The 71,626-nt window shown below is 46.5% G+C and overlaps 2 protein-coding genes across 2 annotated transcripts; one reads left to right on the top strand and one right to left on the bottom strand.

Annotated features, from left to right (window-relative positions):
- Positions 1 to 11,567: 11,567 nt before the first annotated feature.
- On the top strand, positions 11,568 to 14,788 carry LOC124694305 (protein NRT1/ PTR FAMILY 6.3-like). The gene is made up of 2 exons (XM_047227303.1): positions 11,568 to 12,511; positions 13,921 to 14,788. Exons 1-2 carry the CDS (start codon positions 11,568 to 11,570, stop codon positions 14,786 to 14,788), a joined length of 1,812 nt encoding a protein of 603 aa, XP_047083259.1.
- A 465-nt stretch (positions 14,789 to 15,253) lies between these two features.
- LOC124701176 (oxysterol-binding protein-related protein 1B-like) lies at positions 15,254 to 20,906 on the bottom strand. The gene is made up of 10 exons (XM_047233228.1): positions 20,483 to 20,906; positions 19,068 to 19,421; positions 18,501 to 18,573; positions 17,693 to 18,129; positions 17,004 to 17,159; positions 16,744 to 16,911; positions 16,463 to 16,603; positions 16,163 to 16,366; positions 15,976 to 16,089; positions 15,254 to 15,680 (listed from the first exon to the last, which is right to left on the bottom strand). Exons 1-10 carry the CDS (start codon positions 20,819 to 20,821, stop codon positions 15,483 to 15,485), a joined length of 2,184 nt encoding a protein of 727 aa, XP_047089184.1. The 5' UTR covers positions 20,822 to 20,906; the 3' UTR covers positions 15,254 to 15,482.
- Positions 20,907 to 71,626: the final 50,720 nt, after the last annotated feature.

Here is a 71,626-nt window from a genome sequence, read left to right as displayed (position 1 = left end):
CCTCTTTGAAGGACCCTTCTTTTACTTTTTATGTTGAGTCAGTTCACCTATCTCTCTCCACCTCAAGAAGCAAACACTTGTGTGAACTGTGCATTGATTCCTACATACTTGCATATTGCACTTGTTATATTACTCTATGTTGACAAACTATCATTGAGATATACATGTTACAAGTTGAAAGCAATTGCTGAAACTTTATCTTCCATTGTGTTGCTTCAATATCTTTACTTTAAATTATTGCTTTATGCAAGACTTATTGATGCCTGTCTTGAAAGTGCTATTCATGAAAAGTCATTGCTTTATGATTCAGTTGTTTACTCATGTCATTACCATTATTTTGATCGCTGCATTCATTACATATGTTTACAATATGATCAAGTTTATGATGGCATGTCACTTCAGAAATTATCTTTGTTATCGTTTTACACGCTCGGGACGAGCGAGAACTAAGCTTGGGGATGCTTGATACGTCTCCAGACGTATCGATAATTTCTTATGTTCCATGCCATATTATTGATGATACCTACATGTTTTATGCACACTTTATGTCATATTCGTGCATTTTCTGGAACTAACCTATTAACAAGATGCCGAAGTGCCGGTTCCGTTTTCTCGCTGTTTTTGGTTTCAGAAATCCTAGTAACGAAATATTCTCGGAATCGGACGAAATCAAGACCCGGGTTCCTATTTTCACCGGAAGCATCAAGAACACCCGGGAAGGACCGAGAGGGGGCACCGGGCCCCCGGACCATAGGCCGGCGCGGCCCGGGCCCCGGCCGCGCCGCCATATGGTGTGGCCACCCCTTCGACCCTCCTGCGCCGCCTCTTCGCCTATATAAAGCCTCCGTCGCGAAACCCCCGAGGCGAAGAACCACGATACGGAAAACCTTCCAGAGCCGCCGCCATCGCGAAGCCAAGATCCGGGGGACAGGAGTCTCCGTTCCGGCACCCTGCCGGAGCGGGGAAGTGCCCCGGAAGGCTTCTCCATCGACACCGCTGCCATCTCCACCGCCATCTTCATCACCGCTCGCTGCTCCCATGAGGAGGGAGTAGTTCTCCATCGAGGCTCGGGGCTGTACCGGTAGCTATGTGGTTCATCTCTCTCCTATGTGCTTCAATACAATAATCTCATGAGCTGCCTTACATGATTGAGATTCATATGATGATGCTTGTAATCTAGATGTCATTATGCTAGTCAAGTGAGTTTTACTTATGTGATCTCCGGAGACTCCTTGTCCCACGTGTGTAAAGGTGACAAGTGTGTGCACCGTGTGGGTCTCTTAGGCTATATTTCACGAGAATACTTATTCACTGTTGAATGGCATAGTGAGGTGCTTATTTATATCTCTTTATGATTGCAATGTGTTTGTATCACAATTTATCTATGTGCTACTCTAGCAATGTTATTAAAGTAGTTTTATTCCTCCTGCACGTGTGCAAAGGTGACAAGTGTGTGCACCGTGTTAGTACTTGGTTTATGCTATGATCATGATCTCTTGTAGATTGCGAAGTTAACTATTGCTATGATAATATTGATGTGATCTATTCCTCCTACATATGCATGAAGGTGACAGGTGTGCATGCTATGTTAGTACTTGGTTTAGTCTTTTGATCTATCTTACACTAAAGGTTACTAAAATATGAGCATTATTGTGGAGCTTGTTAACTCCGGCATTGAGGGTTCGTGTAATCCTACGCAATGTGTTCATCATCCAACAAGAGTGTAGAGTATGCATTTATCCGTTCCATTATGTGATCAATGTTGAGAGTGTCCACTAGTGAAAGTCTAATCCCTAGGCCTTGTTCCTAAATATCGCTATCGCTGCTTGTTTACTCGTTTCTCTGCGTTACTATTGCTGCGTTACTACTGCTTGTTTCATTGTCCTGGGCAAAGCACCGTTCGGTGCCGTTGCTACTACTTATTCATACCACCCGTATTTCACTATCTCTTCGCCGAACTAGTGCACCTATTAGGTGTGTTGGGGACACAAGAGACTTCTTGCTTTGTGGTTGCGGGGTTGCATGAGAGGGATATCTTTGACCTCTTCCTCCCTGAGATCGATAAACCTTGGGTAATCCACTTAAGGGAAACTTGCTGCTGTTCTACAAACCTCTGCTCTTGGAGGCCCAACACTGTCTACAAGAATAGAAGCACCCGTAGACATCACACATTCAATAACAAGATAATCAATGGATATTGTTCTTCCAAGAATGGTTGTATGCACACCTGCGGCTATTCCCTTAGGAATTATAACAGAGTTATCAATGAGAGTTATTTCTTCTCCTCCTTCATCAACTCCCCAAAGTTTCAAAGATTTATAAATGCTCTCCGGTATAAGGCAAAATTCAGACATAATATCACGGCTTGGCACGAAGAGTTTGATCACCGATAACAATTTTAACGAGTAGGATCCCATAATGAAGGTTTAGAGTTCACTAAAACTTGTTCAAGACGATTACGAACATGGTGATAGTTGTCATCCAGGCGAGATGTACTTATCTCGAGATTGTTTAATCTATTATAAATGCTAACAAGGGCTGAATCAAAGTTATTAGCTCAATCATGTGATGCAACCAACTTCTTTATGGCATTAAAAGCTTGATCCCCATTGCAATGAAGGAAATCTCCTCCCACTAAAGTATCCAAAGCATATCTATAGCGAATCATAAGACCAAAATAAAAATTACTAAGGAGCAAACTTAGAGTCATTTGAGGTTCAATTTTACGATAAGAAGTAAAAAATTCTAGACCAAGCATCCTTAAAACTCTCCTCATCCCCTTGTTTAAAAGTGAAGACTAATTCTTCGAGCGAAGAAGTAACAGGTTCAGAGCTAGACATGGTAACAAAAGTAACTAATTTTTTTTGTATTTTTAATATAGAGTGCAAGACAGTAAATAAAGCAAACTAGATAAAGTAAATGCAAGTAACTAATTTTTTTTTGTGTTTTTGATATAGCAAACAAGACAGTAAATAAAGTAAAACTAGCAACTAATTTTTTTTTTGTGTTTTGATATAATGTAGCAAACAAAGTAGTAAATAAAATAAAGCAAGACTAAAACAAAGTAAAGAGATTGAGAAGTGGAGACTCCCCTTGCAGCGTGTCTTGATCTCCCCGGCAACGGCGCCAGAAAATATGCTTGATGGCGTGTATTTCACACGTTCGTTGGGCAACCCCAAGAGGAAGGTATGATGCGCACAGCAGCAAGTTTTCCCTCAGAAAGAAACCAAGGTTTATCGAACCAGGAGGAGCCAAGATGCACGTTGAAGGTTGATGGCGGCGGGATGTAGTGCGGCGCAACACCAGAGATTCCGGCGCCAACGTGGAACCTACACAACACAACCAAAGTACTTTGCCCCAACGAAACGAGTGAGGTTGTCAATCTCACCGGCTTGCTGTAACAAAGGATTAACCGAATTGTGTGGAAGATGATTGTTTGCAGAGAAAATAGTAAAACAAGTATTGCAGCAGATTTGTATTTCGAGTATTAAAAGAATGGACCGGGGTCCACAGTTCACTAGAGGTGTCTCTCCCATAAGATAAAAGCATGTTGGGTGAACAAATTACAGTCGGGCAATTGACAAATAGAGAGGGCATAACAATGCACATACATGTCATGATAAGTACGAGTGAGATTTAATTGGGCATTACGACAAAGTACATAGACCGCCATCCAACTGCATCTATGCCTAAAAAGTCCACCTTCGAGGTTATCGTCCGAACCCCTCCGAGTATTAAGTTGCAAAGCAACGGACAATTGCATTAAGTATGGTGCGTAATGTAATCAATAACTACATCCTCGGACATAGCATCAATGTTTTATCCCTAGTGGCAACAAGCACAACACAACCTTAGAACTTTCATCGCATCGTCCCGGTGTCAATGCAGGCATGAACCCACTATCGAGCATAAATACTCCCTCTTGGAGTTACTAGCATCAACTTGGCCGAGCCTCTACTAATAACGGAGATCATGCAAGATCATAAACAACACATATGCAATAACTTGATAATTAACATAACATGGTATTCTCTATCCATCGGATCCCGACAAACACAACATAGAGTATTACGGATAGATGATCTTGATCATGTTAGGCAGCTCACAAGATCCAACAATGAAGCACAATGAGGAGAAGACAACCATCTAGCTACTGCTATGGACCCATAGTCCAGGGGTGAACTACTCACTCATCACTCCGGAGGCGACCATGGCGGCGTAGAGTCCTCCGGGAGATGAATCCCCTCTCCGGCAGGGTGCCGGAGGAGATCTCCAGAATCCCCCGAGATGGGATTGGCGGCGGCGGCGTCTCAGTAAGGTTTTCCGTATCGTGGTTTTTCGCATCAGGGGTTTCGCGACGGAGGCTTTAAGTAGGCGGAAGGGCGAGTCGGAGGGCCGACGAGGGGCCCACACCACAGGGCGGCGCGGGCCCCCTTGGCCGCGCCGCCTTGTGGTCCGGCCACCTCGTGGCCCCACTTCGTATGCTCTTCGGTCTTCCGGAAGGTTCGTGGCGAAATAGGCCCCCGGGTCTTGATTTCGTCCAATTCCGAGAATATTTCGTTACAAGGATTTCCGAAACCAAAAACAGCAGAAAACAACGAACGGCACTTCGGTATCTTGTTAATAGGTTAGTTCCAGAAAATGCACGAATATGACATAAAGTGTGCATAAAACATGTAGGTATCATCAATAATATGGCATAGAACATAAGAAATTATCGATACGTCGGAGACGTATCATACACCAACAAGTAAATTTACCTTGGTTGGTGTTTGGTGACATGAATGATATCTTGTTAGAGTCAGAAAAGGAGGGGGGTGCCCCGAGACCTATGGCTTATATGCAAGCGTTTCCTGATTGTTTGTCTGATTGTGGACTTGAGGATCTTGGGTATATTGGTAATAAATTTACATGGAAGCGTGGCCAGATTCGTGAGCGTCTGGATAGGGCGGTTGGCAATGCTGGTTGGTCCAACTTATTCCCTCATTCGGGGGTGCATCATTTGACCTCGACAGGTTCAGATCATAGACCAATCCTTGTTGATACACAGACTTATGCTGAGGTTGTGTCGTCTAAACAGCATCGACGTTTTGAAGGCCGATGGCTGAAGGAAGAGAGGGTAGGGGAAGTGGTATCGGCTCGCTCGGGTGCATGCCCCTCCTAATGCACCGATTATGTCGAAGCTAGCAACGAGTCCACTCTGAGTTACATGAGTGGGATCGTAAGGTGCTTAAAGCGCCTCGGAAGAAAATTAAAGATCTGACCAAGGAGTTGGATTTATTGCTCAGTGGTCCTATGGATGAAGAATCGGGCCAGAAGGAAAAGGAGATTACTAGGCAAATTGAGATCGCCTTGGAGCAAGAAGAGGTGCATTACATGCAGCGAAGCCGTGCCAACTGGCTCATGCATGGGGATAGAAATACGACTTTCTTTCATAATTATGCGAAAGCTCGTCGGAAACGGAACGCTATTCTTAAGCTAAAGGATGATAACGGAGATTGGGTGGAAGGTAATGAGGAGATGGGTGGCTTGATTCATGGTTATTTCTCGTCCCTGTTTACTTCGGGTGTTGAGCATACTGAGGAGGAGCTGCTCAATAGGGTCTTTCCTTGTGTGACAACTGAGATGAATGAAGCTCTACTAAAGCCGTATACTGTTGAGGAGGTGAAGGAAGCTATGTTCAGTATTGGTGACTGATACGTCCCAAACGTATCTATAATTTCTTATGTTTCATGCTACTTTTATGATGATACTCACATGTTTTATACACATTATATGTTATTATTATGCATTTTCCGGCACTAACCTATTGACGAGATGCCGAAGAGCTAGTTGCTGTTTTCTGCTGTTTTTGGTTTCAGAAATCTTAGTAAGGAAATATTCTCGGAATTGGACGAAATCAACGCCCAGGGGCCTATTTTTCCACGAAGCTTCCAGAAGACTGGAGGAGATACGAAGTGGGGCCACGGGGCGCCGGCACACTAGGGCGACGCGGCCTAGAGGGGGCCCGCGTGGCCCTAGCGTGTGGGGCCCCCGTGACGCCTCCTGACCTGCCCTTCCGCCTACTTAAAGCGTTCGTCGCGAAACCCCCAGTACCGAGAGCCACGATACGGAAAATCTTCCAGAGACGCCGCCGCCGCCAATCCCATCTCGGGGGATTCAGGAGATCGCCTCCGGCACCCCGCCGGAGAGGGGAATCATCTCCCGGAGATCTCTTCATCGCCATGATCGCCTCCGGATCGATGTGTGAGTAGTCCACCCCTGGACTATGGGTCCATAGCGATAGCTAGATGGTTGTCTTCTCCTCATTGTGCTATCATGTTAGATCTTGTGAGCTGCCTATCATGATCAAGATCATCTATTTGTAATCCTACATGTTGTGTTTGTTGGGATCCGATGAATATTGAATACTATGTCAAGTTGATTATCAATCTATCATATATGTTGTTTATGTTCTTGCATGCTCTCTGTTGCTAGTAGAGGCTCGGCCAAGTTGATACTTGTGACTCCAAGAGGGAGTATTTATGCTCGATAGTGGGTTCATGCCTCCATTAAATGCGGGACAGTGACGGAAAGTTCTAAGGTTGTGGATGTGTTGTTGCCACTAGGGATAAAACATCAATGCTTTGTCTAAGGATATTTGTGTTGATTACATTACGCACCATACTTAATGCAATTGTCCGTTGTTTGCAACTTAATACTGGAGGGGGTTCGGATGATAACCTGAAGGTGGACTTTTTAGGCATAGATGCATGCTTCGGATAGCGGTCTATGTACTTTGTCGTAATGCCCTGATTAAATCTCATAGTACTCATCATGATATATGTATGTGCATTGTTATGCCTTCTTTATTTGTCAATTGCCCAACTGTAATTTGTTCACCCAACATCTGTTTATCTTATGGGAGAGACACCACTAGTGAACTGTGGACCCCGGTCCAATTCTTTACATCTGAAATACAATCTACTGCAATTGTTCTTTACTGTTCTTCGTAAACAATCATCATCTTCCACACAATACGTTTAATCCTTTGTTTTCAGCAAGCCGGTGAGATTGACAACCTCACTGTTACGGTGGGGAAAAGTACTTTGATTGTGTTGTGCAGGTTCCACGTTGGCGCCGGAATCCCTGGTGTTGCGCCGCACTACACTCCGCCACCAACAACCTTCACGTGCTTCCTTGACTCCTACTGGTTCGATAACCTTGGTTTCTTATTGAGGGAAAACTTGCTGCTGTACGCATCACACCTTCCTCTTGGGGTTCCCAACGGATGTGTGTCTCACGCGCCATCAAGCATATTTTCTGGCGCCGTTGCCGGGGAAGTGAAGAAAAGTTACACCATAAAGATTTCTAACTCCCACGTCAACTACACGCCAGCAGTGACTACAAAGCACCTGGAACTGATGGCCTACACGCAGTTTTTTACAAAAAATTCTGGGCGGTTGTAGGAGAGGATGCTACCCGTGAGGTTTTGCAAGTGTTGAACTCCGGGTGTGTGCCGAGTGAGTGGAACGAGACTGCTATTGTGCTTATTCCAAAGGTACAGAGCCCAGAACTGATTACCCAGTTCCGTCCTATAAGTCTCTGTAACGTAATTTATAAAGTGGTGTCTAAGGTGTTGGCAAAGAGATTGAAAGCCATCTTGCCTGATATAATATCAAAGACACAAAGTGCTTTTGTGCCTGGTCGACTGATTACCGACAACGTGTTGGTGGCGTATGAGAGTTTTCATACAATCAAAAATAAGAGACAAGGATCTAATGGTATTTGTGCGGTGAAACTGGACATGCACAAAGCTTATGATCGTGTGGAATGGAATTTTCTACGGGATATGATGGTGAAGCTAGGTTTTGACCATGCTTGGGTTAATCTTATTATGTCGTGTGTCACATCTGTGAATTATAGAGTTTGGTTCAACTCTGATGAGACTGAGACTTTTACCCCTACTAGGGGTATTAGGCAGGAAGATCCTCTTTCTCCGTATCTGTTCTTGCTATGTGCAGAAGGGCTTACAAGCCTTCTAGCGTATGAGGAGATGACTGGTGGTATTCAAGGGGTTAGAGTGTGCAGAAATGCACCGTCAGTGTCACAACTTCTTTTTGCTGATGATTCTCTGATTCTGATGTCGGCTAATATGTCAAACGCCACGGCTCTCCGTAATGCTCTGGATATGTATTGTGCAAGCTCGGGACAACTAGTAAGTGATGCTAAATCTAGTGTATTTTTCAGCCGGAATACTAATGTTTTAATTCGGGAAGAGATTTGTCTTCACCTGAATATTCTGGTGGAAGCTTTGTCTGATAAGTATCTGGGACTACCAACTTTAGTTGGGATTGATCGGAGTGACTGTTTTGAGCACCTAGTTGAGAGAGTATGCCAGAGGATCAGTGGCTGGAATGAGAAGCTATTGTCTATGGGAGGGAAGGAAATTCTCCTAAAAGCAATTGCTCAGGCCATCCCTGCATATGCTATGTCAGTGTTTAATATACCGAAACAGATTTGCAAGGAGATTTGCAACGCTTTCGCAAGGTTCTGGTGGGGTGGGAGCCAAACTCAGCGCAAGATGCACTGGATGGCGTGGTGGAAGATGAGCATACCGAAAAATGAAGGAGGTATGGGCTTCCGTGACTTACACTGTTTTAATCAGGCTATGTTGGCAAAACAGTGTTGGCGTCTTTTAAGTGATCCGGACTCATTGTGTGCTCAAGTTCTCCGAGCAAAGTATTATCCAGATGGAGACCTGATTAATGCAACATTGAAGAAAGGATCATCATATACCTGGCAGAGCATTATGTCAGGGTTGAAAACCTTCAAAAGAGGATGCATATGGCGGCCAGGAACTGGTAACACAATTGATATTTGGTCTGATCACTTGATTCCGTCTAGTCCTACAAGAAAGATTGTTACAGCGAGAGGCAACTGTTTGTTATCTCGGGTTGAGGAGCTGATAGACCCAATATCGGGGTTTTGGGATGAAACTCTCATTAGAGATAATTTTCGGGCGGTCGACGTGGAGCGCATCTTGCGCATTCCACTACCGAATTTTGGGCAGCCAGACTTTATCGCATGGCATGCGTAAAAAATGGATGTTTTTCAGTTAAATCGGCATATCATATGGAGTGGCGTGTTGAATATCGGAGGAGGGTGGAACGGTCTGATTCATCGGATAGATCATCTCCTCATGAGGTATGGATGAAAATCTGGAAGGCCAATACATCACGCAAAGTTCAGATTTTTATATGGAGAGCTCTACATGGGATCGTTCCATGTTTTTGTGTTTTGGCGAATCGGCATATTGGCTCATTGGTAAATTGCCCAGTATGTACTGTTGATGCAGAAGACTTGCGCCATATGTTGTTTCTTTGTCCTAGATCGTTAGAAATCTGGGAAGGATTGGGTCTCTTGGAGGTCATCAGGTCGGCTTCAAGAATGGACACATCGGGCTCGATGGTTTTGGAGGAGCTCTTGTGCTCACCAACACCAGGTGGAGTAACATGCGATATGGATCACCTACCTGAATTGGTGATGATTACCTGCTGGTATTTGTGGTGGTCGAGAAGACAAATTAAGAATAAGGAACCAGAGATGAATGTGGACTAAACCTGCTACTGGGGTTTATAAGCTGAATGTGGATGCTGCATATTATGTTGACTCAGGACGTGGTGCCTCGGGTGCAATTATCAGAGATGCAGGAGGGAATTTTTTGGCAGCTGCGTGTGACTATACTGATCATGCGATCGATGCGGTATCAATGGAGGCATCAGCACTATTGGCAGGGCTAAAACTTGCGGAGAAGTTTGGTGCCCAATCGCTGACGGTTGAATTTGATTGTTTGGAGGTAGTAAAGGCTGTGACTGATCCAGCAGATTTCAGAGGAGCAAGTGCGGTGGTGATCGACGATTGCAGGCATCTCCTTATGACGCTTGTCATGGCAACTCTACAACACTGTCCGCGAGAAGCAAATGGTGCCACCCATGAGCTTGCTCGCCACGGTTCTACATATGGAGTTAGGGTCTTTTGGTTTGATGATCCTCCCTCCTTTCTCGTTCATGTAATTGTAGAAGACCGTGTTCTTATTGTTTAATAGAGTTGTCTTAAGTTCAAAAAAAAACACGTAATCTTTGGTAAAACAGTATAATGGAAATAAAATTAAATTTTTGAATCTTTGTCGGACCAGTAAAAGTACCATACTAATATGACTAATTACACATGTAGAATATCCTACTCCATGCGGCCCCAAATACATTTCACATATTTAGATAAAATAGAGGCTAAAATATGTCTAGATCATTAAACTTGCGACAAGTATATTTGGCAGGAGGGAATACATCTTTGTGCTAAATCATTACTTTAGTAAGTGATCATTGCGGAAGCAAATTTGATGCACATGAGCACCAGTGCTCCCGGTTTTTAAAATATTTAAAAATTGTACTTCTGTGTTTGAAAAAATCATAAAATTTATTTCATTAATACATACACATGTCCTGAATACTCGTGCAAAGTTTCGGTAGAAATTGTGTTGTATTTTGAGCTACAGGAAAGAAACAAATTTATGGCTGTGTATACGAGCATAGATTTGTCAGAAATTTTTTTGTACATCTCAAAATACAGCATAGTTTTCTCCAAAAAATTTACTCGTACCCTCTAAATGTTTACATGTATGTTCATATTTAATTTCAAAATTTTTGGAGTAAAAGATATATAATTTTCAAAACTTAGGAGCACTAGTGCTCATGTGTCAAAAGCACTTTCCGGTGATCATTTATGTAAATTGTCGAAAAATTTCAAATCTTACTCACATAGAATGTACTCCCCGTCCCACCAAAAGTGTCTCGATTTTTTTAAAATTCTGATGTATTCTATATGGTTTATCTTTTTATACTTTGAGTTATAAATTCAATATAACTTGTCAAATGAAATCAACTCCCAAAAATCAACAAGATACAAAAGAGTTCATGTCAAAATTCATAACTCAAATTGCCTAACCCTAATTGCAATTGAGAAAGAACCTCGATACATTCAAATTTCAACAAAGTTGAGTAATTTTTTACGGGATGGAGGGAGTACTTCCTTGGGTTTCCTACTTATGCGCTAGCGTGTGCAAACCTACTTATGCACGTATATATCTGATTAATTTTTTTTTCATTGTGAGTCCATTCTGTTTCCGCTCCGGATCCACGGTCTCATATTTCTGGATTCGAATTCTTAACACGTTATTATCCGATCCTCTTCCAGTCCATCATAAAAGTATGATAAAGGATATGATAACAATAAAATTCTATCCAAACCCTTCACATCCCCATAGACGAGACAGAGGAAGAGGCCGTGACGCGTCTCTGGTTCTGTATTTGCATTCATCATTTCCGCTGATCCAGCCGTTGCTCCAGGCACGAATCTGGACGGAGGCCAGGACCGCCACCTCACCGCTTTCACATGGTATCATCCGGGAAAAGAAAGATTGGTCTGATATATCCATATTTTAAAATTTTAATCCTTGTCGAGGAGTCGAGGCTATAAAAATGAAGTGAGCAAGGCAGCTCCGAAGCTCCAGCACCATATCACCGACCATGGCCACGCTCCCAGAGACCGAGAAAGATGTCACGGCGGCGGAGGACGGCAGCAGCAAGGCCCTGACGGACGCCTGGGACTACCGCGGCCGCCCCGCCGTCCGAGCCACCTCCGGCGGGTGGTCCAGCGCCGCCATGATCCTGGGCGTGGAGCTGAACGAGCGGCTCACCACGCTTGGCATCGCCGTGAACCTGGTCACCTACCTGACCGCCACCATGCACCTCGGCAACGCCGCGTCCGCCAACGCCGTCACCAACTTCCTCGGCACCTCCTTCATGCTCTGCCTCCTGGGCGGCTTCGTCGCCGACACCTACCTCGGCCGCTACCTCACCATCGCCATCTCCACGGCCGTCCAGGCAGCCGGCATGGCCGTGCTCACCGTGTCCACCGCCGCCCCAGGCCTGCGCCCGCCCCGGTGCGCGGACCCGACCGGCGCCAGCGCCGCCTGCGTGGAGCCCAGCGGCACGCAGCTGGGCGTCCTCTACCTCGGCCTCTACCTCACGGCGCTCGGCACAGGCGGGCTCAAGTCGAGCGTGTCCGGGTTCGGGTCCGACCAGTTCGACGAGTCACACGGCGGCGAGCGGCGCCGCATGGCGCGCTTCTTCAGCTGGTTCTTCTTCTTCATCAGCCTGGGATCCCTGCTCGCCGTCACCGTGCTCGTGTACGTCCAGGACAACCTGGGCCGCCGCTGGGGCTACGGCGTGTGCGTGGTGGCCATCCTCGCCGGCCTCGGCGTGTTCCTCGCGGGAACCCCAAGGTACCGGTTCAAGAAGCTGGCGGGGAGCCCGCTGACGCAGATCGCGGCCGTCACAGCGGCGGCCTGGAGGAAGCGCGCGCTGCCGCTGCCGGCCGACCCGGCCATGCTCTACGACGTGGACGACGCGGCGGCCGCCGGCGAGGACGTGGAGGGGAAGACGAAGCTGCCGCACTCCAAGCAATGCAGGTACGGAAATTGATTCGTTCCTGGTAATTACATTATCCGCTTATCCGACCATTAATTAATGGATATTGAAGGCGCGCGGCGTTGCAGGACGAAAATAGTTAAAAACGATACTACTATAGTATACACAGTAGATTGATTGGCGCCGGAACTATAGTTGTTATCGATAGCATCGTTAGTTTCTAACCTACGACCAGTTGGGCTGAAACAATGCGTGTCTCTTGTGATAATCTTCGTTTTTTTACGTGTGTCTTGTGATTACCGTGATTAATTGTCAACACCACGTTGCACAATGCAGTGTACCACGTATGTCAGTAATTTTGTTGCGATATGATCTGTCAATCTAGCTGTGACATGCAAGCATGGGTGAGTGCACATAGTAAGGACTATAGCATAGCAGGGGTATCAAGTTGTGACACCATCCATATATTGCTAGGATCATGAATGTACACATGCTGACATGCACATGCATCATGCATGCAGTGTATTCCCTCACATGCATAAAATGTCTTGCATTTGGAACAGAGTGATAGGATGTACTCACTCCATCCTTAATTCTTGTCTTAGATTTAGATATATCTACAATAATAAAGATACATCCAAATCCACGATAATAATTATAGAACGGAGGCGGTAATAGAACAAGCTAGCTAGCTGTTAGAACTTAGAAGGGACCATTGATGCACAACATGATCCAATATATGGTGGACAACGCCAGCACACATGATCTAATAAGTAGATGTTTGGTGCTACAAATCTGGTACCTAACCTCAGCTAGCATCCCAATCAGGCCGATTGATTTCATTCAGTTGAGCAGACTAGCTGAGCCACATGGCCAGTGTCTGGCTCTCGCTGGTACGTGGGTTGTGCATGTTTCCACTATCCAAGAAAGCTTGATCAAGCAGTACACAAGCACATGTAGTGCTACAAATTAAGCTCTCTGTTTTAGCAGGTAGTAGTACCATAAAGCTGTATAATTGAACTAGTGTACTCTGGCAGTCTGGCGCGTGAACAAAGAAGATAAACCCAAGATCTCAATCACATGCATTTGCTTAGACCTATCATTGTATACTTTTGTAAGGCAGACAGCCTCGTCCCTGCTGCATGCTTTGTGCAGATAATTGTACAGAAAGTATGGTTGTTTCATAGTACTTGTGGCAGTAGTGGTGTTGCTTTTCGCGGCGTACGTACATCTCTGCCTCTCTACAACTCGAAATTTTGCATCGAAAGTCAAGCCATATGCATGTGATTCTGCAGACACCACATGCAAGCACGACCGTAGTATGTGTACGTGACTAGTGCGCAGTGCATGTGCTTTCTGTACCATGTTAATTCTTTCAGCTTATCCAACCAAACTTGTGTATGTACGTTGATTAACATGCATGAATGATCCATCATCCCCATGCATGCAGGTTCCTTGACCAGGCGGCGATCGTGGAGGAGGAAATAGAGTCCTCGTCGCCGTCGTCGGGGAAGAAGAGGAAGAAGAAGAGGTGGGCGGTGTGCACGGTGACGGAGGTGGAGGAGGTGAAGCAGGTGGTGCGGATGCTGCCCACCTGGGCCACCACCATCCTCTTCTGGACCGTTTACGCGCAGATGACCACCTTCTCCGTCTCCCAGGCGCAGGCCATGGACCGCCGCATCGGCTCCTTCCTCGTCCCCGCCGGCTCCCTCACCGTCTTCTTCGTCGGCTCCATCCTCCTCACCGTGCCCCTCTACGACCGCTTCCTCGTGCCCGTCGCCCGCCGCTTCACCGGCAACCCTCACGGCCTCTCCTCGCTCCAGCGCATCTTCGTCGGCCTCCTCCTAGCCATCCTCGCCATGATCGTCGCCGCGTTAACCGAGCGCCGCCGCATCACCGCTGCCCACGCCGGCGTCCAGCTCTCCGTCTTCGTCATCGTGCCGCAGTTTCTGCTGGTTGGTGCCGGCGAGGCGTTCACGTACATCGGACAGCTAGACTTCTTCCTCCGCGAGTGCCCCAGGGACATGAAGACCATGAGCACTGGCCTCTTCCTCTCCACGCTCTCCCTCGGCTTCTTCCTCAGCTCCGGCCTCGTCAGCGTCGTGCACGCCGCGACCGGCTCCGGAGGCCGCAGACCCTGGCTCGCCGACGACATCAACTGGGGCAGGCTCGACTACTTCTACTGGCTGCTCGCGGTCATCAGCGCCGTTAATCTCGGGGCGTTCGTCGCCGCAGCCAGGGGCTACGAGTACAAGGAGAAGCGCCTGGCGGACGCCGGCATTAAGATCGATGATGACGAGGTCACCGTTCATGTATGAATGGTTCGCAATTGGATCTTACTAGAATACTAGTAGAATAGTTCTATGCAGTTCGTTATTTATTTCCGACGTGACATTTTAGCACGTCAGCACGAGATGGCGATGAAAATTGTAAGAAATGATGAATAACATAAACACGCTTAGGTGTATGCTGCAGGTTAGCTCGCTTGATTTCATTGAGGTTAAGGCACCTCACATGATCACTCCAATAAAAGCACAATTAATTCCCAGATACTGTCTTGACAACGAATTTTGTACTGTATTAAAGTATATATCCTGTGCAGATTTCACCATTCATTTGGGAATTATATCATTATTACAGACATTGCAGTCTGAGCTCTACAGTATATCACTACAGAAAACATGGAATAACTGCCTCCAAGAACAAATTGGAGGACAGCAGTTTCCAATATATGATTCCTGGGCACAAGGTTTGAGCCTTGCGCTCAGTTGTGTGGCAAGATAGCGAAGCAAGAATATTATTATTAACAGGTTGAACAACACACTTACCAACTCCGGCAAAGAGCATAAATATGCACATAAACATATCCATGTATAGTCATATATGACACTGTTTCTATAAAAGGGATAGACTGAGTGAGCTCTTCTTTGCACACCGTAGGAAAGCTACTATATATATTTTCCGTATTCCGTTTCATGCTAACACCTAATGGTACTGGTGGGAGTGGAGCGGCTACATACTTGAGCTATCCACAATGGGGAGAACCCCAGAAGTTCGATTGTCGGACAATTCACCGAATATGTCACGACAGCCATCCCACCTCCTCTGCTCTCTTGCCTCCCAGTAGCCTCCAGTGAAGCGGAATGTGCCATCCTCGGTGTCCCTGTCAAACCATCTCGGTTTCCATCCATTGTCCTGCATCTTCCGTGCCTGAAAAGAGAGACAGAACAATTCCAGTTAGATACCAACTGGCATGCTCATGTCGCTGGTATAGTTCAGGCTAATATAGTCGTCCACGACGAGATACTTTGTTATGCGAGTCACATGATACTTGTAGTAACATAACCAAGTTTAAGACATGCTACTCCAGCACAATGTTGAGAATAGAATTCAGTAAGGAAATTTAGGTGAAAGGTATCTCTCTGTTTCTCTGGAAACAATAACAGAACTTGGAACGCAGAGATAATATTCATGAACAGATAGAAGAACATACAGAAAAGCGTACCATTCTTTGCCTTGTCTCCAACCGCAGCTTCTCACTGTTGGCCTTATCATACTCCCCATTCTCCAGATGCCGCTGATCCGGTCTGAGCCTTGAATCAGTAGGCGGAAGTTTCTCCTAACAGTAGACAAAACCATGCTTTAGTATCAGAGCTAAGAGAAGTAGTGAAAATGAGCTCGATCTGTCGTACCTTGAGTTTTGGAGTCAGCTCATTTAGAGTTATTGCAAATGATGACAGATTGTATCTTGTGGGGTTAGCTGGAGGTTTGTTTTTCTCCCACAACAGAGTGGCTTCAGATTTATCATTAGTAACAGCGCAGTACATGCTCTCGTCCCACTTTCCAGTCAGGGTGGCAACCTTATTACCGTCAGTATCCTCAACAAATCCTTGAACCTTGCATAGAACTATATCTTAGTAAGATCTATGGAGATGATACAGGACGTGAAAAACATACAAATCACGGGAACCATCGATTATGTTGTCTTTTACCTGGCGAGGATTGCGTTCAAGGAAAGACTGCTGTTTGAAAGTGAGCTTGCATGAATGTTGTCTGTTCCCACTTATGCTCATCGTGCCATGGTGATGGCAATAAAGTTTACCAATGATAATGTTATTAATCGCTGTTGTAACCTGGTAAATAGAGTAAGAGTGTATGCATTTCAAAAAAGGTTCGCTCCAATGAGAATGTCACACCTCACAAGCAACAATTCTAATGGAATTTGGAAATAGGTGAACGTGAGGCAGTCTGCTAGTGGCCTATAAAATTTTACCTTGCTCCATTTGAAAATTTCTCCATCATCAAATTGTAATGTCAAAACACCAACAGGATCAAGCTGAATTGTCTGTCCCCAGAATTTGCTCTTTACATTGCTCTCTCCCCAGAATCTCCAACCTCTTCCTTCACAATGACAGGCCATGACCATTGGATGATGGCTAACCTGGTGCCAAGAAGGGAGTTCATAATGATTCTAGGCATAGTTTGTAACAATACAGAAAGTGAAATTGCAACAGTTTGTTGCCTACAACTAACCTTTTCAGAGAAAAAACGGATTCCATTTTCAGGATAATCAGCTTCATAAGTTTCCCCTAGCAATGGATTAAATGGTTTGCAGGGCCGGCCATCAGAGGACGCATACCCAGAGACTGCGAATGCAGCAACACATAGAATTCTCATCACACTATTCCCCTGGATTCAGAAGGATAGTTAAATGACAGGAAATTCATGGAAACTAATTTCAAGACTAACAACCAGAATTGAGTAAACAATTGGACTTCAAATTATGAATACACTTCTTGTACTTTCAACAGAATTTAGAGATAACAGTTACCGTGTTTTTATCTAGTTAACAAATAAAATGATTCAGCTAAAAAAAAGACTCGGTGGATACAGTCCACTTTAAACTTCAAAAGCTACCATGGGTTTTAAACATCATTTATAAGACATGACATGAGGTCTATCTTCTCAACGTACATAAACCAGTAGAAATAACAGAGTTTGTAGACATGACAACTATCATGCTTTTTATCTAATGAACAAATAAAGTGCAGATAGCCGGACATCATCCACTTCAAATGATTAATTGGTGGAAATAAGTACCTTGTTCTTCGTTAAAATTTTAAAAGCTACCATTAGTTTCAACATCAATGGAGAGATAAAAACATTTGGTAAATCTTCTAAGAATACAAAAATCATAAGAAAGATGTACAAAGGATGCGTACCTTTAGGCCGTAGTCATATGCACGGTCCAACAAATCAGAATATTCCAAGTCTTCAAAGCATTTTTGAAGAGATGAAATTGGTTCATTAAAGTAAACGGGGAGACAGACCCGTGTCAAATCTTTTCCAACATTGTCCTTGATCATTGACCAAAGACTAACACCCTTCTCCTTTTCAACTGGTTCAGGCAACTTTGTGCGCCGTTTTGATGGCAGCAATAAACATTCATTGTCGCCCTTGGAGGATATTGATTCTACAAATTCATGATCAACTTGATGGACATCGTTGCTCGAATTTGAACATGTCATCCTTAAGTCAGGACTTGCAGCAGAATCACTGAAACTTTGTCTTGTATCACAGAAAATGTAGTCATCTTCATCTGACAATTCATCTAACTCCTGACACCCAACATCATCAGATGTTTCTGTATTGCTGCTCTCTGATGAAAAAGTCAAAAAGATAACTGTCAGAATGACAGAAGGCTAGAATTTTTTTTTCTGTGGATAAACATGGCATTTTGTATTTCCAGAATTATGATAAGATTTTTTTCTATAAATAAAAAATATTTTAACACATTAATTGTCATCAGTAACATGTTCAAACATCAACCTTGACATAGCTGTACATCAGTAGAGCAATTAGAAAATTCTAAATTAGAATCTTAAACATACAGGTCATAACGTGAAAACAAACTGAAATACCAAAACGATAGTCCTTGAAGCTCATAACGTGAATCATGACTGCAAACTATGATGATAAAGCCAGTATAAGAAACATAGAGGAAATAAAGAGTTAAAAAGAATCAAGTACCACTACATTTTCCATGTCCAGAGCAGGAACATTCAGGTCTGATCGAGCGCGTAGTATCTTGTTCATTAAGTACCTGCGAAGCACATCACAAAAGCATGAAGAACAAGTTATTTTATAATCAACACGGTGAATATGTTGAGTACAACAGGCATTACATCGTGCAGTTCAGTTTCCAAATGGGAGTAAGGCATAATTGTATGTTCTATCACGGAGACCCCCGTCAAAAGAAATCGACATGGCTGTGTTACTGAATAAACTCAATTGAAAGAAGGATCTTTCGACTGTATTAAGAAAATGAATGCTTAGCACGAAGGGACAAATAAAACTTGAGAGAACAGTGTATAATAGGAAACTGAATATCCTAGATAAGTCTACCAATTTATTATGTCTTCTGCTGAACTAGAAAAGGCCACCTGAAATTGTACTGACGGTCAGGGAACCACACAGTCCATTCCAAATGGTTTCTTGCAATCCACATTAAATTTATGACCTTGGTGAATCATCAAAGTGGGAATAGCATGAGTTCACTAATACACCTAGCAGTAGAAAGTGTTGAGAAAATGTTACCTCAAGCTGTTGTGGAAGACTGCCAAGAAAGCTCAAATACTCTTCACAGCGTTGCTTCATCTGTGTATAGTACTGTGAGAATTCTGAATGGACAATCTGTTCACAGTCTTTGATAACCTCTTCACCAAGGCCTTCAGCATGCATGCGATTTCTAAGCCTATCTGTCGAAAACGATGCATCGTTCTGGTCACACAGCAAACCCTCACTGGGGGAAGATTCCCTTCTTGCAGAAACAAGGGCTTCAATCCAAGCCACACGATCCTTGGGCGAGTCGGTTCTCAGCTGAAGTGTCTTGGTTGGAGTAATAATATAGAACCTCTTGTCATCTGATTTGCTTTCACGGAATGACGAGATCTAGATATAATTTAGACGAATATGTCAGCAACCAATAAATATTATATAGTTACTACTATTATACAAGACCATACAACCCCTTCCAATTTAAACTGTTGAAGGTATGAATCATGGATGTGGCTAGCTGGCAGTAGTAACAACAAACACACAAGACTGTTCATACTTTGAGCCAAAAGGAAAGGCCCTACTATTAAAAGTGCCCCTCCCAGCCTTTACACCTTGGATTCCAGCCCCTTGAGAGCCCGGTTTAAAACCTCAAGAGAACAAATCCAGCTGGAAGCCAGGCATGCCCAGCAATGAGCCAGCCCAGTTCGTAGTACTTCCTAGACCATAGCATCTACTATCATTCTGCCTATCTGGAGCGATGACTTTCACGGCAGTGGGCCGTAAATGTACAAGGGAAAAAGAATTTCATCTCGCAACCCTGCTGAGAGGCCAGGCAAGATTGCTAAATAATCTTGTGTGAGTGTCAATGTGATCTTGAGACAAATGCTTGTCAATTATCAGTGTCACTGGCAAGCCCACCTGGGTGGGAGGTTGGCAGGATTTCTTTTGTAATTGGAAGGGACAGGGGGACACGCATAGCTAAGCAGTCCATGGCCGTTTCCCCCACATCTGTATGGATCCAGACAATTAGTTAAACAAATGAGACGCGCGCGCTCCACCACACTATAATACAGTAGTATATTTAGCTCCATAGCTTGGTAAATGTCGATGATCTAGCCTCTCTGGGAAGTGCGGGCTGTCGATGATTCTAATGCGGGGTGGAAGCTAAGCTAGAGTCGCCAGTGGACGCGGATACGGCCGGACTCATTGCACGGTGCGTGGGGCGGGTGATGTGACGGGTTGTTTGGTTTAGCTTTACAGCTCCAAAGATTTGTTTTTCTGTGCGCGTAGCTCCGAATCCATTCGTGCTACTCCTAGCAATAATCATTATGAGGAGATCGTCGCAATGCGGCCCCCATTGACTGGTAAAAAAGAGTCAATTTTACGCCCAAATTTGTAGGGCGGCCTAAAATCGGACGGTTTCAGAGAATGCAGAGCGAATCGGAATGACGGACCTTGAGGTGCAGGAAGCCGATGGGGCGGTCCTCGGCGGCGGCGCCGTACCCGGCGGGCCCGATCAGCCGGGGCCCGCCGTCGGCCGAGAGGCCCGGAGACGCGGCGGCCCCGGCAGAGCGGCGGCGGATCTTGGAGTAGGCGAGGAGGCCGCCGCGGAGGATGGCGAACCAGCGCGGGCGCCATCCCTTGCCGATGTTGGTCCACTTGTGCAGCACCCCCGCCACCGTCGCCGGGTGGCTGGGCGCGGGGGGCGGCGGAGGGGAGGCCGCCGCCGCGCACCAGCTGCCGGGGCAGTCGACGGGGAGGCAGCAGAGCGGGTGCAGGTCCCGAGCCCGCATCGAGGGATCCCGGTCGCACAATCACACTAGCATGAAAGCATGTGCTTGATTTTTCTTGCTGGGCTGAGGTAGCTGACGATCCAAGGAGACGAGAGGAGTCGTCTGAATTTATATTGTGCAAGTCGTCGTCGGCGAGCTTAATAGCAGCTACTCAGTGGGATCCACTTACAGTAGCTTGGTGACACGACGGCTCACTTTACGAGTAAACACGGGGGCCTATATACAAATACTGGAGTATTACAAACTGGTTTTGAATCTATACTTGGTTAACGGCATGTTAGTTATTTTATCCCCATTTGTGGATCTCAAAAAATCTACTAGTAGTTTCTTGGATTCTTTGATCCTCTTCTAGCGGAGTTCGAATTCAACTTCTCAATCCCAAAATGCGGTACAATTTTATCTGCACACGGAAAATGTAGGTTTGTGAATTTGGTGTTGATTTTTCTGAGCCACATTTTTTCTAGATGGAAGGCTCGGAATGAGCTCGGCTTTAAATTAACAAAGCCATCAACGACTAGAAGTTACAACACACACGCGCAAAGCACACACCGCAACATAACAAGAGACAACACATGGAACGTCAAGCCGAAGCGCCAGCTTGATCCATGATGAGGAAGCCTTGTCTTATGTTGCACCGGGCGATTTCGACCATGTCCGCACCAATAAAACCTCCACCGCGCCAAGACTACTGCCCAAGGGGACACACGGCGATGGGCACGCAACCTAGCAGAACTTGAGGAGCCAAAGGAGGGCGGGAGTCTTGCGACGACGCCTCTGATGCATGTAAAATGTATACATGAACTTTGTCCTTTATCATATTGAATTCTCACATATTTGCAACATATATGATGATAGTACCATGTTTTGCATTGATTTATGGAGATTTACCGATGATCCCCTTTATTTGGTTATAACTCTGCAGAACATGAATTCCCTATTTTATGTATTTTTCACTTTTAATTACCTATACGTAGTTAAACTGAGCTAGCATTTTTGGAGCGGCATTATTTCATCGGGAGAAGCACCCTGGGACCTGGAAGCACAACTGGAAAGGGCCTGAGGCCCAAAAGAGCCCAGGTGGCGTGCCCAAACATGTAGGGCGCGCCACCTGCACTCTTTCGGCCGTCGATCGTCCAAATCGCGCGATCTTTTCGCCCACCGACGTATTTTGACCTAAAAAGCACCTGGGACCTATAAGAGCCCAGGTGGCGCGCCCAAACATGTAGGACACGCCACCTGCACTCTTTCGGCCGTCGATCGTCCAAATCGGTGATCTTTTCGCCAACCGACGTATTTTGACCTCAAAATCACTATATATATGACCCCGAAAATTTCTCGGACGGAGAGCGCCGTAGAAGACAGAAACACGAAAACAGAGGTTGCAGCAGCGAAGATTGGAGGGGGAAACTCCACCGGGATCACCGTCGGAGGGATCTCCACCTTCTCGAAAGTCTTCATCATCATCACCATGATCAAGGGGAAGTAGTTCACCTCTGGACTAGGACTTTGTAGCAGTAGCTTGATCTATTTCTCTCATGTTCTTCATAGTTCTTAGTGCCATATGAGCTACCCTACATGATAATGGCCATATTTGTAATACCTATGTGGCAGATCCTTATTCTATGATATTGTACTAAGAGATCTAATCATATTATGTGCAAGATATGTATTGATAGATGCATATTATGTATTCCCTTCTTAAATATTGGTTCTCATCCAACTTTTATGCAAGAGCGTGTTGGGGTGATGCGTGTATTAGATGGAGTATCATGGTTTTAGTGATTGGATAGTGACAACAAATTCATGATTTATTATGGTTTTGCCTTTTCTTTTGCTACCTCACTAGGGATAAAGTGAATGCATTTGCTATGTTCGTCACGTGACAAAAGTGATGATCTTGTTTTTTTCAAGGTAGCATATTTGATATTCAAACATCATGTCGAAGTACTTATGGCTATCACTACAAGAAAAAATTTCATGGCCAACGAATTTCAAGTCGGGCCATGGTTGCTGATGCACCATCCCCGATGATTTTTGTTCTCTTCGTGGTGCATGTCAAAAAAAAATTCTCGTTTTTAGGCCATCTAGCACCACGGAAACGTGGAAAACGTCGCGTATGATGGCCCGAGACGTGGTGCATGATGAATTCTTGGGTGCGCCGGCCAATTCAAGGCAAATCTACACCGCCCAGGGCTGTAGGGTCCAGATGACAGCGTCTCTAGCAATGTATTTTTTCGATCGCGCCCTCTCGTTCACGTTCTCCGATCGAGCCGTTTAAGCTGCTAGCTCATGGGTCACGCATGTCATCCTCTCTGAACGATAAATTTTTTTCTTGGATTTTTTCGACTCCCTAATTTTTGGCTACTTACTTTTTCTTTCGATTCCGTGCCGCCAAAACGTTGAGACCGCTCCTGCAAAATGTGATCCATATGTCATCCTCTCTGAACGATTTTTTTCTTTTCGTGGATTATTTTTGGCACCTGATATTTGGTCACTTGCTTTTTTCTTTCGATCTCATGCCGCATTTGAAACGTTGAGGACGCTGCTGGCTCATGGGTCCCATTTGTCAGCCTCTGTGAACAATAAACATTTTCTTTCTTGGATTTATTTTTGACTCCTAATTCCTGGCTATTTGCCATTTTGTTTCGATCCCCTGCCGTCTTTGAAACGTTGAGTTCACTGGTGGCTCATGGGTCCCACATGTCATCCTCTATGAACAATAAACTTTTCCTTTCTTAGATTTATTTTGACCCACAATTTCTGGTTATTTGCCTTTTTCTTTCGATCCCCTGCCGCTTTTGAAACGTCGAGGTATAATAAACTCCAAAGTTCATGTCAGTTTAATCACCTTTATGCTCCGGGCGAGCATAGGTTAAGCCTAGGGTTTTGATGCATGTAAAATGCGTACATGAACTTTGTCATTTATCATATTGAAGCCCACATATTTGCAACATATATGATGTTAATAACATGTTTTACATTTATTTATGGGGATTTACCAATAATCTCCTTTATTTGGTTTATAACTCTGCAGAACAGGAATTCTCTATTTTCTGTATTTTTAAATTTTAGATACCTATACTGAGTTAAATTGACCTGTGAATTTTGGAGCTCACTTTTTCATCGGGTGAAGCACCATACACTAGTAGGAAAAGCCTTATAGGTGAGATATTAGTTCTATGGCGCACCAGCCAAAAATGCGCCACAAAAATAGTTTTTGTGGCGCACCTGGCATGGTGGCGCACCTCAGATCCATGCGCCACAGAAATAAGGTGGAGCCCACACCCTGCCATCTCCAATCATTGGTTTCGTTATTTCTGTGGCGCACCAGCCTCGGTGCGCCACATAAATAAGGTATTATGTGGCGCACTGATCCTGGTGCGCCACAGAATTATAGCTTTATGTGGCGCACGAGGGATGGTGCGCCACACAAACTACGCATTTCTGTGGCGCACATGATCTCCATGCGCCACAGAAGATTTTTTTGCTCCCCACGCAACTCCACCCCCCTTGGATCGTCTTTTTGACCTCTGTAAAAAATAAAAGAAATAGATAGAAAATTCAAAAAATAAAATCCTTCGGGTTGCCCATGTATTATGTCATCTAGCACCACTGAAAATTAACAAAAATGAATTTTAACTTTTTTCCAAAATTGCGTGAAAAAATCATCAAACTGGATTTCTGGTTGCATACGGACTCGAAAAAAACGTATAATATATCAAAATGTTCCCACGGAAATTCTACATTAGAATTCAGTAAAAAGAGTAAAAAGTTATGGCAAAATAAAGATTTTTTGCTGCAAAATAGAAAATTTTAAAAAAAATCTGTGGCGCACCAAGGGCCCATGCGCCACAAAATTAAGCTCCAAAATTTAAATTTCCTGCCGCCCTCCTCCACTTCTCATCACTTCTCCACACGTCTCTTCTCCTCCACTTCTTCTTGGATGCAAACTTCTCCTCCTCCACTTCCTCTCCTCCTCAACTTCCCCTCCTCCTTTCCTCCTCCACCACCACCACCACCACCACCTCCTCCGGCCGGCCTCCTTCTCCTCCTACTCCGGCGACCACCTTCTCCGGCCGGCCTCCTCCTACTCCGGCGACCACCTCCTCCGACCTCCTCCGGCGACCACCACCTCCTCCTCCACCACCACCACCACCTCCACCACCACCACCACCACCACCTCCTCCTCCACCACCACCACCACCACCACCTCCACCACCACCACCACCACCTCCTCCTCCACGACCTCTTCCTCCACCACCTCTTCCTCCTCCTCCACCACCACCTCCTCCTCCACCACCACCACCACCTCCACCACCACCACCACCACCTCCACCACCACCACCACCTCCTCCTCCTCCACCACCACCACCACCACCACCACCTCCACCACCACCACCACCTCCTCCTCCTACTCCACCACCACCTCCTCTAGCAGGCCTCCTCCTCCTCCACCCACCCCACCCACCTCCGGCGACCTTCCCAGCGAAATTTCAAACAAAAAATAAAAAAATTGCGGCCCCAGATATAGATCTAGATCTAGATCTGGCCTCCATTTTTTTGAATTTCAAAAAAAAAATTCTATGGCGCACCACAGCTCGGTGCGCCACAGAAATAAGACTTTCTATTTCTGTGGCGCACCACCGCCCGGTGCGCCGCAGAAATAAGACTTTCTGTGGTGCATGGGCAGGTGCGCCACAGAATTCTTATTTTTGTGGCGAGAATTCTGTGGCGCACCGCCCATGCGCCACAGAATGCTTTTTTGGTGCGCCACTGATGAGCCTTTTCCTACTAGTGATAGAGCTTTAGAGGAGGCCTGAATGGGCATGAGTCCCAAATGACATGAGGTGGCGCGCCCAAACATGTAGGGCGCGCCACCCCGAGGTCTTTCGACCATCGATCGTCCAATTGACTTGATTCTTTCACCCACCAACGTATTTGGACCTAAAAATCACTATATACATGGCCCCGAAGAGTTCTTGGGAGGAAAGCATCGCAGAAAGACAGAAACACGAAAACGGAGGCTGCAGCAGAGAATATTGGAGGGGGAAACTCCGTCCGGATCACCGCCGGAGGGATCTCCACCATCTCCAACGTTTTCATCATCATCACCATGATCAAGGGAGAGTAGTCCACCTCTAGACTACGGGTTTGTGGCAATAGGTTGATCTATTTCTCTCATGTTCTTCATAGTTCTTAGTGCCATATGAATGTCCTACATGATTATGGCCATATTTGTAATACCTATGTGGTGGATCCTTATTCTATGATATTGTGCTATGAGATCTGATCGTATTATGTGTAAGATGTATTGATAGATGCATATTATGTACCATGTTCTTAAGTATTTGTTCTGATCCAACATCTATGCAAGAGCGTGTGTGAGGTGATGTGCATATTAGATGGAGTGGCATGGTTTTAGTGGTTGAATAGTGATAACAAATATATGATCTATTATGATTTTGCCTTTTGTTTTGCTACCTCACTAGGGATAAAGCGAATGCAAGTTCTATGTTCTTCACGTGACAAAAGTGATGATCTTGTTTGTTCAAGATAGCATATTTGATATTCAAACATCATGTCAAAGTACTTATGGCTATGCTATGTTAATTCTTAATACAAGATTGCATGGAGTTTTTCCCTTTCTTGTGGAGTATACGAGAGATTTGTTGCATCATCTCTATGTTAGGACATGATGCCCATATGAATGCGTATCTTTCACATGTTATTATTTTGCATCCTCATACCTCATTGATGAATTACTATTTGTCCACTACAACTTAAAAGAGAGAATAGTCAAGTGAACCCATGAACCCCGGTCAACTTGTTATCATAATAAACACCGGTATCTTGCTTTTATCTTATGTTCTATTTGCTGCACTACTATAATCCGAAAATATAAAAATATTTACTTTTCTTTTTTTTTTGCATCCAAAACACGAAAAACAATCAACCCCTTTAGAGGTTTTACTTAGTTACTATATTTTATCTAGTTTTACTCGCTTTATTTTTACATGTGTTTTATTTATTTACACGAAACCTTGTGCTTGACAACCACATGGTGGAGTTGGGACACGAGGATTTTATTTTACTTGCAGGATTGCTAGAAGAAGAGAGAAGAGGATAGTCTTTGCTCAGTTCCCCGAGAGTTCAATATAACCCTCGAGTCACCCTTGTGGGGAAAATACTTTGTTGTCACAACATTCTGCACTTGGAGTCCCATCACCATCATATGCACCTGAGATGAATGGTTTAGTCTTATTGAATCTCGATAGTAGTGATACACATGTTCACAACATAGATGCCAAACGAATAAAAATGAATGATGATATTTCCATATACACGTGGCACTGCCGATTAGGTCACATTGGTATAAAACGTGTGAAAAAGCTTCATTCTCTAATGGACTGCTTGAATCACTGGACTTTGAGTCATTTGAGAAATATGAACCATTCCTTATGGGCAAGATCACCAAAAATCCATTTTTTGGTACGATGGAGCGGGATACAGACTTGTTGGAAATAATACATATTGATGTATGATGTCCACTGAGTGTAGCAATGCGCTATGGATATCATTACTTTCTTACTTTGACCGATGATTTGAGTAGATATGGTTATATTTACTTATGAAACAAGTTCAAGACTTTCGAGAAGTTTAAGGAAATTCAGAATGATGTAGAAATTATCGTAACAAGAAAATTAAGTTTCCGCTTTCTGATCATGGAGGGGAATATCTAAGTTAGGAGTTTGGCATGCATTTAAAGAACTGCGGAATTGTTTCACAACTGACACCATTTGAAACACCACAACGCAATTGTGTGTTTGAATATTGTAATTGTCACCTCTATTGGATGTGGTTCGATCTATGATGTCATAGATTTGCCGTTGTTGTTTTGGGGCAATGCGTTAATTAGAGACATCTGCATTCACTTTGCCCACTAGGATTGGGAGAGGATGTCGTGATCAACATATCGTGTGCCTGAGTATGGAGGTGATCCCGCTTGCAGGGATGGAAGGATCTTCACCGCGATCTTGAGATCGACAAGTGAACGAGTACATCATACACGAGATCTCTCGCTAACGCTTTGTTATCACCAGAATTTGACCGGATCAGAGGTGGGCCGCGATTAAGATGGGCTTGAAGAATATACACGGAAGAAATACATGAATCGGCCTTGTATACAAAGTTTGGGCTAGTTTGCCCGTGTATCTATAAATATAGTAGGATACGTGTCGGTTAGATAGAATTTGGCTCGTGCACGGTTGGAATTATTCCCACGTTAGAAAGTCTACGGACTATAAATATGTATCTAGGGTTATTGAGAAAGACAACAATCATGTTCATCACAAACCAATCTAGGCGCATCGCTACCCCTTGTTTCGAGGGTTTCTTCCGGGTAAGCATCATGCTGCCTAGATCGCATCTTGCGATCTAGGCAGTAACGTTTATTCGTTGATTCATGCGTTGCTCGTGCTGAAGCCTTGTTGATGGCGAGCAGCGTAGTTATCATAGATGTGTTAGGGTTAGCATTGTTTCATCGTATCATATGCTTTCGTCCATGCAACCCTTAGACGTCTAGCCGCCCTTACACCTATCCTAGGTGTAAGGGCGGCACCCCGCTTGATCATTATTTAGCAGATCCGATCCGTTATGATTGCTCCTTGTTTCTTCAAGGATTAGTTTAACATCTGCATAGTTAGGCCTTGCAAACGGGTTGAAGGATCCAGTAGCACGTAGGGTGTAGTTTGCTAGCCCTAGATAAGATGTTCCGGGAATCGACTTCATGTTGGTTTTTAGGCCTTATCTAGGGTTGGTTTATTATCACCGTGCGTGGCTGCCGAGCTCAATCACGCGTAGGATGTTCCGATTATGTGGTGAAAACCCTAAATCGTCGTAGGTCGTTTTAGCTTTATATTGATCAAGCAGGACCACCATGTGATCGTAGACCTCATACGAACCATGGGTGGATCGGCTCCTTGAGCCGATTCACGGGACAACTCGAGAGCCGATCGAGGCTCGTATTTAATATTTACGTGTATGCCATGCAGGAAACTAAGCGAAGCAAATCCATCACCTTCCTCGACCAGGTATAGGTCAGGTGGCACGCCCTTGCACCAGCATCGGACGTGCGTGCCGAGGCTTTGCGGGCCGTCGCTCGAGGGACCAGGGCCAGCCGCAGATCCCGGGAGCCTCCCGGCTCTACTGTGTTGCCCGTCGTTGCTCGCCGGTGGGTTTCTGACCGCAACACATTCTGACACGCCCGGTGGGACAGTCTTCGACATCAACTGCATCGCCATCTACATCTGAGATGGCAGAAGGTACTCCAGTCACGTACGAAGATCTGACTGAGGAGCTCAAGAAGAAGTATGACGAGGTCAAAGCTATCCTCGAAGCCGACCTCATCGGCTCTTTCCAGAGAACCCGCTCACACGGCATTAGGTGGAAAGGGTTCTCACCTGAAGGCGCGCTCGATGGAGTGGACCTGTCCGCCCCTTCAGAAGAACGCACCAGGTCTCTGCGTCAGGAGATTAATTTCATGGTGGCTCATTCGCTGCACCGCCATTCCGAGAGCCTGGTGAACACTTTGGAGCGTGTCGCCCTTCGGGTGATCCAGGAAATCATGAGGCATCAGCACTCTCCGTCAGGACCTGCTCTAGGGACTCACCAAGGTGAGATACCACTCCAGTCCCGACCACCGCTGCCGTTCGCGTTGGCAGCACCAGAAGTGCCGAGTTCACCGGCATTCGTCGTCTACAAGATCGGTGGTAACCCTAGTGATTACCAGTTCTTGTATGAGGCGCCTAAGGAGATCCCTCACGGGTACACGTGCACATACGTGCCGGACCGCGATGAATCGGGCACTCACGAACCGGACCGCAACAAGCGAGGGACTTCGGAACAGCAGGAGGAACTTCGGAGCAGATCTTGAGAAGCGGACGTGGCTAGCTAAGTATGCCACTCCGACGAACCTCCGGAGCTCAACTCCTGCGGTTGGCTCGGAGCTTGAGAAGCAAGCGTGGCTGGCTAAGTATGCCACTCCAGCGAATCATCGAGTTCGACTCCTGCAGCCAGCACCGCGGATCGGATCGAGTACAATCTTGAGAGACCAGTTCGGCATGGTGCCGAAAAGGAGGGCAATCGGCTATTCCAAGCCGTACCCCAACGAGTACGATTTGATCCCACTACCACCCAAATATCGGCTCCCTGAATTCTCCAAGTTTAGTGGGTCGGATGGCTCCAGCTCAATCGAGCATGTGAGCCGATATTTGGCACAGCTGGGCACGATCTCAGCATCAGATGAACTACGTGTGAGGTTCTTCGCTCAGTCCCTCACAGGATCAGCTTTCGGATGGTACACATCGCTGCCACCAGACTCCATCCGGACTTGGAAGCAGTTGGAAGAACAGTTCCACATGCAGTATCACTTAGAGGCTTCCGAGGCTGGCATTGCCGATCTAGCACAAGTACAACAGAAGCGCGGAGAAACAGTGTCAGAATACATCCAGCGCTTCAGGACCGTTAGGAACGGATGCTATTCGGCTCGTGTGACAGAAAAAGAAGCAGTCGAGTTGGCGATGGTGGGTCTCGCATCACCGATCAAGGATGTGGCCTCCCAAGCAGACTACCCTTCACTGGCGCATATGGTGCAGAAGCTGTCATTATATGAACAGCGCCACCCAGAGGTGTACCAGGATAAATTCAAGCGTGCGGTGGTCCTGGTTGAGGCAGATGAAGATGAAGGCTCTGCGGGAGATCAAGAGGTAGCAGTGGCTGAATGGACTCGGGGGGCAAGCCCCGTGTCTTGCAAATGGGTTAAGCCACAAGGTCCTCCAAGAGGGTTTGACTTCGACGTGACCAAAGCTGAGCAAATTTTCGACCTCTTACTTAAGGAGAAGCAGCTAAAGGTACCCGAAGGCCACAAGATCCCCACGGCGCAGGAGCTGAACGGAAAGCCATACTGCAAGTGGCATAACACGTTCACACATGCCACCAACGACTGCAGGGTGTGGCGTCAGCAGATCCAAATGGCGATAGAATAAGGGCGTCTAATTTTCAGCCAGTACGCCATGAAAGTCGACACACACCCCTTCCCCGCCGTTAACATGGTGGAGTGCACTTACCCCGGGAGGTGCCAGCCAGGTTTCTCGTTCAACATCAACATGGTAGGACCCGGGCACCACCCCGGTAAGGACAGAGACGAGGGCAGCTGCTCTCATAACAAGGACAAAGAGGAAGCCGTTCCGCGCGATCGGCTCCGGCACGATGGCAAGCGCTACATCACAGAGGGAGAAGTGAAGAATGTACGATATCAGCGACCTCTCTCTGATCACCTCCTCAACAAATACGTGAGTCAATACGACCAACGCCGGCGATACGACGACGATGACTGATGGCGTGTATTTCACACGTTCGTTGGGCAACCCCAAGAGGAAGGTATGATGCGCACAGCAGCAAGTTTTCCCTCAGAAAGAAACCAAGGTTTATCGAACCGAGGAGGAGCCAAGAAGCACGTTGAAGGTTGATGGCGGCGGGATGTAGTGCGGCGCAACACCAGGGATTCCGGCGCCAACGTGGAACCTGCACAACACAACCAAAGTACTTTGCCCCAACGAAACAGTGAGGTTGTCAATCTCACCGGCTTGCTGTAACAAAGGATTAATCGAATTTTGTGGAAGATGATTGTTTGCAAGAAAACAGTAAAAACAAGTATTGCAGCAGATTTGTATTTCAGTATTAAAGAATGGACCGGGGTCCACAGTTCACTAGAGGTGTCTCTCCCATAAGATAAAAGCATGTTGGGTGAACAAATTACAGTCGGGCAATTGACAAATAGAGAGGGCATAACAATGCACATACATGTCATGATAAGTATAGTGAGATTTAATTGGGCATTACGACAAAGTACATAGACCGCCATCCAACTGCATCTATGCCTAAAAAGTCCACCTTCGAGTTATCGTCCGAACCCCTTCCGGTATTAAGTTGCAAAGCAACGAGACAATTGCATTAAGTATGGTGCGTAATGTAATCAACAACTACATCCTCGGACATAGCGCCAATGTTTTATCCCTAGTGGCAACGAGCACAACACAACCTTAGAACTTTACGTCACTCGTCCCGGTGTCAATGCGGGCATGAACCCACTATCGAGCATAAATACTCCCTCTTGGAGTTAAAAGCAAAAACTTGGCCGAGCCTCTACTAGTAACGGAGAGCATGCAAGATCATAAACAACACATATGTAATAACTTGATAATTAACATAACATGGTATTCTCTATCCATCGGATCCCGACAAACACAACATAGAGTATTACGGATAGATGATCTTGATCATGTTAGGCAGCTCACAAGATCCAACAATGAAGCACAATGAGGAGAAGACAACCATCTAGCTACTTCTATGGACCCATAGTCCAGGGGTGAACTACTCACTCATCACTCCGGAGGCGACCATGGCGGTGTAGAGTCCTCCGGGAGATGAATCCCCTCTCCGGCAGGGTGCCGGAGGAGATCTCCGAATCCCCCGAGATGGGATCGGCGGCGGCGTCTCGATAAAGTTTTCCGTATCGTGGTTTTTTCGCCTCGGGGTTTCGCGACGGAGGCTTTAAGTAGGCGGAAGGGGCGAGTCGGGGGCCGACGAGGGGCCCACACCACAGGGCGGCGCGGGCCCCCTCCGGCCGCGCCGCCTTGTGGTTTGGCCACCTCGTGGCCCCACTTCGTATGCTCTTCGGTCTTCCGGAAGGTTCGTGGCGAAATAGGCCCCGGGTCTTCGTTTCGTCCAATTCCGAGAATATTTCGTTACTAGGATTTCCGAAACCAAAAACAGCGAGAAACAACGAAGCGGCACTTCGGCATCTTGTTAATAGGTTAGTTCCGGAAAATGCACGAATATGACATAAAGTGTGCATAAAACATGTAGGTATCATCAATAATATGGCATAGAACATAAGAAATTATCGATACGTCGGAGACGTATCAATGACGAAAGAGATCGTCTGGCTAGCAGGGACGCCAGGAGACATCGTCGGCATGATCGCGACGAGGAGCGATATGAGCGCCATGCCAAGGAAAAGCCAAGAGAGCAAGATGACGTGGATAGGCACTGGGACTGTCCCTTCTTCGCACACTCGCTGGGATTCAGGAATGAGCCGATTGCCTACAATCGGCAAGTCGCACTGAATGTAGACAGAAGAAGAAGGGTGCAGGAGACGTGTCAGTGTTCAAACGTCTAGGACCTCTCCCATCTCGGAACAAGCACGCTGAGTCCTCTCGGGCGGAAGATCTCGAGGAGTTCGAAGACGACGATGAAGAAGAAGATAAGTACCACCGGCCAAGGTGGTGCCCCGATGGACTCAGCCGTTCCCAAAAGCGTAGGGTTCAGCGACTACGTGGTTTGGAGGAAGCCGAAAGGTTATACCTACACACGTTAAGGAAGGCGCGGCCTGATCTGGCCGCGAAAATTCAGCGAACTCTGGACGAAGAAGGTCGGCCACAAAAGAAAGAGTGGCACCCCAGACAAAGGAAAGCCGATGATGAGACATCGGCTGGCACAAACATGGTGTTCGTCCTCCCAGCGGAGTTTTGTGCTCCAGGATTAGACGAAGCACCTGTGGCACAACTTGACTGCGGCCCACGGCCAGTTATCTTTGAGAAGCCACGAGAAAGGAGCTACAGACACCTGAAGGCCTTGTACTTACGAGGTTATATCAATGGGCAGTCTGTCAACAAGATGCTGGTGGACACCGGAGCGGCAGTCAACATTATGCCATACTCCATGCTACGTCGGTTGGGACGCTCTAGCTCGGATCTGATCAAGACCAACGTTACACTGAGCGATTTCAACGGCCAAGCATCTGAAGCACAAGGTGTTCTGAACATGGATCTGGCCGTAGGAAGGAAAACCATCCCTACGACTTTCTTTATTGTCGATAGCAAGAGCACCTATGTTGTCCTGCTAGGGAGAGATTGGATCCACGCCAACTGTTGCATTCCATCCACGATGCACCAATGTTTGATACAGTGGGATGGAGATGAAGTAGAGGTCGTCCACGCAGATGACTCAGCCGAGATTTCAACGACTGGCATGAACGTTTGGGAGACGACAGGCCAAGAGCCACTCTCAGGCATCACTTTGGACGACTGCGAGCGCATCGACGTGACAAAGGACGGGGTGAGGCTGGTCTTATCCACCGGCCTGACCGTGTAACAAGAGCAAAATCTATGGACGTACGTGGCAAGGCCGATCCTTGTGATCGGCCCCAAAAAATAAAAAGGGATAATCTTGTCTCAAGCATGTCATGTGGTTATAGTAAAGCAAGACCAAGATGTAAATCTTCATTGAGAAATTCAATCAACATGGAGACCGATTCCAGCAATCGGCCAAAATTATCATCACCATACGTTCTGCCTGTGTTCAACGTCGATCTAACGGGCAACGGGTTTACGTCGGCTGATGAGCTGGAAGAAGTCAACATTGGTCCTGACGGAGCCGACGTTCAAGTACAATGCCTTGGCTAACTACAGAGCCGATATCTGCAGTTACCTGACAGATTCGGCTCGGGGGGCACCTAACCAGATGAACATGTGCGATACATTTGCAGTGAAATATTGGGGGCCGATAGAAAAATCGGCCAGTAAAAAAAAATCGACTTGAGAAATATTGGGGGGCGATAGAAAATCGGCCGGTAAAAAAAAATGTACATGCAAGTCACAGCCGATGCACAGACATCGACTTGAGAAAATATGCGAAGACAACAGTATACAAGTAAAGCCGATGCACAGCCATCGACTCTAGTACAAATTACACAGGATCTACCAGCTGCGTGTTCAAGGCGCGGATTTCGGCCAAGTCGGTCTTCAGGTCAGCATGCAAAATGAGCCGAGGAGAGGATGGATTTACGTTTGATATCTCCTGGTTTGATGGAGAGGCTTGCGGTTCCTTGCGAGCTCTCTTGATGCATCGGTTCTTTGTTTGTAGGCTGCCCTGCCCTGCTTTGATGGGAGTTTGGGAAACGGCGGGTTCGGGGGCTGACCTTTTCTTGGAAGCCGACGAGTGGCAAGTCCGGCTGGCTCGTGTGGTGGTTTTCTCGGAATTGCCCGAGCTCGAGTCCCTTCGACCGAACTCGTGTGTCCTCACTAGAGTTTTCTTCGATAGAGGTCTCGTAGAAGAAATGCAAGTATGCTGCGAGGATCCTAGAAGGATGAATGAAATCAGCCAAATGGGCGAAACTTACGTGCGAGCCTTCTTCAGCTGGAGTAGGGCTTTGGCGCTTCAGAGTCTTCCTGGCAGCTACTTTCCTCACCGCTGTTCTCGCCTTGACTGAGGCTCGGGGGGCAGCTGATCTAGTAGACACTCTGCTTTTTGAAGCCGATTTAGGTGTCATCGGCTGGCTCTGCATCACAACCCTCTTCAAAGGTGGTGAGTTTTTGCAAAAGAGGACCACCGGAGGCTGCCGGGAGGAATCCGAAAGGGGAGCCGTCATCATCTACGGTGGTCTGGACCGTCCTGTTGCTGCAAGGAGATGAAGGGACATCATCGGCAAAACTATCTAACCTGAAGGAGACTGGATTTTCAAAACAGCCGATGAACAGCCATCGGCTTTAGAGTTGCAAAGTATTATGGTCAGATATTAAATTACAGTCTGAATTTGATTAGTGCTTGGATGACTGTCTAAATTGGTATTTGAGTCTGGCCTCATGGGCGTTTGAGGGGAAAAGTCCGATACGTTGCTATCGGTTCTTGGTGCGGCAAATGGAGGACTTGAAATTGGATAAATGGAGAGTCAAATTGGAAGAACAGTTCTTATTGATTCAAAGGAACGACTTTACAAGAAAGAGCCGATGGTTCTCAAAAGGATCATCCGATGCCTAATGCACTACTACCACTAGTCCTATACTACTAGTCCTAGTCTAAGGGCCGTTGCTGCCCTCGTTGGTGCTGTCGTGGCTGCTGTCGGCGCTGCTACCGGCGGGCTCCTCATCGCTGCTGCCGTAGCCTTCAGCAGGGGCCCCGTACTCCTCCTCGTCATCATCGTCGTCATCATCATCCGACCCGGCGCGGAAGCGCTTCATCGGCGGGTACTCGTCGGAGGAGGTGTCCTCCTCCACTTCCTCATCCTCCTCATCGGAAGAGATGTCTTCGCCCCAGAGAGCATCATCGTCGTCCTCCTCCTCCGAATCCCCATCAACGAGGAAATGGAGGTTGTCTTCCCCATCGGTCAGGGATTCATCATCCTCTGACCAGACGGAGAAGTCCCAGTCCGCCTCGTCCCATCGCTCCGGGGCGCGTATGTCCTCCGGCATCGGCTCGCGGGAAGAGGAAGACCGGTAGGAAAGACCGGAGGAGGAAGAGGAGGAGGAGTCCATGGTGGAAGAAGGGTTTTCGAGTACTACAGAGGAACAGAGGATGAGGAGGGGATGGAGAAGCAAACTGCTCGATGCGGTTAAATAAAAGGGATATGGTGGAGATTCAATGCCACAGCAGTTTCCGAGGAAGTGGTGCCCAAAGAAAAAAAAAATTGCCAGGTCACGCGGAGAAGTTGAGAAGGCAAGTCATCATGATGAAGGGTACTGCGACGGTTCTGCTCTGCCGCGACATGACCCGACGAAGAAGCAGAGTGGTTTTGGAATTATCATTTCCAAAACCAGGGGGGCATGTGTTATCACCAGAATTTGACCGGATCAGAGGTGGGCCGCGATTAAGATGGGCTTGAAGAATATACACGGAAGAAATACATGAATCGGCCTTGTATACAAAGTTTGGGCTAGTTTGCCCGTGTATCCGTAAATATAGTAGGATACGTGTCGGTTAGATAGAATTTGGCTCGTGCACGGTTGGGATTATTCCCACGTTAGAAAGTCTACGGACTATAAATATGTATCTAGGGTTATTGAGAAAGACAACAATCACGTTCATCACAAACCAATCTAGGCGCATCACCACCCCTTGTTTCGAGGGTTTCTTCCGGGTAAGCATCATGCTGCCTAGATCGCATCTTGCGATCTAGGCAGTAACGTTTATTCGTTGATTCATGCGTTGCTCGTGCTGAAGCCTTGTTGATGGCGAGCAGCGTAGTTATCATAGATGTGTTAGGGTTAGCATTGTTTCATCGTATCATATGCTTTCGTCCATGCAACCCTTAGACGTCTAGCCGCCCTTACACCTATCCTAGGTGTAAGGGCGGCGCCCTGCTTGATCATTATTTAGCAGATCCGATCCGTTATGATTGCTCCTTGTTTCTTCAAGGATTAGTTTAACATCTGCATAGTTAGGACTTGCAAACGGGTTGAAGGATCCAGTAGCACGTAGGGTGTAGTTTGCTAGCCCTAGATAAGATGTTCCGGGAATCGACTTCATGTTGGTTTTTAGGCCTTATCTAGGGTTGGTTTATTATCACCGTGCGTGACCGCCGAGCTCAATCACGCGTAGGATGTTCCGATTATGTGGTGAAAACCCTAAATCGTCGTAGGTCGTTTTAGCTTTATATTGATCAAGCGGGACCACCATGTGATCGTAGACCTCATACGAACCATGGGTGGATCGGCTCCTTGAGCCGATTCACGAGGACAACTCGAGAGCCGATCGAGGCTCGTATTTAATGTTTACGTGTATGCCATGCAGGAAACTAAGCGAAGCAAATCCATCACCTTCCCGACCGGGTATAGGTCACGTGGCACGCCCTTGCACCAGCATCGGACGTGCGTGCCGAGGCTTTGCGGGCCGTCGCTCGAGGGACCAGGGCCAGCCGCAGTCCTGGGAGCCTCCCGGCTCTACTGTGTTGCCCGTCGTTGCTCGCCGGTGGGTTTCTGACCGCAACACGCTTTCAGTCTTCGAGGGTAAGACTCTAATCAACCATGTTGCTCTCATCTAGTAGATTGGATCTTGGTTTTGTTCTTTCTTGCGGTACAAATTTTTTTCTATGATATGAACCCATCATGGACGTTTTGGCGGTGAGCTCGGCAGCGCCATTTTGTACGCCAACTTTTCAAAAATAAAACATATATTACCAAAATGGTGATGACTTCTGTGTTCAGACTCCGATTTTAGCAGACTTGGGCTTTTTGAAAAGATAAAGGTAAGATCTATATAATAGAGGCTTTTCCTCAAGAAAGATAAAGAAGTAAAATACCAAATAAGGAGAGGATGAAACCTACCTAAATGAAGAACCGATAAATCTTCCAAACTCGAAAACGCAATATAAGATGCATACGAATTATATTTTCGTTGAACTTGGGTTTGTTGAAGAGATAGAAAAAAGATCAAGAACCTCACACAAATTAATAATACAAGAAGCACCAAGAACAAGGGGATGTAAAGTATGCAAAGGACTGAACTCTCTTAGACAATGTGATCAAGTTCCCCAACCGAAAGTCCCTCTTGGTAGTGCGAATATCTATGTTATAACTCAATCTCCCAACAACCACCTTGATACCGCTAAAACGAAAACCTAGCAATATCATATCTTTGCATTCGCATCACGCTTGATCAGATGACAATTCTTCAAGCTCCATTGAAGCTAGAATGCTTCACTTGATCATTGTTGCTTTGTGAAAGACTCATAATTTGATCGCCCATACATCAGTACGGGATAGCTTCGTTAACAAGTGTCTTAACATGTCCATTATCACTACATGGATGAAAAGATTCAACCATATGATATTCTCAAGAGGATTATCTTGGACTTTCTATTCTCAATGTTGATGAAGATCTCCACTAGATGCCATCCTCTCATTGGTTAAATGAGATCTTACTTTTGATGCATGCCCATGGAAAAGATACCTAACCCTTATATGATGGGTAAATTCACAAACTCTAACTGAAAAATCTTACCATACCCCAAAATCACATGATCTCATGTGGTACAATTTTTATGATTCATGTGTTGACCAGATTGAATCCAATCTTCGCTCCTAGTCTTGGTCAACCTTATATCTCCTCATGATCTATCATAATATTTTCAGGCAGAAAGAACTCTTAATTTGATTGCATGATCTAAATATTGGTCAGCCATAAATGAACTCATGAGACTATCATGAAACCGACATAGAGCCATATCTTGAATTATTCTCTTGAAATCAAACTCGACCATCCACTGTTTAACACATAATCTAGCATATTGTTATCACCAGAATTTGACCGGATCAGAGGTGGGCCGCGATTGGAGATGGGCTTGAAGAATATACATAGAAGGAATACATGAATCGGCCTTGTGTACCAAGTTTGGGCTAATTGCCCGTGTATCTGTATCATAGTAGGATACGCATCTTAATTTAGAAGTTGGAGTTTTACCCGTGCACGGTTAGGTGCACGCCTGAATTAGAAAGTCCCTTGGACTATAAATATGTATCTAGGATTTATGAAATAAACAACAACCAACGTTCAACACAAATCAATCTCGGCGCATCGCCAACTCCTTCGTCTCGAGGGTTTCTTCCGGTAAGCACCATGCTGCCTAGATCGCATCTTGCGATCTAGGCAGCACAAGCTTATTACGTTGTTCATGTGTTGCTCGTACTGAAGCCTTTTTGATGGCGAGCAACGTAGTTATCTTAGATGTGTTAGGGTTAGCATTGTTCTTCGTATCATATGCTATCGTAGTGCAACCCTTATACATCTAGCCGCCCTTACACCTATCTTAGGTGTAGGGGCGGCACCCCGCTTGATCATTGTTTAGTAGATCCGATCCGTTACGGTTGCTCCTTGTTCTTCAAGGATTAGTTTAATATCCGCAATAGTTAGGCCTTACAAAGGGTTGGAGGATCCAGCGGCGTGTAGGGTGTAGTTTGCTAGCCCTAGACAGGATGTTCCGGGGATCAACCTCGTGTTGGTTTTTAGGCCCTCGTCTAGGATCGGCTTACGATCACCGTACGCGAGCGCGAGGCCCAATCGTGAGTAGGATGATCCGATTATGCGGTGAAAACCCTAAATCGTCGTAGATCGCTTTAGCTTTATCTTGATCAAGCAGGACCACCATATATTCGTACACCTCGTACGAATCATGGGTGGATCGGCTCTTTGAGCCGATTCACGAGACAACCCGAGAGCCGATCGAGGCTCGTATTTAACGTTTACGTGTATGCCATGCGGGAAACTAAGCGAGGCATCATCCAACACCTTCCCGACCAGGTATAGGTCAGGTGGCACGCCCTTGCGACAGCATCGGACGTGTGACCGGAAGGCTTTGCGGGCCGTCGCTCGGAGGGACTCGGGCCAGCCGCGAGTCCCGGGAGATTCCCGGCTCTACGGTGTTGCCGGTCGCTGCCCGCCGGTGGGTTTCTCGACCGCAACACATTCCGGCACGCCCGGTGGGACAATCTTCGACATCCACCGCATCGCCATCTACATCCGAGATGGCGGAAAGCACTCCGGTCAAGTACGAGGATCTGACTGACGAGCTCAAGAAGAAGCATGACGAGATCAAGGCAGGCCTCGAAGCCGACCTCATCGGCTCTTTCCACAGAACCCGCTCCCATGGCATCAGGTGGAAGGGGTTCTCACCTGAAGGCGCGCTCGATGGAGTGGACCTGTCCGCCCCGTCAGAAGAACGCACTAGGTCGCTGCGTCAGGAGATCAACTTCATGGTGGCTCATTCGCTGCACCGCCACTCTGAGAGCCTGGTGAACACTTTGGAGCGTGTCGCTCTGCGCGTGATCCAGGAAATCATGAGCCATCAGTATTCTCCGTCGGGACCAGCTCTGGGGACTTACAAAGGGGAGATGCCACTCCAGTCCCGTCCACCGCTGCCGTTCGTGTTGGTAGCACCAGAAGTGCCGAACTCATCGGCATACGTCGTCTATAAGATTGGTGGTGACCCTAGTGACTACTAATTCCTACCTGAGGCGCCCAAGGAGATCCCGCACGGATACACGTGCGCATACGTGCCGACCGCATGAATCGGGCACTCTCGAACCGAGGCTGCAACGAGCAGGGGTCTCGGAACGGCGGGAGGAACGTCGGGAGCAGATCTTGAGAACCAAACGTGGTTAGCTAAGTACGCCACTCCGACAAACCTCCGGAGCTCAGCTCCTGCAGCTTGGCTCGGAAGCTGGAAAAGCAAGCATGGCTGGCTAAGTATGCCACCCCGGCGAATCTTCAGGGTTCGACACCTTCAGCCATCACCGCGGATCAGATTTGTACAATTCTGAAAGATCAGTTCAGCATGATGCCGAAAAGGAAGACATTCGGCTATACCAAGCCGTACCCCAACGAGTACGAATTGATCCTGCTACCACCCAAATATCGGCTCCCTGACTTCACAAAGTTTAGTGGATCAGATGGTTCCAGCTCCATCGAGCATGTGAGCCGATATTTGGCACAGCTGGGCACGATCTCAGCATCAGACGAGCTGCGTGTGAGGTTCTTCGCACAAGTCCCTCACAGGATCGGCTTTCGGGTGGTACACATCGCTGCCACCGAACTCGATCCGGACTTGGAAGCAGATTGGAAGAGCAATTCCACATACGGTATCACTCGAGAGGCTTCCGAGGCTGGTATTGCCGATCTAGCACAAGTACGACAAAAGCGCGGGGAAACGAGTGTCGAATACATCCAGCGCTTCGGTACCATTAGGAACCGATGCTATTCGGTTCACGTAAGTGAAAAGAAGCAGATCGAGTTGGCGGTGGTGGGTCTCTCATCATCGATCAAGGACGTGGCCTCCCAAGCGGACTACCCTTCATTGGCGCACATGGTGCGTAAGCCGTCGGCATATGAACAGCGCCACCCGGATGTTTACCGGGACAAATTCAAGCGTGCGGTGGTCCTGGTTGAGGCGAACGAGGATGAAGGTGCTGCGGGAGATCGAGAGGTAGCGGTGGCTGAATGGACTCGGGCGGCGGGCCCCGTGTCCTGCAAGTGGGTTAAGCCACAAGGCCCTCCAAAAGGGTTCGACTTCGACGTGACCAAAGCTGAGCAGATTTTCGACCTCTTACTCACGGAGAAGCGGCTAAAGGTACCCGAAGGCCACAAGATCCCCACGGTGCAGGAGCTGAACGGAAAGCCATACCGCAAGTGGCATAACACGTTCACCCACACCACTAACGACCTGCTGGGTGTGGCGTCGGCGGATCCAAATGGCGATAGAAAAAGGGCGGCTAATTTTCAACCAGTACGCCATGAAGGTCGACACACACCCCTTCCCCGCCGTTAACATGGTGGAGTATACTTACCATGAAGGGTGCCAGCCAGATTTCTTGTGCAATATCAACATGGTGGGACCTGGGCACCACTCTGGTAAGGACGGAGATGAGGGCAGCTGCTCTCATAGCAAAGACACAGAGGAAGCCGCTCCACGCGATCGGCTCCACCACGACGGCAGGAGCTACGTCACAGAGGGAGAAGTGAAGAACATAAGATATCAGCGACCTCTCTCTGATCACCTCCTCAACAAGTATGTGAGTCAGTATGACCAACGCCGACGATACAACGACGATGATGAAAAGGATCGTCTGGCTAGGGACGACGAGGAGACGTCGTCGGCATGATCGCGACGAAGAGCGATATGAGCGCCACGCCAAGGAAAAGTCAAGGGAGCAAGACGACGAGGATAGGCACTGGGACCGCCCCTTCTTCGTACACCGCTGGGATTCGGGAATGAGCCGATTGCCAACAATCGGCAACCGCCCGTAATGCAAACATAAGAAGAAGGATGCAGCTAACGTGTCCGTGTTCAAACGTCTAGGGCCTCTCCCGCCTCGGAACAAGCATGCCGAGTCCGCTCGGGTGGAAGATCTCGAGGAACTAGAGGACGATGATGAAGAAGACAAGTATCATCGGCCAAGGTGGTGCCCCGATGGGCTCAGCCGTTCCCGAAGCGAAGGGTTCAGCGTCTCGCGTGGGTTGGAAGAAGCCGAAAGGTTATACCGCACACGTTGAGGAAGGCACGGCCTGATCCGGCCGCCAAAATTCAGCGAACCCTGGACGAAGAAGGTCGGCCACAAAGAAAAGAGTGGCGCCCCAGACAAAAGAGAGCCGATGATGAGACATCGGCTGGCACAAACATGGTCTTCATCCTTCCAACGGAGTTTAGCGCTCCGAGATTAGACGAAGCACCCGTGGCACAACCGGATCGCGGCCCACGGCCGGTCATCTTTGAGAAGCCACGAGAAAGAAGTTACGAGCATCCGAAGGCCCCGTACTTGCGAGGATACATCAATGGGCAGCCTCGTCAACAAGATGTTGGTGGAGACCGGAGCGGCGATTAACATTATGCCATACTCCATGCTACGTCGGTTGGGACGCTCCGGTTCGGATCCGATCAAGAGCAATGTAACACCGAGCGATTTCAACGGCCAAGCATCCGACGCACAAGGTGTTCTGAATGTGGATCTGACCGTAGGAAGGAAAACTGTCCCTACGACGTTCTTTATTGTCGACAGCAAAAGCTCCTATGCTGTCCTACTAGGGCGAGATTGGATCCACGCCAACTGTTGCATTCCATCCATGATGCACCAATGCCTAATACAGTGGGATGGAGATGAAGTAGAAATCGTCCACGCAGATGATTCAACCGAGATTTCGACGGCTGGCATGAACGTTTGGGAGACATCAGGCCCAGAGCCACTCTCAGGCATCAATTTGGACGACTGCGAGCGCATCGACGTGACAAAGAACGGGGTTAGGCTGGTTTTATCCACCGGCCTGACCGTGTAACAAGAGCAACATTGATGGACAAACGTGGCGATGCCGATCCAGGAGATCGGCCCCAAGGATCTATGGAGGAACATTACAAAACCTTCATCGAACAAGCAACGTGGAGGCCGATTCCAGCAATCGGCCAAAATTATCCTCACCATCCATTCTGCCTGGGTTCAACATTTGATCCAGCAGGGAATACTTAAAGAGCCGATACCATCAAATCCCTTGAAAGAATCGGCTCGGGGGGCACCTAGGTGGATAAAACACGAGGATATGAAGTAGAAGTATGGGGGCCGATACATAAATCGGCCGTAAAAAATTCAAAATTTTTTAAGCACAGCCGATGTGCAGACATCGACTTAAGGATAGAAAAATTTCACGATATGCAGCCAATACAAGGATATCGACTTTAGAACTAAGGAACAAAGCCGATGCACAGTCACAGACTTTAGTACAATTACACAAGACCTACCGACTATGTGCTCAAAGCTCAAGGCTCAGATTTTCGCCATGATGGTTTTCAGTTCGTCTTCAAGAGCTTCTGTTTCCTTGGGGGGAATGTACAATGAGGGCAGCCTCGGCTGCAATAAGCACAACCCTTTGCGCCAGTTTAGCGATTACCAGATTGCCTGAGGTCAAAGCCTTTTTGTTTGATCTGTGCATCCTCGCTGATATTCTCGCCTCGATTAAGGCTCGGGGGGCAACTAACTTGGTAGATGCTCTATTTTTGAGAGCCGATTGGAGTTGCATCGGCTGACCCTGCATCATGACCTTCTCCGAAAGCGGTGAGATGTTTGCAGAAGAAGATTGTTAAAGCTACGGAGAGGAGCCGGAAAGGGAAGCCGTCGTCTTGTACAGGGTTTGGGCCGTCCTGTTGCTGCAAGAAAAGGAAGGAGACTGGATTCTCTAAATAGCCGATGAACAGTCATCAGCTATAGGATTGCGAAATATCGTGGTCAGGTATCAAATCACAGTCCGAATTTGAGAAGTGCTTGACTGGTGGTCTAATCGATATCTGAGTCTGGCTTCATGGGCGTCTAAAGGGAGAAAATCCGATACGTTGCTATCGGTCTTGGTGTGGCAAGCGGAAGGATTGAAATTGGATTAATTGAAAGATAAATTGGAAGAACAATTCTCATTAATTCAAAGGAACGGCTTTACAGGAAAGAGCCGATGGCTCTCAAAAGGGGGATCTGGTGCCTAGTGTACTGCTACTACTAGGCCTACTCTACTAGTCGTCGCTGTCCTCATCGTCGCCGTTGTCGATGTCATCGGCGCTGCTCCCGGGAAGTTCCTCGTCGCTGCTGCCCCAGCCCTCGGCCGGAGCTTCTTCTTCCTCGTCATCACCATCATCCTCGTTGTCCGCCCAAGAGCGGAAGCGCTTTGTCGGCGGGTATCCGATGGAGGAGGAGGATTCATCCTCTTCTTCTTCCTCCTCATCGTCATCATCGTCTTCGCTGTCCGCCCAAGCGCGGAATCGCTTTGCCGACGGATGCTTAGCGGGGGAGGAGGGATCATCCTCCTCCTTCTCCTCTTCTTCCTCTACTTCTTCTTCTTCCTCCTTCCTGTCGGAGGAGGTGGGTTTCACCCAGGGATGGAGGTCGTCTTCGCTTTCGCTTATCAGCTCCCCTTCGATGAGGAACTTGAGGTCGTCTTCCCCATCGGTCAGAGGCAGGTCGCCATCTGACCCGACGAATGCTTCGGGTGGACCGCCTGGCACATGGGCGAAGTTCCACTCCGGCTCGCTTGAGGAGAAAGACTGGAGGGAGAGGCCGGAGGAAGAGGAAGACATTGTTACAGGGAAAGAGGGTTTTTTGGTGCCGACAGCTAGAACAGAGGAAGGGGATGAAGAGGACTGATCAATCGGCACGGTTAAATGATGAGGAGCCTAGTGGAGATTTAATGCCATTGCAGTTTCCGAGGAAGTGATGCTAAAGCTATCAAATTTTGCAGAGAAGTTGAGAAGACAAGATGTCATGATGAAGGATGCTGCAACAGTTCTGCTCTGCCACGACATGACCCGACAAAGGAGAAGCGTAATGATTTTGGAAATGTCATTTCCAAAACCAGGGGGGCATGTGTTATCACCAGAATTTGACCGGATCAGAGATGGGCCGCGATTGGAGATGGGCTTGAAGAATATACATAGAAGGAATACATGAATCGGCCTTGTGTACCAAGTTTGGGCTAATTGCCCGTGTATCTGTATCATAGTAGGATATGCATCTTAATTTAGAAGTTGGAGTTTTACCCGTGCACGGTTAGGTGCACGCCTGAATTAGAAAGTCCCTTGGACTATAAATATGTATCTAGGGTTTATGAAATAAACAACAACCAACGTTCAACACAAATCAATCTCGGCGCATCGCCAACTCCTTCGTCTCGAGGGTTTCTTCCGGTAAGCACCATGCTGCCTAGATCGCATCTTGCGATCTAGGCAGCACAAGCTTATTACGTTGTTCATGCGTTGCTCGTACTCGAAGCCTTTTTGATGGCGAGCAACGTAGTTATCTTAGATGTGTTAGGGTTAGCATTGTTCTTCGTATCATATGCTCGTCGTAGTGCAACCCTTATACATCTAGCCGCCCTTACACCTATCTTAGGTGTAGGGGCGGCACCCCGCTTGATCATTGTTTAGTAGATCCGATCCGTTACGGTTGCTCCTTGTTCTTCAAGGATTAGTTTAATATCCGCAATAGTTAGGCCTTAAAAAGTGTTGGAGGATCCAGCGGCGTGTAGGGTGTAGTTTGCTAGCCCTAGACAGGATGTTCCGGGGATCAACCTCGTGTTGGTTTTTAGGCCCTGTCTAGGATCGGCTTACGATCACCGTACGCGAGCGCGAGGCCCAATCGTAAGTAGGATGATCCGATTATGCGGTGAAAACCCTAAATCGTCGTAGATCGCTTTAGCTTTATCTTGATCAAGCAGGACCACCATATATTCGTACACCTCGTACGAATCATGGGTGGATCGGCTCTTTGAGCCGATTCACGGGACAACCTGAGAGCCGATCGAGGCTCGTATTTAACGTTTACGTGTATGCCATGCATGAAACTAAGCGAGGCATCATCCAACACCTTCACGACCAGGTATAGGTCAGGTGGCACGCCCTTGCGACAGCATCGGACGTGTGACCAGAAGGCTTTGCGGGCCGTCGCTCGGAGGGACCAGGGCCAGCCGCAGTCCTAGGAGATTCCCGGCTCTACGGTGTTGCTAGTCGCTGCCCGCCGGTGGGTTTCTGACCGCAACACATATATGGCTAAAATGAGTTCCACGCAAGAATCCTTCTTCATTTCTTCTTCTTGACAACATCATATTCTTCTCTTCAAATCGATGCTATAGCGTGCTATTAACGTAGCGCGCTATAGCGCCGAAATAGCGTAGCGTCGTCTCTCCAGATATGCTATAGCGTGGTATTAGCGTTGGAATAGCGCGCTATTTTTTTCCATGGCTGCAACACATGCAACCAAACAAACGAGGCTAGCATATGAAGTCCACAACTTGGCTTAGAGCTTGTTTTGGATGGGCTATGCCTAAGGCATATCCTAGGAGCCCAAAATGGCCGCACGATATCAAACACGCCAATGATGATTCACATGCACTTCTTACATGGGGGTGATATGCGCTGACCTGGCCAATCATCGCGCACCCAGGAGGGTGTGTTGGGTCGGTCCATTCTGTTTATTTTTTTCTTTCTTTTATGTTACTTCTTTTTTATTTCCTTTTGCGTTTTTCTTAAATTTGATTATTTATAAATCATATTTTTTTTAAAATCCAAATTTATTTTTCAAAATTTCATTTTTTAAATTTCTGAATATGAACATCTTTCGAATATGAACATTTTTTTAAAACTTTGAAGATTTTATAAAAAATATTATTTGTATATATATACATTTTTGAATATAAATTTTTTTAGTTTGATAATTTTTCAAATATGGACAATTTTTTAATGTGAACAATTTTCAAAAATCTAAATATTTTTAATTTAAATAAATTTTATAATTTAAACATTTTCAAATATTTAATATATTTTGAATCTTGAAATAAAAATAAAATAAAAAAGAAAGCATAAAACAAAAAATGAAAAAGAAACAAAAATGTGCTAAGCCCATGACCCAACTTGGCCGGGGTGTGCTGAGTTGTGTAGCGGGCCGACATGGTCGGCCTGCCGGAAAAATTCTTTTACCTACGCGCTTTAGGTTCGAATAGGCTCCGGCCGGCCACATCACACGTCGTATACTCCTATTGCTCTCAGGGCATCTTCAGCGTCCCGACGCATTTCGGTCACCCACGCCACGGGAGGAACATGAGACGGTCCATGATCCGGAGCCACTGAAGATGCCACCAGCGACATTGCGCTAGCGCAGATTCACGAAGCTGGAATGAGAGGCCATCCCAGTGGGTGAACTAGTCTACCTCGTTTTGGTTATTGGCGAGCTGGATGGCCTCGACCTCGTTGAGATCCGGCTGCTCATGCTCCGGATCCCACGCCACACCACCGTTGTCGAAGTGCTCGTCTCTATGTTCGTTGTCTCCCCATCGGAGTCATCGGCTTCACCCTCGTTGGCATCGCCGTCCTCCTCCTCATCGCCATTATCCTCGGCCTCGTCTTCGTCGTTTGTGAGGCCGCTCAAGAGTTCCCGCTTGAAGAACCTGACATCGCCGAGGTATCTCGTTTGGCGGGCATGTCAAACTCACATGCCCCGAACATGATCCAATTGTACGAGTTGAGGTCGAACACTGGATCACCGTGTAGTGGATCCAGTGACAGTATGAACCAGCGGCGCCAGACCTTGTCGCGCCACTCTCGTCCCACACAAGATATTTGAGGGACCGGCACGCGGTAGGAGTTTAGGTACCAGCCTCCTCCCATAGCTAGCGTGCAAACTCCACCGGGATGTAGCAGCACTGCCAAGGTTTCTTGCCACCACGCGAGGAGCCGGCCTCGCCGTCGTGTTTCGTCTTTCGAAACGGCCAGATTTTGCCCATGCCGTAGGTCAGCAGATGGCGGGTGGCGAGAACTAGCTAGGACGACGACAATGGCGTGGGCGAGGAAATGGCTGCTGCTAGTGCCCCTTAAAACGGCTAGGTTGTCGCCTTGCCTTCAATGCCCCGACGCTGAAGCCGCATCGACGCCACCAGCGCAGGCACGCGGAAGGCGAGACCGCCATTGACGAGACGCATAAAGCTGCTGAGCACCGCACGCCAGTACTAGCGCGCAGAAGATGAAGCAGTCGCAGTTACTGGCGGGCGGGCCCAAGTACGAAGGGCACGGACACGTGCGTTGACCGCACCATGTCTGCGTAGACGGCATTCGCGATGCATATTAAAACTTGTTTGCGTCTCCATAAACAGCTCAATCACTATGGATCGAGCTACTAAAATAGTGTGCAGACCCATTTTTTAACCATCACGGTCGCTGAAAATGCCCTGGATCCCAGTGTTCGCCTGGTTCGATGTTCACACCGATCGACCGCGAGGTCCAGCTAATTGTTAGTCACTTGCTCGATCATGTCCACTCTCTTTTGCCTGTAGTAAATCCAACACAACTTGACTGATGCCCGTCTCAATCGCCATATGGCCTTCACGTGTGCCCAGTTAGGTGTCTGTACATGTTCTTGACAGTAGTACAGTGGAAAATGGATGATGGATAAAGCAATAGCTGAAACTGATCAGCCACTCAATCTTTCCACGAGAGGGAGCAAACCTATCCATAATCACCATGTGCCCTGTAGGAATATCCTGTCCAAGTCAACTTTAGCCACAAATATTGCAATTTGGCGCGGCCCACGTGCAATTTCTTTTTGGAAGAAGATCCTGAATTTCATATTTACGACACCCGCAACACACTGTCGAGGAATGTATCTTGACTTAAACCAATATATGTCTTATATATCTATGTCCACGGAACTGCCCCAAATATAAGTTGTTTCTCCCAAATCTTTCATGTAAAAGCCATTATGCAACAAAGGAGGGCACCAATGCTAACGGCGGCGCCAACCATCGTCGAGGAAAGAGCCCTATCACACGGAAGAGCTGGCTGGCCCCAAAGACAGAGGAACCATTATCCATTTGATTTTCATTCTATTCATATGGCATTGTAATATGAGTCGCCGGACTTGGCGGCGGTTTGGTGGCCGGCCGGTGCTTCAAATTATGGCTGAGACTATGCGTGTTTCGATTTCCATAATTTCAAAACTGTAAAATATTGGGTCAAAAGATCTATTTGAGGGCCTCATATCATAGGCACGACTAGGTAGGAGTGCAACTAAACTCTATGCTTGCTTCAATACATAAGACCATTTGTGACGAGATGACAAGTACTCCCTCTCTTTATGAATGTAAGACGTTTTAGCTAGCTAATTTAGCTTACTTAAACGCCTCATATTACCAAACGGAGGGAGTACAAAATAGTGGCTTTTGATATAACCTACCAAAATCCACCAACAAGGACACACGTAGCTAGCTCGCTCGTGCACTGAGCATGATCGACCAAACCATTTTCATGAGAGGAGAAATTAGGAATTAATCAAGTGAGATGGATAAGAAGGAGACTCCTTGATACGATTACCGTCTCTCGCCTGCACCAACAGAAACATGAATATATATAGTTGCATCGCTACAGGAATAGGAGGCTACGCCGAGGGCCAGGCTATACGCCGACGGCCAAAAGTCGGGACCGTCGGCATATGGTCCGGCCAGACCAGCCTGCAGTCCGACCCTCGGCGTAGAGTTACCGTCGGCGTAGCGAGGGCTACGCTGAGGGCAGCCCTCGGCATATGTTTGGCCCTAGGCGTAGACAGGGCTACGCCGACGGCCACCCTCGGTATAGGCTATTTTTCAAATTTTTCTAATCTTATAAAAATCATAACTAATTCATATGATGTTAGAAAATGCGTATAAGGTATCAAAATGTTCACAAAACATCCTCTATTCGTTTATATCAAAATCATGCATATTTGAATCATGTACGGTACCATGTTAACATACTAACAATTCAAACACTTTCTTATATATCCTCGGGTTCCTGTTTTGGCCAGATGGCAATTTAAACGAAGTCAGAAAAATCCGCGGAGCCGCATGACGTCATTTTATGTGTTCTAGTAACCACTCCAAAAGTCGGAATTAGGATATGGCAATTATTTTGTAAAACCCTTCACAAACAGGGCTATTAAGTCCGGAGTTCTATGACTCTTAGGGGAAATGAGTAGGAAACGGCCCGTGACACCGCATAGTTTGTCGGAACGAGGTCATATTTGGCACGTGTGGGGTCCCTAGGATGGGAAGCAAGATCCCGGGAGCGGATTTCCAATCCGACCCATGGGTGATGGCATTTTCGTTTTCGGGGTGACAAAACGGGTTTTTTTGTGAAGCAGCTAAATAGGCCGCACTTTAGTATTGCACGAGACCTCCGCGTAGTGGTAGGACACCGTCTTCGCACCACATATCACATGTCATATGTGCACGCTAGCTATCTAGAAATCCATGCGGCTTCCTGCGGTGTCCGGCCGAATCTGCTTGAAACTGACCAGATTTAAACTAGGGGTACACTTTCCATCGCTCAATAAATTCCGGAAAAAATGTTTTTAGGTCTACGACACATCACTTTATTTGCTAATTTTTTTCCGTTTAGCGCGATGATGAACGGGTGCACCAGCGCGCCCGGTACGGCCATACCGCATCTCCGTGGGGGCCCGTTTTGGCAAATGGCAATTTAAACGAAGTCAAAATAATCCCGCAGAGCCACATGGCATCATTTTATATGTCCTAGTAACCACTCCAAAAGTCGGAATTATAATACGACAATTATTTTGGAAAACCCTTCACAAATAGGGCTATCACGTCCGGAGTTCTATGGCTTTTAGGGCAAATGAGTAGGAAACGGTCGGTGACACCTCATAGTTTGTAGGAACGAGGCCATATTTGGCACATGTTTGGTCCCTGGGATGGGAAGCAAGGCCCCGGGAGCGGATTTCTAATCCGACCCACGGGCGATGGTTTTTTCATTTTCGGGGTGGCAAAACGGACTTTTTTTGTGAAGCAGCTACATGGGGCGTATTTTAGTATTGCGCAAGACCTCTGCGTAGTGGTAGGACACCGCCTCTGGACCACATATGACATGCCATATGTGCGCGCTAGGTATCTGGGAATCCCTGCGGCTTTCTGCGGTGTCCCGCCGAATCCGTTGGAAACTGACCGGATTTGAACTAGGGGTACACTTTCCGTCGCTCAATAAATTCCGGGATTTTTTTTAGATCTACGACACATCATTTTATGTGTTAATTTTTTTCTGTTTAGCGCGATGGTGAACGGGTGCACCAGCGCGCCCGGTACGACCATTTCGCATCTCCCGAGGGGGCTGTTTTGGCTAGATGGCAATTTAAACGAAGTCAAAAAAAACCCGTGGAGCCGCATGACATCATTTTATGTGTCGAAGTAACCACTCCAAAAGTCAGAATTAGGATACGAAAATTATTTTGGAAAACCCTTCACAAATAGGGTTATCACGTCCGGAGTTGTATGGCTTTTAGGGCAATTGAGTAGGAAACGGCCGGTGACAACTCATAGTTTGTCAGAACGAGGCCATATTTGGCACATGTGTGGTCCCTGGGATGAGAAGCAAGGTCTCGGGAGCGGATTTCCAATCCGACCCATGAGCGATGGTTTTTTAATTTTCAGGGTGTCAAAACGGGTTTTTTTGTGAAGCAGCTACATGGGGCGCATTTTAGTATTGCGCAAGACCTCCGCGTAGTGGTAGGACACCGCCTCCGGACCACATATCACATTCCATATGTGCGCTCTAGGTATCTGGGAATCCCTGCGGTTTTCTGCGGTGTCCCGCCGAATCCGCTGGAAACTGACCGGATTTGAACTAGGGGTACACTTTCCGTCGCTCAATAAATTCCGCGAAAAATGTTTTTAGGTCTATAACACATCACTTTATATGCTAATTTTTGTCCGTTTAGTGTGTTGGCGAACGGTGCACCAGCGCGCTCGGTACAGCCATTTCGTATCTCTAGAGGGGGCTATTTTGGCCAGATGGCAAATTGGACGTCATATTTGGATTCCTCTAATTTTTAGGTTGAAATGATGATATGGATGTTATATTTAGATTCCTCTCATTTTTCTGATCGATTTAGACATATTATTTGCAGAATTTCGATTTTTTGATTTAAAGATATTAATTATTCCATATTAAATAGAAAAAAGACCAAAAAATCATTTTATTGTTATTTGAATTCAATATTATTATTACTTATATATTCATTGTTGTTTACTTAAGTAATTATTTGGAATTCAAAAATAAAGAGGTGTGACATCACGGTCCAAGGGTTAATAGGGTTGATATGCTATTATTATTAGCAAGGTGTCAATTATGTAATGGAAACTCATTCGAATGGAACCAAGAAGTTAAGCGTGCTGAGCCTGAAATAGTGTGAGGATGGTTGACTGACTAGAAGTTTAACCATGATTGTAATTTTATTTAAGATTAAGTATATTTAGAGTTAAAAGTAGTCGTGGGTGAAAGATAAACAAGTAAAAAAAAAGAAAATAATGGTGTAAAATAAATTAAAATTTGAAAAAATTTAAAACTATATGCCGAGGGTTTTGCCGTCGGCATAGCCAAAAATAAAAAAAAATTCGATTTTTTTTGGAATTTTTTTTTCAAAATAGAAATTTGATTTTTTAAAATTTGTATGCCGACGGTTTTGCCGTCGGTGTAGCGTCCTACGCCGAGGGCCGGGCTACGCCGACGGCAATGGTGACTCTGCCGAGGGAGGTAGCCGCCGAGGAGATATGCCGAGGGCGGCCCTCGGCGTAGCCTATGCCGAGGGCCAAAACAGGCTACGCCGAGGGTTCCCGGCCCTCGGCATATCGCCCCATTCCTGTAGTGCATGAGATCGTAAGGTGGCCTACGTGTCACCATGGTCGTCGTTCATATGGTAGGAACCAGCTGCAGGCTATCGCGACCCGCGCATAGGCTCTCGCGGCCCTTTCCCCTCTCGCGACCCGCGCCGCCCCCCTGTGGCGGCCGGGCGCGCTCCTCCTCTCTAGCGCCTAGCTCCCCCTCCTCTCCCCTGCCGCCGTCGTCGGCGTGCGCCACCGGGCCTTGCCTGTGCGGTGCCGGCGGTGGCGGGTCGGACTTTACCCGCGGCTTGACGGGGGCGAGTGACAAGGGATTAACTTATCAATGCCTACATTGTAGACTAGGATTTAGTTGGAAGTAGAGGGCAAGTAGATCTCATTGATTCATCATATTTTCTCATTCATGATGTTCCACCTCTGGATGTATTTTCTCATTGATTCATCATAGTTGGATGTATTTTCTTATCACGCCCTTAGCTCTTCTAGTGATGCAGGTTTTTTACATGTGGATCGGAAATTCTTCACAAAGATATCCTCGAAACTATCCCAACTGTCGATGGATCCTGGAGGTAGCTTCTTTATCCATGATCGTGCGGCTCCACTCAAGTGCACTAGGATGCTCTGCATGGCTGTTGCTCTGGTTCCACCTATCAGCTTCACTATCTCGAGATAATCAACTAGCCAATCCTCGGGATCTTGTAAACCATCGAATTTTTTGAAATTGTCGGGTAACTTAAATCCTAACGGGACCCGAGTTTTTCGGACTCGTCTCGTAAAGCACGGGAGCCCGCACATATCTTCTTCATCGATTTCTGGTGAATGCCGATGTTCCCTTTTGTCCTGTCGCGCTCTGTCCACCCTTGCCTGAGTCGCTCTGTCTCTTGCCCCACTTGCTCTCGGTGGATCCTGAACTGCTGCAGTAGGCCGCGGACTATTTTGCCTTGCAGGTCCTTCGGGAGGTGTAGTTATGAATGCCGTTCCCATGACACCAGCTTCTACCATGGCCATGTTATAAAGCGCTTCCCTTGGATCCCCAGGAGGTGGCTTGGATGCGAGGATGAAAGCTTGCATCGCCATGTATCCAGGTTCTGGTGTTTTGGGAATAATATTCCCCCTCGTGTCGATCGACATAAAAGACATGTCGAGGTTTTGGACTAAGTTCTCTCTGACAGCCTCAGGTATGTTTTGTAGCCGAGATCTTGCTCTGTTTCGAGCTTCTCTCTTGACTATCTTCCGATGTTCCTGATTGTCGACTTAGATCTGCCCTTCGCCTGCTTGACGCGGAAGCTGCCTCCCTTCTCCTATTAAGTGCAGCTGTCTGTTTTTCTAATTCTCTTCCAACACGGGCAAGTCTGTATTGGTATGCTTGCAATTCTTCCACCGTAGCAGTTGTAGTCATTGGTTCTGTACCATCCATAGCTCTTGCGGCTCTGTCCCATGCTTCTTGTGGGAGTTGAACCCTTAGGCGCGGTGTTGGCCCGACATATTTGGTGCCCAAACCTCGCCTGAGATCAGCGGGATCGACATATGGGTTTCCCACATCGTCGAAAGCCTCTGACGTCTCCGGCTCTGCTCGACTTGTCTCTCCAATTGCGTAGATTTGATGGTATTTTGAACTTTGAAATTTGTTGGGATTGGTGACGCCATCACATATATCAGCGAAGACCTCCCCAACAGCAATGGATCTGTCGATGAATCTGAAACTGTCGATACTGTCTGAGTCGCTGCTTATATCGGAGTCCGCAGACGACTCGAAGGACATGTTGCCGAAGATCTTGGCGAGCTTTTCGCTTGCCATAGTGTTGATGAAGCGTGGCGGCAAAATCTCATCGTCGCCTGATGATGCGTGTAGTTGACACGTCCGTTGGGAACCCCAAGAGGAAGGTGTGATGCGCACAGTAGCAAGTTTTCCCTCAGAAAGAAACCAAGGTTTATCGAACCAGGAGGAGCCAAGAAGCACGTTGAAGGTTGATGGCGGAAGAGTGTAGTGCGGCGCAACACCAGGGATTACGGCGCCAACGTGGAACTTGCACAACACAATCACAGAACTTTGCCCCAACGTAACAGCGAGGTTGTCAATCTCATCGGCTTGCTGTAAACAAAGGATTAGATGTATAGTGTGGATGATGATGGTTGTTTGCGAAGAACAGTAAAGAACAATTGCAGCAGTTTGTATTTCAGATGTAAAGAATAGGACCGGGGTCCACAGTTCACTAGCGGTGTCTCTCCCATAAGATAGCAGATGTTGGGTGCACAAATTACAGTTGGGAAATTGACAAATAAAGAAGGCATAACAATGCACATACATATATCATGATGAGTACTATGAGATTTAATCAGGGCATTACGACAAAGTACATAGACCGCTATCCGAAGCATGCATCTATGCCTAAAAAGTCCACCTTCGAGGTTATCATCCGAACCCCCTCCAAGTATTAAGTTGTAAACAACGGACAATTGCATTAAGTATGGTGCGTAATGTAATCAACACAAATATCCTTAGACAAAGCATCGATGTTTTATCCCTAGTGGCAACATCACATCCACAACCTTAGAACTTTCCGTCATCGTCCCAGATTTAATGGAGGCATGAACCCACTATCGAGCATAAATACTCCCTCTTGGAGTCACAAGTATCAACTTGGCCGGAGCCTCTACTAGCAACGGAGAGCATGCAAGAACATAAATAACATATATGATAGATTGATAATCAACTTGACATAGTATTCAATATTCATCGGATCCCAACAAACACAACATGTAGGATTACAAATAGATGATCTTGATCATGATAGGCAGCTCAGAAGATCTAACATGATAGCACAATGGGGAGAAGACGACCATCTAGTTACTGCTATGGACCCATAGTCCAGGGGTGAACTACTCACACATCGATCCGGAGGCGATCATGGCGATGAAGAGACCTCCGGGAGATGATTCCCCTCTCCGGCGAGGTGCCGGAGGCGATCTCCCGAATCCCCCGAGATGGGATTGGCGGCGGCGGCGTCTCCGGGAAGGTTTTCCGTATCGTGGCTCTCGGTACTGGGGGTTTCGCGACGGAGGCTTTAAGTAGGCGGAAGGGCAGGTCAAGAGGCGCCACGGGGGCCCCACACAATAGGGCCGCGCGGGCCCCTTGCTAGCCGCGCCGCCCTGGTGTCTGGCCACCTCATGGCCCCACTTCTTAAGTCCTCCGGTCTTCTGGAAGCTTCGTGCAAAAATAGGACCCTGGGCGTTGATTTCGTCCAATTCCGAGAATATTTCCTTACTAGGATTTCTGAAACCAAAAACAGCAGAAAACAACAACTAGCTCTTCGGCATCTCGTCAATAGGTTAGTGCCGGAAAATGCATAAATATGACATATAATGTGTATAAAACATGTGAGTATCATCATAAAAGTAGCATGGAACATAAGAAATTATAGATACGTTTGGGACGTATCAAGCATCCCCAAGCTTAGTTCCTACTCGCCCTCGAGTAGGTAAACGATAACAAAGATAATTTCTGAAGTGACATGCTATCATAATCTTGATCATACTATTGTAAAGCATATGAGATGAATGCGGCGATTCGAAGAAATGATGAAGATAATGAGTAAACAAATGAATCATATAGCAAAGACTTTTCATGAATAATACTTTCAAGACAAGCATCAATAAGACTTGCATAAGAGTTACTCATAAAGCAATAAATTCAAAGTAAAGGTATTGAAGCAACACAAAGGAAGATATAAGTTTCAGCATTTGCTTTCAATTTCAACATATATATCTCATGGATAATTGTCAACACAAAGCAATATAACAAGTGCAATAAGTAAACATGTAAGAATCAATGCACACAGTTGATACAAGTGTTTGCTTCTAAGATAGAAAGAATAGGCAAACTGACTCAACAATAAAGTAGAAGATAGGCCCTTCGCAGAGGGAAGCATTGATTACTATATTTGTGCTAGAGCTTTTCATTTTGAAAACAAGTAACAATTTTGTCAACGGTAGTAATAAAGCATATGAGTTATGTATAAGACATCTTATAAGTTACAAGCCTCATGCATAGTATACTAATAGTGCTCGCACCTTATCCTAATTAGCTTGGATTAACACGGATTATCATTGCATAGCATATGTTTCAACCAAGTGTCACAAAGGGGTACCTCTATGCCGCCTGTACAAAGGTCTAAGGAGAAATCTCGCATTGGATTTCTCGCTTTTGATTATTCTCAACTTAGACATCCATACCGGGACAACATAGACAACAGATAATGGACTCCTCTTTAATGCATAAGCATTTCAACTACAGTTAATATTTTCATAAGAGATTGAGGATTAGCTGTCCACACTGAAACTTCCACCATGAATCATGGCTTTAGTTAGCGGCCCAATGTTCTTCTCTAACAGTATGCATACTCCACTACTAGGAAAAGGCCTAGCCGTAAGGTTGACTTCAGTGGTGCACCATGATGGCCGTGCGCCACTACTACTTAGCAGTGGCGCACCACAAAATGGTGGGCCACTGTTACAAATGTAGTAGTGGCGCACCTTGTTTGTGGTGCGCCATTACTAATTCCCGGCAGGAGGCCAGCTCCCACCCAAAACTAATAGTGGCGCACGTCTCCGGTGGTGCGCCACTGCTACATGGCTTACTTATAGCGCATGTCTTTGTGGTGCGCCACTTGCTAGGAGGTGGCCGGGGCCCTTTAGAGATGAGGGCTTTAGCAATGGCGCACCGCTTGGTGCGCCACTACTAGCTATGGCGCACCGCCGACATGGTGCGCCACTTGCTAAGTTGGGCAGGGGCGTGGGTTTACGGGTAACAGGTGAGCGGTGGCGCACCACTTAGCGATGCGCCATTGCTATGTCACCCTAGCGAGTGGCGCACGGCTAGGTGGTGCGCCATCGCTAACTCGGGACCATTTCTCGCTTTTCACCCTCCACTCACACGTGCCACCCACTTTCCCCAAACACTCTTCCACCACCACCTCCCACCAAATCTGGATCTGGTCGTGTTGCCCCTCCTTCCCACCTCATTTTCACCTCTTCATTCACCAAAATTAAGTTGGTAAACTTAATTTTCTTCATAGGTAACTAATGGTGAAGCTTTCTTAGCTCAATATCCTACTCAATCTCAACTTTTTACCTCATCCAACACTCTAGGTCTCACCGTATCGGTAACTTTGTTGGTTTTATGCTTTGTGTGTGAACGGTTCCGATCGTCTTGCACACACGTCATGCACATATGTTATGTGCGAAGCTCGATGATATCATGTGTACGTGCGCATGCGCGAAAAGCGTCACGTGCATGTGTGTTGTATGCGAAGCCTCCGGATCCACATGTGTGTTGTATATGCGAAGCCTCCACACATGTGTTGCATGTGTTTTTGTTTGCAGGGATTTGAAATGCGATGGAGTTGCCAATATTTTGCCGAAACGTTGATTCATTTCCGTTTCGGCGAATGTTGGGCATACTACGCATATACATGTCCTATTTTTAGGGAAGGTCATGCCAAAATTTTCTTTTGGTATGCTAAGATATCCATTTTCTCTATATCCGCAGGCGACCATGGTCCGCATGATGAGCGAAGGCGTTGTGGCTAGGTTTTTGAAAGCCGCGACAGACGAGATGATTAGAAATAACCAAAAGGAGATAAGATGTCCGTGTCGAAGATGCAAGCTAACGAGCCTTATGGACCCTAAAGCCGATATGGTGCGGGACCACCTTCTCATGCATGGTTTCATGGATGGCTATCGGTGGGAAGGCGACGAAGATGATTATGAATTTGTCCATGGGAATTCAACAAGAAGTAAGGAAGGCCGAGGTGATCGGGATGTAGAAGATCTCGGGCATGATCGGGATGTAGAAGATCCCGGAGATGATGATGACCACAATGTAGGAGATCCTGGACCTGATGATGAGGAAGATCAAGATGGAGGTCATCATGACGATCATGAAGATGAAGACGATGAACCATCGTCGATGGACTGAGTGCAGGACCCTTATCTTCAAGAGGCTGCTTCTCAGCGGACGAGTAACGCAAGAGCTGCCGCCCGAGAGAAAGCCAAGATGGATCAAGCCGGAGGTAGACGCTGTTACTCCATTGTATGAAGGATGCGGGCCGGAGGATACCCGCACGAAAGTAACGCTCATGGCTCTGGAGATGAAGGTAAAGCACAAAATGACCGACACATCCTTCAACGACAACATGTCATTACGGCAGGAACGTCTTCCCAAAGGTAACACGTGTCCGAGCTAGTATCGAGGAGGCCAAGAAAATCGTGTGTCCTCCGGATTTACCGCATGTGAAATACCATGTGTGCTTGAACGATTGCATCATTTATCGGAACGAGCACGCAGAGTGTACCATATGTCCGGAGTGCAGCGTCGATCGGTACAAGAAGGGGAAGAAAGCTCCTCGGAAGGTGGTGTGGTACTTTCCAATCACTCCTCGTCCGCGGCGGTATTTCGCGGATCCTAAGCAAGCAGAGCTAATGCGGCGGCACGCGGAGATGAGGAGGGGAGAAGATGACGCAGATGATCCGAAGAAAAAGAAAAAGGACAGGATGTTGAGACACCCTTCGGATGCTAGCCGGTGGAATGCGTTGGACCTCGAGTACCCAGAATTTGGGGACGATCCTAGGAACATAAGGCTGGGCGCGAGCACCGATGGAGTCAATCCGTTTGGCAGCCGAAGCGGCACGCATAGCACCTGGCCCGTGTTTGTGTGGATGTACAACCTCCCCCCTGGTTGTGCATGAAGAGGAAGTACATTCAAATGAGTATGCTAATTGAAGGGCCGAAACAACCGAGGGAACGACATCAATCCGTATATGGGGCTTCGAAAGAGGAGCTAGCCACGCTATGGGACACGCCCTGCCAATACGTGGGACGCCGCCGCGGAAGAATATTTCCCTATGAGAGCCGCAATGCTCACGACGGTGCACGACTTTCTCGGTTACGGATATGTCGCGGGGCAGGTGGTCCACGGATTCAATGCATGCGTAAGGTGCATGGACGACACAACGTACCGCCAGCTAGATAGAGATCCCGGGTCCTCGAAAACGGTGTTCATGGGACATCGAAGGTGGCTTCGCGAGGACGACCCATGGAGGAAACGCAAGGATCCGTTCGATGGTGAAGACGAACCCCGAAGACGGCCACGTACGAGAAGCGGCGAGCAAATAGACGAGCTATTGAAAAATTGGAAAGAGTGCCCACCGCCGGGAAAGAAGCGAAAGGCGCCGGAGCCGCTGCTTAAGGTATGGAAGACGAGGTCCGTTTTCCGGGACTTGCCGTACTTGGAAGATCCTCCGTGTGCCTCAAAGCCTTGATGTCATGCACATCACGAAGAACGTGTGCGAGAGTCTGCTTGGTACCCTCCCGAACATGCCGGAGAAGACCAAAGATGGGCCGAAAGCAAGGTACGACTTGCAATCAATTGGGATCAGGGAGGAGCTTCACGCGGGACGCCCTAATGATGATGATGACGATGACGATGATGAGGCGGAGGACACGCAAAGTCGTCGCAAGGGAAAAAATGCCAAAAAGATTGAATATTACTGCCCCCCCCGCGTGCTTCACTCTAAGTCAGAAGGAGATCGAGCAGTTTTTCGACTGTCTCCTAGGAGTAAAACTTCCCTACGGTTACGCGGGGAAGATAAGCAGGACCTAGACAAAGCGAAGCGGAGGTTCAGCCGGGATGAAGTCTCACGACCGTCACGTGCCGATGACGCGAGATACTTCCGGTTGCAATCCGTGGGATCATGGACGCGCACGTCCGTGAAACGCTTTTGGCCTATGCAACTTTTTCGACGTCATCTCTCGGAAGTCCGTTGGCGTGAGGCAACTTAGAAGGCTACGAGGAAGAGATCGTGGTGATACTGTGCGAGCTTGAGATGTACTTCCCGCCCGCTTTCTTCGACGTTATGGTGCATCCGCTGGTACATATCGTGGAGGATATCATCCAACCGGGGCCGACGTTCCCGCACAGCATGATGCCGTTCGAAAGGATGAATGGTGTCATCAAAGGGTACGTTCGCAACAGGGCACGTCCGGACGGAAGCATAGCCAAGGGCTTTTCGACCGAAGAGTGCATCTCCTTCTGCACGAGTTATCTAGAAATCGAGAACCCCGTTGGCCTGCCCGTAAACAGGCATCTCGGGAAGCTCGCGGGATGGGGTCACCGCGACGGTAGCCGCGAAATGCATGTCGACTTCAAGGGTCGAATCGCCGACTTTGAAAGAGCAAACCTAGTCGCGCTACAACACATAGACGTGGTCGATCCTTGGGTGGTAGAGCACAAAACCTTCATCGCAAAGACGTACGAGTGATCGGGGCCAACGAGAGGACGGACGGAGATATAATCAAAGAGCACAACTCAACCTTCACGCGGTGGTTCAAGGACAAGATGCTCGACGTACCCTATAGACGAGGATTCTTCCGCGGAAGAAAAACTCATATTCGCCTTGTCACAGGGCGCCGAACACAACCTCGATGACATTTCGGGCGTACGATATCAACGGCTACACATTCTACACCGAGGAAAAGGACATGAAGAGCGATTATCGAACTCCGGGGTAACGATGGAGTCCTACACCGGTGACGTCAAGCGGAGATACTACGGAAAGATCGAGGAGATCCGGGAGCTGAGCTACGCCGGAGAGAATGTGTCGATGTTCCGTGTCAGGTGGGCCAAGAACGTCATAAAAGAAGACCGGCATTTCACCACCATGGTTATACCCGAAGCCAAATCCAAGACAGCGGGCGCAAAGGTCACCGCGAAATATGAGCCATGGGTACTAGCTTCCCAAGTGGACCAATGCTTCTTCATTACCGACCCGCAAAAGCCCAGCCGTGTTGTCGTGAGGAGAGGCAAAAGGAGCATCATCGGAATGGATGGAGCCGCCAACGAGCTAGACTTTGACCGAGTACGGCGATCCGAAGATGGAAGATGACGACGACGATGATGAAGAACCATACACAACAAGAGGAAGCAGGACCACCCTACCTAAAGGCCGTCCATTCAAGAGAAGAAGTCTAGGAGTTCCGGGGCTAAATTATTCAACCGCGAGAAAGAAGGGCAAGAAGATTGTGAAAAGATAATTATGTATCATTTTATTGTATGAATAATGGATGTCATATTGTTAATCTACACATTGTACCGATCAAAATAGACATATAATTTATATTTTTGGATATTTTCTAGATTCTATAGTATTTTAAATATTCTACATAATTATAATTATTTATGCCTTTTATTTTGGTGTATTATGCTATTTTGGATATTTATTATAGTGTTAAATAAATTTAATAAAAAAGTGAAAAAAATTGGGGCCGCCAGGGTTCGAACCTGGCCGGCAGGGGTTTGGCACAAACCAACCAGGGACAGAGCCAGTGCGGTACTAAGCGGGATATGTCAATCCCCCCCGCGTTATTGTTTTGACCCAGACATAAAGAGGCAGTGGCGCACCCTGATACGTCTCCAACGTATCGATAATTTCTTGTGTTCCATGCCACATTATTGATGTTATCTACATGTTTTATGCACACTTTATGTCATATTCGTGCATTTTCTGGAACTAACCTATTAACAAGATGCCGAAGTGCCGGTTCTCGTTTTCTCGCTGTTTTTGGTTTCAGAAATCCTAGTAAAGAAATATTCTCGGAATTGGACGAAATAAAAGCCCGGAGGCCTATTTTCTCACGAAGCTTCCGAAGTCCGAAGGAGAGACGAAGAGGGGCCACGAGGGCGCCAAACCCTAGGGCGGCGCGGCCCCCTTGGCCGCGCCGGCCTGTGGTGTGGGCCCCCTGTGCCGCCTCTTGACCTGCCCTTCCGCCTACAAATAGCCTCCGTGACGAAACCCCCGGTACCGAGAGCCACGATACGGAAAACATTGCCGAGACGCCGTCGCCGCCGATCCCATCTCGGGGGATCCCGGAGATCGCCTCCGGCACCCTGCCGGAGAGGGGAATCATCTCCCGGGAGGACTCTACACCGCCATGGTCGCCTCCGGAGTGATGAGTGAGTAGTCTACCCCTGGACTATGGGTCCATAGCGGTAGCTAGATGGTTGTCTTCTCCCCATTGTGCTATCATTGTCGGATCTTGTGAGCTGCCTATCATGATCAAGATCATCTATATGTAATTCTATATGTTGCGTTTGTTGGGATCCGATGAATAGAGAATACTTGTTATGTTGATTATCAAAGTTATGCTTATGTGTTGTTTATGATCTTGCATGCTCTCCGTTATTAGTAGATGCTCCGGCCAAGTAGATGCTTTTAACTCCAAGAGGGAGTACTTATGCTCGATAGTGGGTTCATGCCGCATTGACACACGGGACGATGATGAGAAAGTTCTAAGGTTGTGTTGTGCTTGTTGCCACTAGGGATAAAACATTGATGCTATGTCTAAGGATGTAGTTGTTGATTACATTACGCACCATACTTAATGCAATTGTCCGTTGCTTTGCAACTTAATACTTGGAGGGGGTTCGGATGATAACCTGAAGGTGGACTTTTTAGGCATAGATGCGGTTGGATGGCGGTCTATGTACTTTGTCGTAATGCCCAATTAAATCTCACTATACTCATCATGATATGTATGTGCATTGTCATGCTCTCTTTATTTGTCAATTGCCCAACCGTAATTTGTTCACCCAACATGCTGTTCGTCTTATGGGAGAGACACCTCTAGTGAACTGTGGACCCCGGTCCAATTCTCTTTCTCGAAATACAATCTACTGCAATACTTGTTCTACTCGTTTTCTCTGCAAACAATCATATTCCACACAATACGGTTAATCCTTTGTTACAGCAAGCCGGTGAGATTGACAACCTCATCTGTTTCGTTGGGGCAAAGTAGCTTGGTTGTGTTGTGCGGGTTCCACGTTGGCGCCGGAATCTCCGGTGTTGCGCCGCACTACATCTCGCCGCCATCAACCTTCAACGTGCTTCTTGGCTCCTCCTGGTTCGATAAACCTTGGTTTCTTTCCGAGGGAAAACTTGCTGCTGTGCTCATCATACCTTCCTCTTGGGGTTGCCCAACGAACGTGTGAAATACACGCCATCAAGCATATTTTCCGGCGCCGTTGCCGGGGAGATCAAGACACGCCTGCAAGGGGAGTCTCCACTTCTCAATCTCTTTACTTTGTTTTTGTCTTGCTTTATTTTATTTACTACTTTGTTTGCTGCACTATATCAAAATACAAAAAAATTAGTTGCTAGTTTTACTTTATTTGCTATCTTGTTTGCTATATCGAAAACACAAAAAAAATTAGTTACTTGTTTTACTTTACTTAATATCATGCATGTTTTTATTTCACTAGTTTGGCATAATGTACAAGAGTGAGCTTCTTATTCTATTTCCTGATTTAAAACATGGATTGTTTGATGCGAAAATTAAAAAACCTATGAAATCTTCTTTGCATGCTGGTAGTAATATTAGTATGAACGCTTTGAACACCATTGTTGACAATGATATAGAAAGTTCTAAGCTTGGGGAAGCTGGTTTTCATGATATTTTTAGTCCCCCAAGCATCGAGGAGAAAATTTTCTTTGATGATACTTTGCCTCCTATTTATGATGATTATAATGATAGTGGTCTTTTGGTGCCACCTACTATGGAGAGTGAATTTGATTATGATTACAATATGCCTCCTACACTTGATGAGAATAATAATGATAGCTACTTTGTCGAATTTGCTCCCACTACAACTAATAAAATTGATTATGCTTATGTTGGGAGTAGTAATAATTTTATGCATGAGACTCATGATAAGAATGTTTCATTTGATAGTTATATTGTTGAGTTTGCTCATGATGCTACTGAAAGTTATTATGAGAGAGGAAAATATGGTTGTAGAAATTTTCATGTTACTAAAATGCCTCTCTATGTGCTGAAATTTTTGAAGCTATACTTGTTTTATCTTCCTATGCTTGTTACTTTGCTCTTCATGAACTTGTTTATTTACAAGATTCCTATGCATAGGAAGCATGTTAGACTTAAATGTGTTTTGAATTTGCCTCTTGATGCTCTCTTTTGCTTCAAATACTATTTCTTGCGAGTGCATCATTAAAACTGCTGAGCCCATCTTAATGGCTAAAAAGAAAGAACTTCTTGGGAGATAACCCATGTGTTATTTTGCTACAGTACTTTGTTTTATATTTGTGTCTTGGAAGTTGTTTACTACTGTAGCAACCTCTCCTTATCTTAGTTTTGAGTTTTGTTGTGCCAAGTTAAGCCGTTGATATAAAAGTAAGTACTAGATTTGGATTACTGCGCAGTTCCAGATTTCTTTGCTGTCACGAATCTGAGCCCACTGCCCTGCAGGAAGCTCAGAAAATTATGCCAATTTACGTGCATGATCCTCAGATATGTACGCAACTTTCATTCAATTTGAGCATTTTCATTTGAGCAAGTCTGGTGCCATTTTAAAATTCGTCAATACGAACTGTTCTGTTTTGACAGATTCTGCCTTTTATTTCGCATTGCCTCTTTCGCTATGTTGGATGAATTTCTTTGATCCACTAATGTCCAGTAGCATTATGCAATGTCCAGAAGTGTTAAGAATGATTGTGTCACCTCTGAATATGTCAATTTATATTGTGCACTAACCCTCTAATGAGTTGTTTCGAGTTTGGTGTGGAGGAAGTTTTCAAGGATCAAGAGAGGAGTATGATGCAACATGATCAAGGAGAGTGAAAAGCTCTAAGCTTGGGGATGCACCCGGTGGTTCACCCCTGCATATATCAAGAAGACTCAAGCGTCTAAGCTTGGGGATGCCCAAGGCATCCCCTTCTTCATCAACAAATTATCGAGTTCCTCCCCTGAAACTACATTTTTATTCGGCCACATCTTATGTGCTTTTTCTTGGAGCGTCGTTTTGTTTTAGTTTTTGTTTTGTTTGAATAAAATGGATCCTAGCATTCACTTTATGGGAGAGATACACACTCCGCTGTAGCATATGGACAAATATGTCCTTGGTTTCTACTCATAGTATTCATGGCGAAGTTTCTCCTTCGTTAAATTGTTATATGGTTGGAATTGGAAAATGATACATGTAGTAATTGCTATAAATGTTTTGGGTAATGTGATACTTGGCAATTGTTGTGCTCATGTTTAAGCTCTTGCATCATATGCTTTGCACCCATTAATGAAGAAATACATAGAGCATGCTAAAATTTGGTTTGCATATTTGGTTTCTCTAAGGTCTAGATAATTTCTAGTTTTGAGTTTGAACAACAAGGAAGACGGTATAGAGTATTATAATGCTTTCAATATGTCTTTTATGTGAGTTTTGCTGTACTAGTTCATCCTTGTGTTTGCCTCAAATAACCTTGCTAGCCTAAACCTTGTATCGAGAGGGAATACTTCTCATGCATCCAAAATACTTGAGCCAACCACTATGCCATTTGTGTCCACCATACCTACCTACTACATGGTATTTTCCAGCCATTCCAAAGTAAATTGCTTGAGTGCTACCTTTAAAATTCCATCATTCACCTTTGCAATATATAGCTCATGGGACAAATAGCTTAAAAACTATTGTGGTATTGAATATGTAATTATGCACTTTATCTCTTATTAAGTTGCTTGTTGTGCGATAACCATGTTTATCGGGGAACGCCATCAACTCGTTGTTGAATTTCATGTGAGTTGCTATGCATGTTCGTCTTGTCCGAAGTAAGGGCGATCTACACTGAGTTGAATGGTTTGAGCATGCATATTGTGAGAGAAGAACATTGGGCCGCTAACTAAAGCCATGTTCCATGGTGGAAGTTTCGAGTTTTGGACAAACATCCTCAAATCTCTAATGAGAAAAGAATTAATTGTTGTTGAATGCTTAAAGCATTAAAAGAGGAGTCCATTATCTGTTGTCTATGTTGTCCCGGTATGGATGTCTAAGTTGAGAATAATCAAAAGCGAGAAATCCAAATGCGAGCTTTCTCCTTAGACCTTTGTACGAGCGGCATAGAGGTACCCCTTTGTGATACTTGGTTAAAGCATATGTATTGCGGTGATAATCCGGGTAGTCCAAGCTAATTAGGACAAGGTGCGAGCACTATTAGTACACTATGCATGAGGCTTGCAACTTATAAGATATAATTTACATGATGCATATGCTTTATTACTACCGTTGACAAAATTGTTTCATGTTTTCAAAATCAAAGCTCTAGCACAAATGTAGCAATCGATGCTTTTCCTCTATGAGGACCATTCTTTTACTTTCAATGTTGAGTCGAGTTCACCTATTTCTCTCCACCTCAAGAAGCAAACACTTGTGTGAACTGTGCATTGATTCTTACATACTTGCTTATTGCACTTATTATGTTACTCTATGTTGACAATATCCATGAGATATACATGTTACAAGTTGAAAGCAACCGCTGAAACTTGATCTTCTTTTGTGTTGCTTCAATACCTTTACTTTGAATTATTGCTTTATGAGTTAACTCTTATGCAAGACTTATTGATGCTTGTCTTGAAATGCTATTCATGAAAAGTCTTTGCTTTATGATTCACTTGTTTACTCATGTCATACACATTGTTTTGATCGCTGCATTCACTACATATGCTTTACAAATAGTATGATCAAGTTTATGATGGCATGTCACTCCAGAAATTATCTTTGTTATCGTTTTACCTGCTCGGGACGAGCGAGAACTAAGCTTGGGGATGCTGATACGTCTCCAACGTATCGATAATTTCTTGTGTTCCATGCCACATTATTGATGTTATCTACATGTTTTATGCACACTTTATGTCATATTCGTGCATTTTACGGAACTAACCTATTAACAAGATGCCGAAGTGCCGGTTCTCGTTTTATGCTGTTTTTGGTTTCAGAAATCCTAGTAAAGAAATATTCTCGGAATTGGACGAAATAAAAGCCCGAGAGGCCTATTTTCTCACGAAGCTTCCGGAAGTCCGAAGGAGAGACGAAGAGGGGCCACGGGGCGCCAAACCCTAGGGCGGCGCGGCCCCCCCTTGGCCGCGCCGGCCTGTGGTGTGGGCCCCTGTGCCGCCTCTTGACCTGCCCTTCCGCCTACAAATAGCCTCCGTGACGAAACCCCCGATGCGAGAGCCACGATACGGAAAACATTGCCGAGACGCCGTCGCCGCCGATCCCATCTCGGGGGATCCCGGAGATCGCCTCCGGCACCCTGCCGGAGAGGGGAATCATCTCCCGGAGGACTCTACACCGCCATGGTCGCCTCCGGAGTGATGAGTGAGTAGTCTACCCCTGGACTATGGGTCCATAGCGGTAGCTAGATGGTTGTCTTCTCCCCATTGTGCTATCATTGTCGGATCTTGTGAGCTGCCTATCATGATCAAGATCATCTATATGTAATTCTATATGTTGCGTTTGTTGGGATCCGATGAATAGAGAATACTTGTTATGTTGATTATCAAAGTTATGCTTATGTGTTGTTTATGATCTTGCATGCTCTCCGTTATTAGTAGATGCTCTGGCCAAGTAGATGCTTTTAACTCCAAGAGGGAGTACTTATGCTCGATAGTGGGTTCATGCCTGCATTGACACCTGGGACGGTGACAGAAAGTTCTAAGGTTGTGTTGTCCTGTTGCCACTAGGGATAAAACATTGATGCTATGTCTAAGGATGTAGTTGTTGATTACATTACGCACCATACTTAATGCAATTGTCTGTTGCTTTGCAACTTAATGCTGGAGGGGTTCGGATGATAACCTTGAAGGTGGACTTTTTAGGCATAGATGCGGTTGGATGGCGGTCTATGTACTTTGTCGTAATGCCCAATTAAATCTCACTATACTCATCATGATATGTATGTGCATTGTCATGCTCTCTTTATTTGTCAATTGCCCAACTGTAATTTGTTCACCCAACATGCTGTTCGTCTTATGGGAGAGACACCTCTAGTGAGCTGTGGACCCCGGTCCAATTCTCTTTCTCGAAATACAATCTCATTGCAATACTTGTTCTACTTGTTTTCTCTGCAAACAATCATATTCCACACAATACGGTTAATCCTTTGTTACGGCAAGCCGGTGAGATTGACAACCTCCACTGTTTCGTTGGGGCAAAGTAGCTTGGTTGTGTTGTGCGGGTTCCACGTTGGCGCCGGAATCTCCGGTGTTGCGCCGCACTACATCTCGCCGCCATCAACCTTCAACGTGCTTCTTGGCTCCTCCTGGTTCGATAAACCTTGGTTTCTTTCTGAGGGAAAACTTGCTGCTGTGCTCATCATACCTTCCTCTTGGGGTTGCCCAACGAACGTGTGAAATACACGCCATCACACCCCTAGAGGTGCGCCATTGCTAAGCCTCATAGTGGCGCACCCCGAGAGGTGCGCTATTGCTAAGGCGTCAGGGGACTTAGAAATTTCCCCTTCTTCCCCCGTCCCGACCCAGATCCCACCTGACCACCCCTGCGCCCTCCTCTCCGCCGGCGACGCCCATTCACCACTGCGCCCTCCTCTCCGCCGGCGACGCCCATTCACCACTTGCTCCTGGATCTCCGAAGCCACCTGCTCGCCCACTGCGCCCATTCCCCACCACTGCAACCTTCCCTTACGCCTCGCGACGCCGCCCCTTCCCTCGATCCGCCTCGCGACGCCGCCCCGTCCCTCGATCCACCTCCCACCGGCGCCCCCGAGCACGCCGCCACGCCCTCGACGCCACGCCGCGGAGCGAGGATCACGAGGAGCACTCCGCCACGCCCTCGACAGCTGCCTCTCGCCTCGCCTCGCCGCCCACGTCCGGGACCGGGAGGAGGAGCACCACCAGGTGGAGGGCGACCTCATCCTCGACCTCGCCGCCGAGGAGCCGCACGCCCTCGACCTCTGACCGCCTCCAGCCACCATCACCGTCGCCGCAGGTGAGGCCCCTCTCCCCTCCCTCCCTCTCTAACCTAACTGGTGCACATACATTGTTCCTTTTTTGTTCAATTTAAGGGGAAAAAAGAACACAAACTCTACTTGTTGTAACTTTGTATGCTTCACTATGTGCTAGTCTATGCACCTTATGCAAACCAAATGAGGAATTTTGATTTCACAAAAGGTGGTTCTCCTTCTCGCTGAGAGCAAATGTAGTTCTTTGTAGTTCATTGGAGTTCATAGGAATGCTCTACGTAGTGTTGAATATGTCTATGCTATGTCTCCGGTTATATGCATATCATAAAGGTAGCAGCATTTCCATTGATCTTGGACTCTTGGTAGTGTAGCAAGAAAGGAAGGGGGAAAATCATGGAAAATATCATGGAAAAGCTGCTTGCTGCTGTTAGGTTGTTGCTTAGGTGCTTGCTGGCTGTTAGATGTTGCTTAGGTGCTTGCTGCTTCTTTGTTAGGTTCACAATTGCTTGCTCTGCTTAGGAGCAGATAGTGTTGTTGCTTAAAATTGATTTAGTAACTCACAAGTGAAATTTGAACACCTTGAGCTGCAAGCCTGTCTGCTTAGTAACTCACAATTGCATGCTATTAAGAGCATTGTTACATGTAAAGTACACTTGTTTATAAATCAAAACTCACAATCTTCCCATAGCCTATTGTTTATAAATCGAACCTGTGTCCGGATGTTCACATTTTTTGTAATTCAGTTTGTTGACATTATTAGTAGTAAAATGAAATCACTTCGGACTGTTGTAAGCTACTGTAATCGAGTAGCAAAACTCTCTAATCACAATCTGTCACTTCTACAGATTTTCCAAGTTTTTATTGGTAGCAACCATGCATTTCATGTTGGTTTAGCTTATAAGTGTTCAAAATGTTCTTACATGTTGTAACCCTAAAGATCTACTGGTAAATATGCTACATTATTTTCTTTTGGTTGAGGGATTGCTTGAAGTCTCCTCTAAATTAGTGTATGAAATCGTTATAGCTTCATCCAAGCTGGTTCTTTACATCCGAAAGCACCGGGAGAGTAAGATCTCTTATAATTGATATTGCCCTATTGTACTTGTGAAGTTTTAGGCTTAATAACGAGAAAGAAATAAGGAATTAATAGAGAGAACACCAAGTTAAAAACAATTTGAGATTTTTAAACCTGGGTACCTTACTCAGTCGAAAGCATACAAGTGTACGTAGGCTTTCAAAACTAGAAGGCTGAAAAAATTGTTTGTGTTCTTGACATTTGGAGTATTTTTGCTCATGATGTGTGTTTTGATTCCAGCCTCCGTACAAGTAACACCACAATTGTTTTCACTGAAATGAATAACCACCATTGTGTACTGTACATGTACACTCAAATATGAATAACCACCATTTTAGTTGCTAGGTTGATTGTTGCTCGCTGCTAGGTTCTTAAAGTTATCGATTTGTTACCGATTTTTC

Source organism: Lolium rigidum, chromosome 3 (assembly GCF_022539505.1).
Source record: "Lolium rigidum isolate FL_2022 chromosome 3, APGP_CSIRO_Lrig_0.1, whole genome shotgun sequence".
In the NCBI taxonomy this organism is placed as follows: Eukaryota; Viridiplantae; Streptophyta; class Magnoliopsida; order Poales; family Poaceae; genus Lolium; species Lolium rigidum.
The sequence above is the reverse complement of the archived record's forward strand: the minus strand, read 5'-3'. Positions and strand labels throughout refer to the sequence as shown.

What these genes read in the sequence shown, in the direction of transcription:
- LOC124701176 (XM_047233228.1), bottom strand. Translation starts at nt 20,821, where the DNA reads ATGCGGGCTCGGGACCTGCACCCGCTCTGCTGCCTCCCCGTCGACTGC. An exon ending in TGGACATGGAAAATGTAGTG is followed by an intron (nt 18,130 to 18,500) that starts GTACTTGATTCT and finishes CTTTTTCATCAG; the next exon opens with AGAGCAGCAATACAGAAACA. An exon ending in AAATTTTCAAATGGAGCAAG is followed by an intron (nt 16,604 to 16,743) that starts GTAAAATTTTAT and finishes TCTATTTACCAG; the next exon opens with GTTACAACAGCGATTAATAA.
- LOC124694305 (XM_047227303.1), top strand. Translation starts at nt 11,568, where the DNA reads ATGGCCACGCTCCCAGAGACCGAGAAAGATGTCACGGCGGCGGAGGAC. An exon ending in CCGCACTCCAAGCAATGCAG is followed by an intron (nt 12,512 to 13,920) that starts GTACGGAAATTG and finishes CCATGCATGCAG; the next exon opens with GTTCCTTGACCAGGCGGCGA.